The sequence below is a fragment of the Abrus precatorius genome, unplaced genomic scaffold (assembly GCF_003935025.1).
Source record: "Abrus precatorius isolate BTA unplaced genomic scaffold, Abrus_2018 Scaffold10, whole genome shotgun sequence".
In the NCBI taxonomy this organism is placed as follows: Eukaryota; Viridiplantae; Streptophyta; class Magnoliopsida; order Fabales; family Fabaceae; genus Abrus; species Abrus precatorius.
In genome coordinates this window covers 7,433,498-7,505,586 of record NW_020874292.1, presented here as the reverse complement: position 1 = coordinate 7,505,586, position 72,089 = coordinate 7,433,498, and the positions used below count along the sequence as shown (strand labels likewise).

The following is a 72,089-nucleotide window of genomic DNA, read 5'->3' as shown; positions in this document are numbered from 1 at the left end:
TTAACGACCTTCTAGTAAATGAAATTAGTAATAAAAATAAAAACAATTAGGGACTAAAAGCAAAATATTTTATAAGGAACTTAAAAAAAATTATTAAAAATATGAAAACTAAAAATATTTTTCAGTATTAAAATTTTTATTTTAAATATTTAACTTTTCAAGTTTATTTTTATTTTCTTTTAATTTAAAATAATCATACAATAGAGTATTTGTTAACGCATATATATGGATGGCTCGCATATAAAATAATTATTGCATTCTGATTAATTTTCCAAACAAAACGTATCTCAATAATTTTTTAAAAAAACTACTGATCGTTTTGAATTCAGCAAAATTTAATTCAACCATATTCTTCAGACATTTTTTTTCTCACTAAATGATTGAAATCTTCCACTTTCACTTATTTTTTCAGTTTTCATTGAAAAAGAATATAATACAATTTAATTGAAAGATAAAAAGAAAAATAATATACTGAATTGAGGATAAACATGCTTTTATTAATAATATTGTTGTTTTGTCATTGTATTAAAGAGAGAGAGAGAGAAAGTGAAGAATGGGTCCTTAGCTAGAAGAAGATGGAAGGGTCCACCAGCGTCGGTAACAAGGGTGACGTGAGGTGGAGCGTGGCGTAATCCACAATATTTTAGTGCAAAGTCTTCTCTCCTTGTCAAAAACCAAGTCTATTTTATTTTATTTCAATCTTATTCTATTCAATTTATGACTCTTCCATGCGTTTATCCTGCAATTTCATGCTACCCTTCCCATACAAACTATCCAATTTTCCAGCTGTCAATCAAAATTAAAAAAAAATTAATTCGCTTTTACTTTAATTACACAGAATATATCCTCACCCTAACTAGCTAGATAGATAACTCTCCAATAAAATTAAGGCACCACACTGTTCCAATCATCAATAAAGAAAAAGATATATTACTCTCCTAAGCTTTGGGGTCTTTCTCTCTCCTTAACAAATCTTTGTGTACACAGTAAGCAAACCCTAGAAGCATCATGTCATGACCCACCACAACACTCACCTTCCATTCACGTTCACATTAGCATCAATATTGGTAACCTTGACCCTGCTCTCTCTCTCTCTCTCTCTATATATATATATATATAGCTCTACCTCACCCTTTGCAAATCCTCTTCATTCTTCAATTTTGTATACGTTTTTTGTTATGTGGGTATTCTTTGATTTCCATTTATCATGAGCAATATCCCAAGATCTCTCACCGACTCTTCCTTAACCCTCTTCAACCTTGCCATATCAGCCTCTGATCCCTGGCCTTTCTCACTCGTTTTCTTATAACCCTCAACAATTTATCTCCATAACCTATTATTCTCAACAATACTTAAAGTTTGGTACACTGTTTCCTTTTCCCTTTAGCTCTCTTGGGTTCGTTTCTTTTAAATTAAAAATGGGGATTCTTGGTGACCATCATCATAATCATAACCATAATAAGCACCACATGAGCTTTCATCTGCACATACCTCACCTCCACTTTCATCACCACCATGAGAAGAAGGATCCGAAGGACATCCCAAAAGGGTGTTTAGCAATCTTGGTTGGCCAAGGAGAGGAGCAACAAAGGTTTGTGATCCCTGTGATCTACATCAACCACCCACTGTTCTTGCAGTTGTTGAAAGAAGCTGAAGAGGAATACGGGTTTGATCAGAAAGGCCCCATTACCATTCCCTGCCACGTGGAACAGTTCCGTACCGTCCAAGGCATCATTGACAGGGAGAAGTGTTTCCATCATCACCATGCTTGGTGCTTTAAAGTTTGATTCAAATTCAATTCATCAAGCAAATTAAAACTATGTACATGTCATGTGTTTATTTTTTTCTATTTTTGTTTTTTCTTTCAATTTTCCACAACACCTAGAATTTGGTGTTGGTATAATGATATGATAACGACGAAAAGGATTGATCTTAATTTGCATTATTTTTGGGTATGATTGTTTGATCTGTGGAAAATGAAATGAGAATCGAGAATCATACTGTGATTTGTGATGTGATCGATGATTACGCCTGGTTATCTTTTTCTTTTTTTTTTCACTTTCTTTGTTCTTTCAATCTTATGTCTAATGTGAACGAATTAAAGTAGATAGCGGTTGATCTTAATTTAAAAAACGAAAAAATAAAAAGCACATAGCTGTTGGTTGGTTGGACGTTGCAAGCGTAAAAGACACGGTTGGAATTTGGAACAAAGATAAGGGTAGACTTTTTGTTTATGTATTTTTGTATTCCTTCTTTAATTATTTTTCAGACTTTAGTTTGGGCTTGGCGCGGGTGAAATATTAACTTAGAAAATCTGAATTCTAATTATCTCTTTATAATTTTGGTGGCTAAAAGAGGACATGGATGAGAGGACCCATGCACACACAAAGTTATAAGGTCTTGCTTTTTCATGTCTTGTAATTATCTAGTATAGTCTCTTGCCTTTGGTTGGTGGGGTTTTATAAATATGGTTGTCATTAGGAATCCATAACAAGTTTGGTGAATGGTTGTGGTCCAAAGAGAATTGGGCTGCATACTTCCCATTAGTCCATTGGATTTGTTGTCTTCTACTCTCCCAGAAAATTGAAGCAGAGCAAGTGTTTTTTTTTTCCTATTGTAAAAACTGCATTAAGGACCTATATATATATATATATATATATGATTTTCTCAGGGAATTAAGATGTTTATTATGATTTCACAAAATGCAAAGGGTTGCACATTCTACAGTTATTTGTTAAGCTGTCAAATAAATCAAGTAGGAACTAGGGTCAACAAACGCAATGGCGATCATATTTCCTCTGAAAATGTGGGCGATCTTGACTTTGAATCTATTTTCTAAATTTATTTTTATGTTAAAAAAAATGCCGAAATGCAAAAGTCTTCAGGTTTTGTGGTTGTGGGCAGTCACCGATTGCTTTAAAAACCATCACGTGTGGTTGGTTTTATTTTTAAAACAAAAATCTTTATTTGCTAAGAGCAGAAGACAGCAAGACATCATTGTTTGGTGTTTTCTTGGAAAATTTCTCCCCCTTGTCGAGTTCACACTTTCAAATGGAATTCTTACTCCTGTTACATGTTTGAAAACTTATTTATAAATGACAAATTATAGATTAAAATTTCTTATATTTTTTTCATTTAAACGATGACATGTGAATGCTATTCCTAATAATAAATAAATATCATTAAATATGTTCTGCAAAATTTTACAAAAAAAATAATAAAATTTATCATTGTTTAATTTAAAAGAGCATTTTTTTTCTTGCAATGCAAGAAATTTTATCCAAGTTTTTTTTTCCTTTCTAAAATGAAAAGAACATTTTAAAATATAAATTTTACTTCTCTAAAGGGTAGGCGCACTTCACATGTGAAATAATAACTTTTGATAATAAAATTATTAACTAAAACTATAGCAATTTTATAATTAATTTTACACATGTTTCATAATTTAACTATTCATTTTCTAATTGATAGCTATTATTGCATTTTATTCTCAAAAGTTTATTTAATATTTTAAATGAGTCAAATCCTTAAAATTTAAAATGAAAAACTTTATTAAGCCCTTAGTATTAAATTACTAGTAAAGGATTTGAAAAAAGTTCGTAAAATTATAGTTAAAATATCGTTATTACTACTTAGAAAAAAATAAAAATAAAGCATTCAACCCTTATAATACCATAAAATCCTTACAGCACCAATAACTTAGCAAAACCAAATTCTAAAAACTTGTACAGAACTTGGGGGGCACTCCACCATTCATGCTTGGCATTATATAAACAGCTTTTAATGCATTCTGGGTTTGTGTTGTATCTTTGATGCAATTAGCAATTTAACAGCTTTTTACTTCTTCCCTCGTCAACTTGACATGTTCTGCATACAATTTCATTTTAAATTCATCTTATTAATAATGGTGACGTAGCAATGACCAGAATAAATGACACTTCCGTAAGTTTCGCATGTAGCATATAATAAAACAATAACGAATAGTGATGATCGCACCCATTCTACAACTTCAATACCTGACCACACATTCTAAAGCTATACCCTTTTTTATACAATTCTTTTGTTTATGCAAACATAGAGAACAAAAAAAGAAGTATACACCGAATTTTGTAATTGCATTCCATAACGCTTCGTCCACCACGTTGAGAGTACGGCAAAAATGTGCTACTCCTCAATTAGCATATCCTGATACAAAGACTTTGCTTGACAAAACACTAATGATGGATCATTAAAGATGACAGTGGTAATTTCAGTACCTAAATTTTAGAATCATAGAGATGACCATGCCTAATAATCCAGTTTTATGCTCAACATCTGCCTATACACAAAAATAAGTCAAGAAAATAGAGAAAATTTTACGACCCTTTTTTATAAAGAATCAATAACATCATATCTTTCTATTTCTAATTCACTTATTCATTTATGAGATAATATCTATATAAGTAAAAGACTCTAAATTTTAAAAAAATTAAAATTTCAACATTCAATCTAACTAAATAACAAGCCTCAAATGCATTTTTATACAATATCAAAATTTACATAAATTTATACATTTACATTGCTATTCAACAAGGAGTTCAAAATATAAATTCTTCAAATAATAATTACATTCATTGCAAAATATAGCAAAACAGTTTAGATCTATTTCTATATCCTAGACTAACAGAAGGAATTGACACCACGATTTCCTAAAATGTCAGTTTCGTCATCCCTCAACCAGACCTTCCAGTTTGAGAAGTAGACGCATTACCTGTACCTTCTGCTCATATATCATCGTACGATCATTGCAGTACACATACCAATACAACGAAAATGCAAGGGTGAGCTTATAAAATTGACAATCTTAATAGTGGAGTATGAATGAATATAGATACAATTATCTAAACAACTCATATCAACAATCAGTACACAGTTTACACAACTTCAATCAAATAATGCAGCATGTTCAGTCTATTCTTAGCCCATATTCTAAGTTGATTTTGTTTTATGTTAAGATGACAAGATCACCTAGGAGACTTGCTTCAAATCCTCCTCCATATGATGTGAACCAGACGACTCACGCTATGAACAGCAGAGTGTAGATGTGGTTCAACAACAGCAAGCTGCAGCTCAGGCAGCAGCAATAGCTACTATTGCAACAGTACTACCTGAGTATTAGGGGTTGTCGGAGTTTAGGAAAAGTGAACCCCCTCAGTTCACTGGAATTGACAGACCAGATGCAGTTGAGCTCTAGATCCGAGAGATTGAAAAAATATTTGTTACCACAAAGTGTGCTGAGGATACAAAAGTTATTTATGTCGCATATATGCTGGTAGGAGATGCGAAGATGTAGTGGCAGGGAGCACGCACTATATTAGAGGCTTGAGGTGAGGCCATTACGTGGGAGATATTTAAGAATATCTTCCTGGGAAAGTTCTTTCCACCTCACGTCCGAGTTGCGAGGGAAAGGGAGTTCCTAAGTTTGGTGCAAGAGAACTCATCTGTATATGAATATAATATCCAGTTTGAGCAGCTTTACCGATTTTATTCGCATTCAACTTCTGAGGAGTGGAGATGTCAAAGGTTCTCTGATGGGTTGAGAATTGACATAAAAAGGACTTTAATTCTGCTGAGAATCACAAAGTTTGCCGATTTGGTGAATCAAGCCACCATCATTGAGAGTCTCAATTTAGAAGATGCTAGTGGAGTAGAAAAAGCTCAGTCTAGCAGATAAGCCAGTAGTTATGAAGGAAATAAGGGTACTGGGAAAGGCCCTTATAGCAGATCATATTGTCAACTCTTAGACCAGTGGGAACAGTCACCTCCACTCTTCAGCCTAGGGGAGCAAGCACACCATCTTTTAGAGCTCCAACTCTTACGACAGTGAGATGCTTCATATGTGAAGGACCACACTATCTGAATCAATATCAACAGGCTGACACTAGGGTCTGTTCTTCATGCCAACAGTTGGGACATCTTGTAAAGGATTGCCCTACTTCTCAAAGTAGAGCAGCATCATCCACAACTAGTGCTTTACATGCTATGAGACCCAAAGTAGTTAGTGCTCCACAGACGACTAGGCCTAGAGCTGAGGCCCGTGTATTTACTACTTCTAGGACAAAGGTTGCTCAGGCTACAGACCTTGTTCAAGGGACAAGAGTTGTGGCAGGTATATTCCTTTATGTGCTTTTTGATTTTGGAACCACTCACTCTTTTATTGCGGATGCTTGTTTGAAAAATCTAGGATTGCCTGTTAGTGACTTGAGATGTGATTTGGTGGTGGCAACACCCACTTTGAATTCAGTAACAACCTTGACAATTTGTATTGGATGCCCTATAGTAGTTGAAGGACAGGAGTATATGATCAATATTATTAGTATCCCTATGTCGGGCTTGGATGTAATTTTGGACATGGATTGGTTAACTACCAATTAGGTTGTAATTGATTGCACCCAGCGACGTTTAGTTTTTTCTGAACAACAATTCTTACCAGAAATTATTTCTAAACGCCAAGTAGAGGCAACTCTTGATGAGGGAGCATCATGTTTTGTTCTTTTAGCTGTTATGAATATAGAGCGGAAGCAGGAACTTCAGTCTATACAGGTTGTGCGAGATTTTCTCAAAATCTTTCCTGATGATGTTCCTGGCACATCTCCAACCAAGGAGATAGAGTATGGCATAGACTTAGTACCTGGAGCTAAGTCAATATCTATAGTACCTTATCGGATGACACCAAGAGAGCTGATGGAGCTGAAAGGCCAAATTGAGGATTTATTGCAGAAAAAGATGATCAAGTCGACAGTGTCACCTTGGGGAGCACCACTCTTTCTGGTGAAAGAAAAAGACGAAAGTTCTAGACTTTGTGTAGATTACCGTTGGCTAAACAAGCTAACCATTAAGAATAAATATCGATTGTTGCAAATTCATGATCTAATGGATTAGCTGAGAGGTGCTAAGATATTCTCCAAGATTGATCTAAAGTCTGGATATCATCAAATCCGAGTTAAAGACAAGGACATTCTGAAAAAAGCTTTTGGTACTTGGTATGGGCATAATAAGTACGTAGTAATGCTTTTTGGAGTTACCAATGCCCCTATGATATGTATGGACTATAAGAATCAGATCTTTAGGCCTTTTCTAGATCGATTCATGGTGGTATTCATTGATAACATCCTTATCTATTCCAATTTAAAGGATGAACATACTGAACACTTGAGGATTGTCTTAAGAATTTTGAGAGAGAAACAATTATATTTCAAATTGTCCAAGTGTGAATTTTGACTCGAGGAAGTGAAATTCCTTGGTCATGTGATCTCAGCTGAAGGGATTACAGTTGACCCTTCAAAAATGGAGTCGATGTTGAAATGGAAAAGGCTGAAGACAGCCACAGAGATTTGTAGCTTTGTGGGCTTGGCAAGTTATTACTGGAGGTTTATAGAGGGGTTTGCAAAGATTGTATCACCTTTAACGTGATTAACTCGTTGAGATAAACTCTTCATTTGGATGGAAGACTGTGAACGAAGCTTTAATGAGCTGAAGCAGATGTTGACATCCTCTCTAGTGTTGATCCTTCCTAATACCAAGCGACTTTTTGAGGTATATTGTGATGCATCGCATCAAGGATTGTGATGTGTTGATACAAAATAAGAGAGTGGTGACATATGCATCACGCTAGTTAAGAACTCATGAGCGGAATTACCCCACACATGACCTGGAGTTAGCTGCAGTGATTTTTGTTCTAAAGATTTGGCGGCACTACCTTTAAGGAGTGCAATTTAATGTATATAGTGATCACAAAAGCCTTAAATACTTGTTTGATCAACGTGAGTTAAATATGAGGCAGAGGCGCTGGATGAATTTTTTTAAAGATTATGAGTTTCAACTTCAATATCATCTAGGCAAGGCTAATGTAGTAACAGATGCTTAGTAGAGCAATTTCAAAACCTAAACTTACATATGGATATATTACATGGAAAGATCAGTTGTGGCAGAATTGTGGTGACCAGTGAATTCCTACAATAAGTTAAAGATAAATAGTTGTGAGATCCTAGATTATGCTGAAGTGTATTTCTCTTGGGTATAAATCATACAATTGACTTCAATCAAAATGTTGATGGTATTCTTCGATACCAAGACCGAATTTGTATCCCTAGAGGTGCTGAGCTGAGGAGGAGAATTTTAGAGAAAGGACATAAGGGCAGTCTAAATCTCTATCCTAGAGTGACACAGATGTACTAGGATATGAAACAAATTTTTTGGTGGCCGGAAATGAGAGGTGAAATAGCCAAATTTGTCAAGACCTATTTGACTTGTCAAAAGGCCAAAGCAAAGCATCGTTGTCCGCTTGGAGAATTACAAACCATGAAAATCTCTGAATGAAAATGGGACTGTGTGACCATGAACTTTATATCCCATTTGCCGAAAATAGTGAAAAACCATGCTGTTGTATGGGTCATAGTTGATCGATTGACTAAGTGTGCTCATTTCCTGCCAGTTAACATAACTTATACTATAGAAAGTCTTGCTAAGTTGTACATCAGAGAGATTGTTAGGTTGTATGGAATTTCTTCTAGTATCATCTCTGATAGGACCTTTGTTTCACTTCTCAGTTTTGGCAGAGTTTTCAAGAGGTTTTGGATACCTAGCTAAAACTGATTCAGCATATCACCCTCAAACTGATGGTCAGTCGGAGCAAACTATTCAAACCTTAGAAGATTTGCTATGTGTTTGTGTTATTGAGCAGAATGGTGATTGGGAGGACATGCTTCCTCTTGTGAAATTTACCTATAATAATAGTTATCATTCAAGCATCGGCATGGCGCATTTTGAAGCTTTGTATGGCAGGAGATGCCGAATCCAGTTTGTTGATTTCAAGACAGAGTACATTTAATAATTGGGCCAGAAATGCTTCAGAAAACCAGTGAGCAAGTTGAACTTATACAGAAAAGGTTAAAAGCAACTCAGAGCCGTCAGAAATAATATGTTGATCGGCATCGAAGACCTTTGGAGTTTGAGGTGGGTGATCATATATTTTTTAGAGTATCACGAACCACTGGTGTAGGATGAGCCCTAAAGGCAAAGAAGTTAACGCCTAAATTCGTTGGACCTTATCAAATACTGCATCACAAAGGACCAGTGACTTATGAACTAGCATTACCACATCAGTTGGCAGGATTACACAATGTTTTTCATGTATCATAACTGAGAAAGTATGTTCCTGATCAAACCCATTTGATCAAACTAGATGTTGTGTAAATACGAGATGACTTGTTGATTGAGCTTCTAGCTGTACGTATCGAAGATACTAATGTTAAGGAGCTCAAAGGCAAGTCAATACGACTAGTGAAAGTCGTTTGGGATCCAGTTACTGGTGATGCTACATGGAAGTTGGAGGATCGAATGAGAAAATAGTGTCCTCATCTCTTTGATGATGAATGAATTTTCGAGGACGAAAATTTATTTTCAGGAGAAGAATTGTAAGATTAGTGTAATCATATGTATTTATTATTATGCCTATTGATTAGGGTTATATAAACTTGAACTATATGAATTGTTTATATGCTGGAATATGGAATATAAAGGTTGTGTAATTGCCGAATGAGGAGCAAGCCAATTGTTGTACTGTGTAATGATGTTGTTGAACGTAAAGTGCAGTGCGAACTGGAGAATGATTATTAAGTGTGCTGGGTGTCTGGATAATTTAAGAAGTATGGTTAAGAGTCAGTAATGTTTAACTTGGGAGAGAAATTGAGTTTGGGTGCAGGGTGTCTAGCTCAAGCGAAATCAATCTCGCTTAAGCGAGAGCAGATAGGATTGTCTCAGCTATAACCTCGCCTAGGCGATAAGGAATCTCACTCAAGCAAGAGGTGATCTTGCTCAAGCGAGAGGTGCTCGCTCAAGTGAAGAGTCGCAAGAGTAATAGGTAGCTCTCTGGATGCTATCTCGCCCAAGCGAGAATGTTGCTCGCCCAGGCGACGTGTTGCTCACTAAGCGAGAATTGCAAAAATCTGAGAGGTTCCACTATCTGATTTTCTCGCCCAAGCGAGGGTGAGCTTGCCCAGGCGAGGGCAGATCTCGCTCAAGCGAGGATTGACTCGCTTAAGTAAAAACGCATAGGCTAGAGGGGTATTTAAGGAGGCCTCAGCCTCTAGAAACTTCATTTTCTCACCAGCCAACTCATCTCTCTCATTTTCTCTCTATTCTCTCACTTCTTCTCCTTAGAGAAAATCTTCTAGAAGCCGAATTTCTTCTCGATCAAAGCGAGATCTTCTATCTCATCGAGATCTAAGTGAGTTCTCAGAGCTCAGTTTTTGTCCTTACTTTGTTTCTTCTCTCTATTTCTCAAGAGACTTGTAACTTGTTATTCTAAGTAGATCTGAGTCGTTTAAGCTGTATTTCATATCTAGACGATTGATCTATCCCTTCAGGACTTACTAGGAGTTTGATCAGAGGAAACTTACCTTATTTGATCTAGTTTATTTAGTAGAGACAGAGATGTTTATATAAATCATATCATTCTAGCTAAAAATAGTGAGATGTATAAGTTAACCTTGGCCTAGGACCCAGAGCCTATATAGTCAAGTAGATTTCTTTGTTATCTGGTGAGTGTTTAGAAATTCGTGATGGAATATAATGTGTTGTAATGTTGTGATATATGTATACATATATATATATAACATGCTGGAATGCTGTGATATATGAGCTGAGAGTGTTAATATATGCTGGAATATTTAATTAATATTTTGAGTTGCTTAATTTTATTGTATACCATGTATTGAAATTTGTTATGTTGTAATATGTTAATCTCACTGTGCTGCATCATAATCATATTAGAGCTTATTAGGATGTTGAGTTGTACTGTGTCTGGATCCAGATACTGGGATGGGTCGCTCCCAGACCAAAAAACAGTTCATCTGGATTACTTAGGCTGTAAAATCAGATGGAAATTGAATCACTGCATTTGCATTAGATGGGCTGAACATGCTGCATTATTTGATTAAAGTTGTGTAAACTGTATACTGATTGTTATGAATGATATGAGTTGTTTAAATAATTGTATATATATTCATTCATACTTCACTATTAAGATTGTCAATTTTAAATAATGGTATGTGTGTTGCGATGATCGTACAATGGTACGTGAGCAAAAGGTACATGTAATGCGTCTACTTTTCAAGCTGAAAAGTCTGGCTGAGGGACAACGAAGTTGACATTTTAAAAAATTGTAGTGTCAATTCCTTTTGTTAGTCTAGGATATAGAAATAGATCTAGACTGTTTTGCTATGCTTTGCAAGGAATGTAATTATTATTTGAAGAATTTGTATTTTGAACTCCTTGTTGAATAGCGTTGTAAATGTATAAATTTATGTAAATTTTGATATTGTATAAAATGCCTTTGAGGCTTATTATTTCGTTAAATTGAATGTTGAAATTTTAATTTCTTTAAAATTTAGACTCATTTACTTATGTAGATATTATCTTATAAATGAATAAGTGAATTAGAAATGGAAAGATAAGATGTCATTGATTCTTTAAAAAAAAGAGTCGTGACAAAAGATATAGCATGATAGACGTTATAAATGGGTGATGCGAGACAGTGGAAGACATAATACAGAGAAGAATAGTTTATTCATCAAAACTGACGAAAACACATTTAAAACTGGTCACTAATATAACTGTAATCATTAGTTACTTTATCACATCAATAATAAGTAGATCAATAACCCCTTGTCGAATTCAATTAAAATAAAGCATACACACTTCATAGATTGAATAATGAAGTCAATAAGCTAATTGTTTTAACATTAATTTGATGCATGTTTGGGACGACAGCCCAATAATTATTCTAAACTGAGATTATGGCCCAGCCCAAGAGTAAAGTAGCCATTTGGAGTATTAAAGCAAGTCAACTGCAAAATCCAAGTCAACAACAAAGATTCTCTAATAAGCAAGACATATAACAAGCCACAATGCAAGTCTGAAACACTCGAAAAGGTCATGCATTTTCGAAAAGGCTAGTTGCAATGTTAGTCGTCCATTAAAAAAGTGAACTACTTGAAATCATCAGCCTGACATAAGCACCCAATTTCTTGAAGAAACCAATATATCTATTTCAGAGAAATACAATAAGAATGGATAGTTCATCTGAGGAGAAAGGAATGTCTACTCTTCTCTCAAAATAATATGTTATGATTAAGAATTGGAATCGTCGCCCTAAACTGATAATGTTACACCCTTCTTTGTACATGTAATTAATGTACATTTTAGCTGTATCAAAATCAATAACCATAAATACATGGTCGAGTGTATCAAAATCATCGGCCATAGCATTTCAATTGATAATATTTCTTCTTTTTTATATCATATTTTGAGTTTCTCTTTTGATTTTTCATTTCTCTACACTTTATAAGTACATGACACTCAATTTTTTTCATCATTAATCTTCATCAAAAACAGTTAGCGAGTCTATTAGAAAAGTGTAGAGCTTATGAAAAAAAGTATGGCCGAACAAAATGTCACACCTAACAACTATCCTTTAATCAATTTCATAAAATTGAGAATGTTACACTAGCAAAAATGTGGAACTTGAAATATATGTTCTTAAATAAAAAAAAGATGAGACAAATGAAGATGTCTTATTAATAAAATCTGATTATGTATTGCCTAGAGATAGGGTAAGAAGATAGTTTAGACTTACGTTAATGATATGGAAATTTTATTGCTTTTGTACTTAATATAGAAGAAAGCATTGATGAAGAGGACCTAGTTCATTCCATGAGATAGTTAATTGTGATGAATCATCATAATAGATTGGATCAATGAAAGAAGCACTTGAATCCCTCCACAAGAATCAAACTTTAGAGCTTGTTAAGAAATCAGTTGATAAAAAAATTGTGGGTCATAAGTAGATATTCAAGAAAAAAGATGGAATAAGGTTCAAAGCAAGACTTATATTACACAAAGACAAGGCATTAACTTTAATAAAGTTTTTTCCTTTGCTGTGAAACACAATTTCATTTGAGAGCTTCTTACTCGGGTGTGCCTACATGATTTGGAGTTGGAACAATTTGATGTGAAGACTTTCTCTATCCATGGTAAATTAGAGGAAAGGATTTACATGTAAAAACCAAAGAGGTTTGTCGTACTTGAAAACCAAGACTATGTATGTTTGTTGTAAAAGTCTATTTATGGGTTGAAGCAGTCACTTAGACAATGGTATAAACGATTCGACTCGTTTATGATTGATATTTAGTATACAATAAGTGAGTTTGATAGTTGTGTTTATCATAAGAAATTATTTGATGACTTTTATATTCACTTGCTTCTTTATGTTGATGACATGCTAATTACGTATAAGTACCTAATTGAGATCAATAAGGTGAAGACACAATTAAGTGGTGGATTTGAGATGAAGGATTTAGGCCTTGCAAAAAGAATCATTGACATAGAAATCATTTGAGATCACGAGGCCGAAAGATTATGTTTATCTCAAAAGAGCTATATTAAAAAAATTCTAGAAAAATTTGGAATGCATAATGCAAAACTAATTAGTACACATTTTGCAGTTCATTTTAAGTTGTTTGTAAAAATTTCACCACAAATAGAAGAGGAAGAAGAATTTAGGTCTAAAGTGTCTTATTCTAACATACTAATGCAATTAGAACTAATGCAATTAGAACTAACACAATGAGAAGTACCAAATATTGCACATGTAATGAATGTTATTAGTCGTTATATGGCTAATTCAGGGAAGACTCATTGGCAAGCTGTAAAGTATAATGCATGACTTTTAAAAGATTATTTTCCATGGCAACCTATTTTCAGGGAAGGCTCATTGGCAACCTATTTTCCATGGCATAATGCGTGACTTTCAAAAGATTATATTGATGACTTAATTGTCAAATTCAAAAAAAAGGAAGAACATGTATACCTTTTCGCATGTTGGACACTAGATTTTTTGGGACCAATACACCCACTATCTAAGAGGAAAAGATGGAACCTAGTTGCAATGAAGTAGTTCAGTAAATGGGAGAAGCAAACTCTAAAATTGTAGTATCCTTCATTTGAGATAATATTATTTATCGCTTCACACATATTATAATAGCACTCCTTTTGTAAATCAAAAAGTTTGTGTTGTACTAGAATCCTACAAGATCAAACATGAGAAAAATTTATTCTTTATTACCCTTAATTTAATGATTAAGCAGAGTCAACAAACAAGATCTAATGAAGATACTTACAAAAATGGTAAGTGATAAGTTCAGAGACCAAACCCAAAGCAAAATGTTAAGCACCGAAGAGTGAGAATAACATATGATAGATTGGTAAAATCAAGAAGGACATCCAAACGGGTACTGCACATTACTAAATCCAGATAATAAAAATGTTGTGAGAACTTTGAATTTTAAGTACGTTAAAAAATATTATCTATAGAAATAAATGGGGAATAGCCATGTGGCAGGAAGAGTCATTTTGCTTTTTGTATTATATATGTTATCCCATTATAGTTTGAAATAATGAAAATGATATTTCACAAAATATTATTTGAAAATTATGCAAACATGTCACAACAATCCATAAAACAAAAGTAAACTAATTCATTAATATCACAAAATTTATCTTACATCAAACATTACAACTATAATAATATTAAGAAAGATCTACCTATTTTGTGTCACATATAAACAAAAAATTCATTAATATCACAAAATTCCCTCTTACTCAAACGTTACAGATATAATTAATAATATTAAGAAAAATTCATCTATTCTATATCGCATACAAACAAACAAAAATAGGTGTATATATTACAATCGTTGGTGTAATTAAAGAATCTCACCATAAGAATTAAAGTCATTTCCTCTAGTTCAATAATAGTACAATTAATTTTGGCAACTTATTTACAATATTTAAGTTCTTTTATAAAATGGTAGTAATATAAAAGTCTAAAATTTGTAGTCATAATACCAACTTTTCTACTCTTCAAAACGAGTCTTCTTTTTTTTTTTTCGTAGTACAGTATGTTGATAAGTTTACGACAATAAATCCTTAAAAAAAAGTAACAAATCTTAAATATATAATAATATTATATAAATATACGCATTAAGGCACAAATATAGCCTAATCATTAAGGCACAAAGGTCTTAATCTCAAAAGAGTTACAAATGCACCACAATATTCACACAACAAATCAATCAAGAGAATAACAAAAGTACACTAAACAACGTCACAAAGTCAAAAGTTATGACAACATTCCAAAAATATATTATCAAAAAACATATGCAGCAAATGCAACCCTACTTCAAAGTGGTCCTAATACACATATTAAAAAAAGGTTTAAACAAGTAAATAGTCTTTAAAATATACTCTATTTTAGAATTAGTTTTGATACTTTTTTGTTGAATTTAATCTTGAAAGAAAATTAAAAATAATCTTTATCTTAAGTAATAATTAAGTAAGCGATGTTTCACTTAATGAATTTTAGAGACAAAAATGTCAAACATTAAGAATATCAAAGACTAAAATTAAATAAAAAAACATATTACATCACATGCAATAATAATTTTGCCAATAAGTCGATTATATATGTCATTTAATATAACATATCAATGTATTACTTTAAAAATTAACGTAATTGACAAATATAAAAGTCAAAAATTAATATTGAGATTTTAAAATCTCATAGACTTGTCTATCGCTACTCGGTTGGACTTCAGTCAACCTAAGTTCATTCCCACTAGTAATGTGGACAAAGTCTAGTTGGGTAGGATTTTTATTTTTTATTTTTTTCTCAACGTTGGGTGGCTGTTTCAACTTCCTATTCTTCAACTTCAGGGAGTGTCCAAGTTCCTAACTCGCATTTTTCTTTTTTTTATATCATTCCCTTTGCTCGCTAGCTTATTTTCTAATCTCATGATTCTTCTTCACATATTGACTCCGTAGGCAAATGGAAAACACAGTAATATGATTCAAATTACATTTTTTTTAATAAGTTCAATGTAACAAGCGTTAAGCAATAAAAGGCACGAGCACGTCTCGTGTTTTGACTAGCGCTAACAAGAAACGTACATTGTTTTAAACGAGGACTTTAGACCAAATACACAGAATCATTAAGTTGACCCAACTTGTCTTTAATATTCACACGAAATCTTACAAGAAAGCAATTGACAATGTGGCATTTGAGCTCACAAGTAAAATAGGTGATTTTTACTTTGCACCGCAAATCACAAGAGGAACAAAACAATGTGTTAGCTGTTTCTCCACGACCCAATCCCCCAAGCCCCTTAAAAAAATTGCTTAGACCCTCTGTACCATTTTCTTTTCATTCAAACTTAAAAAGAGAAAATAAAATAAAAAAGACACAAACTAATTTCAACAAATATTATGATAATGATAATAATAGTAATGTCTCCTTTTTTGTTATTCGTTATACTAGCTGTCGGTGTCTTGTATTTGAACTACGCATCGTGACACCATGCAAAAACTTTGTAAAGCCGACCAAGCTGAGTTTTCCATCAGATTTCTTGATCCAGTCACCCATTAGAGAGTAAGCTGATGGACCCAAATTCATCTCCTGAAAACATTATCAAAAGGTTAGTGGGTACTTAAGAAATTAACTCTAGAAGGTGTGCTCTTGTATAAGAATGTGCAAACCTGAGCTAACTCCTCAACTGAAATGACTCGGTTTCCTGCATCTTCAAAATACTTGAAAGCTGTCGTAGCAATTCCATCCCATTCTTGATGAACTTCCAGCTGGTATACACTGATTGCAGCTGCGCAAAACTCTTCGAAGTCCATCTTTTTATAAGAGAGTGGGTCCATCTTTTGTCAAGAAACATGCATTTCAGATTTTTCGTCGTTATAAATGCATGCGAATTGTTATGAAAAGAATGCAGTTTCATAAGGAAAATAACAGATATCATATAACAGTTCAGTTAATGACACGATCCAAATATGAGTGTGGTGGCACTGATCAACAGTGTAAGTAAGCTATTGCACTTGTCAAAAGTATAATCAATTACACCATTCTGCATTCCTTACTGCCACCTATATTCATTAAATGTTGCTGTCAAGGAAATGTGCCAGACATTTCTGGTTACAGCATTTAATTCACCTCTCACTTGTGCAACTTATTTCAGCTTATTATATGATTACCAATCCAGACATGATATATGGGATCAAAACAGCTACTAAAATATTACAATGGAGAGATGGAAGAAAAACAAGTACATTCAAACTGCAAAGATGACTCACCAAATTTAAAATGTCAGAAACCCTTGATTCCTTCATTGCGTCAGTTGCATTTTTCACCAGTGCCTGTATTTCATTTAATTTCGGTTGAGATATTTTGGAAACAAAAAATAAAATCAACTATAAAAGACTAAGCTAAGGTCGATTAATTGGATGGAGATAGCAGATGAGTATAAAATATTTAAATTATATAGGGTTAACAGATAATAATATTGTATATCATTGTTTAAGACCATGTCTTAATGTCAGAGGAATACAAATGTAAAAACCACGAACTTACAACTCTAAAATTCTCAAGTGAAATGCAGCCATCTTTAGGTTCCAAGAGGCTAAACTGTGCTCTAAGGTAGATAAGCTCGTCTTCGGGCAATGCTTTTGAGAGAGCCTGCATAAGAAAAGCAAAATAGACAACATTACTCTTGTTCTATTGTCCCATACCTCACCAAAGGAGGAAAATAGGGGAAGATATGATAAGCATTTCTTTTAATGGCAGCATAACAGTGAATACCTTCAATGCTGCACGTCTCAGAGGTGAGGCACGCACATATGACTTTACTAACTTGTAAATCAAAATATCTAAAGGAATAGCATTTCTTTCATTTCTCAACCATGGGTGAGCTGCAAATATGGAGGAAACTCTTCATTAGCAAGAATCATAGAATAAGATTTAGGAGTGCACATGTGAGAGAGAATTTCAATGACACGCAATAGTATAACATTCAAATGAAACATACTTAAAGCTTGAGCAGCAGTCATCCTTTTCCTGTGGTCCTTGTTCAGAAGTCTCTTTACAAAGTCTTTAGCTTCTGGTGATATTGATGGCCAAGGTGAATCATCAAAGTTAGGATTCGCTCTTAACACAGACCGGAAGATTCCTGATTCAGTGCGTGCCCAAAATGGTCTACTACCGCATAACAATATGTATGATATAACTCCAATACTCCATAAGTCTGCTTCAACACTGTATGATCTATGAAGCACTTCAGGTGCAACGTAGTAAGCACTGCCAACAATATCATTGAGGCGTTGATCTGCATGTTTATTGTCAGTGTTAGTAATGCAAAAATCAATAAGACGATGGCAAAATGCCAATGACTATGAGAAAAAATAAATGATAAATATATATTTTGATGCTGGAGGCAATCCTAAACCAAGAAATGCATGTCTTGAGATTCATCTAAACCAGTCCATTAGAGAAAAACATTAGGCAACAAACTTCATCAATTATAGCAGAGCTTGGAACGAGGAAATTTCTAGGTTTGGGTAGAAATGAATCAATCTATCCATAATGTGTCTCCAAGAAGTTGACCAAAGAAGAGATTAGATTAGTAATATAGATATAGCAATTTTTTCCAGCGAGTATTTCCCTAGCCTCTTTGACAGACTACTAGAATCAATATAATCTGCAAGTATGTAAAATGGAAGTGAGAAAACAATAGATTGAAAGAGTTAAGGACGTGCTTGGTAAGAGTGAAAATGGGAAAGTATAAAAAATGTGAAGTGAAAATGGAACCGCTAGAAAATAAATAGATTTTAAATAGAATTAAGGATGTGCTTGGTAAGAGTGAAAATGCGAAAGTATAAAATATAAAGTGAAAATGGAACAACTAGAAATGTTGGGAGTGAAAATTGACGAGGCATTTAGGAGATAATATAATTTAGATACATCCCTCATTTTTATTCCTCTGTTTTTAAACACCTCTTTTCATTCCTGCCAAGCATGTGCTCTATATCACTTATAACTGGAGTTCACATTTGTAATGTACCAGATGAAAACAGCACATCATATATAATATCTTATTGCAGGCAAGCACCAAGTAAAGAACTTCCAAAATAATATCAGAATAATATGAAAATCTGAAAAACAATATCCAATTAAGTATTCAAACAAGAGGATTGTTAACTAGCTGCCTTTCAGCTTTCTTCAACCATAATCAACAAATTGATCGTCCCAACATGTGTAACACAAAATTTCTTTCTTACAAATTCAGTGATCATAAATCATAATATTAAAGTTTCATTCTTTCCATTTAGTTAAAAAGTTAGAGAGAGGAGTTCAGCCAAAGCATTTGAATAAAATTATAAAAAACTCAAGAAATAAAGTCATATACACAAGCGCATGGTTCCAACATGAACATGTTTGTTTTAGATTTTGAGGTGTCTTGCATAAACATTTAAGGAGGTTTGCACAGTGCAACAAAATTGAAAAGCATTTGGGTTCTCTTATAACTGTTCTCAACTTACCCAGTGATACGAAGAATGATTATTTTGGAAGGACTAACAGTTAGTTTTTTAATGGGCAAAGTTATTGAAATAACAGCAGATCTAAGTGTCATTCAAATCAAATAATATTGAGCCTTTGTTGGTAATTTGATTTGATATGTAAAAGCAATTTTACTTTAACACCATCCAACATCAGTTCTAAACGAAATTTTAAAATAACATTACTAAAACTCAAAGTAATTATTTAACAACAATTCCACTACAGAGTTTATATCAATTAAACTGGTAACATTTAAGGTACTGAGAAAAAAAAAGGAGTCATTTGTCAAAATTACTGAAAAGAAAAGAAAGCTTTGTGTTTGGGAATATGGTAAAAATTATGGTCCCTGATTTGGATAATGTACAGAATATGTAAAAAATTAAATAAAAATTGGAGATTGAATCCAATTAAAGGACTGATAAGAATACAAATGACATAATAAATAAAATATTCCTGTTCAACACAAGTACTACTAGTATCTCTGATTTTACGAACTTGATTTTGTCTTCACAAAAAAATTTACATAGAGAGAACTTTAAATATAGTAGAAAATGTCTACACAGCAAAATCCATTTTAAAAATATTACTCTCTAGGAATTAGAAACTGTATCTAGATATCTTATCAATGTTAAAATTAAGATATTTACAAGATATTTCAAGCAGGTAAAAAATATTGATAAAAAATCTCAGGCATGTTAGGTTCTTAATTACAAGTGCTAGTAGATTTCTATTTCAAATTAATATCTGGTGAATTGTGATATGGTAAAATATCACTATTCCTCCCTATCCCACAAATTCTAAAAGTGCTAACTGGATAGCACTAAACCATGTGATAATTGGTTCCTTGGTTATTCTCCCGCAGATTAAATGTTTGAATTCGACCATGCTAGTGTACTACATAACAAAACTAAGACTAGGGAGAAACTGAATAGGAGAATTTTATCAACTTAAATACTACTTGAGACTGAATATAGTAGGTTGATTCAATCATATTACCTGGCCTAACAAAATCAGATAGCCCAAAATCAATAACTTTCATCGCGGCATTCTCATCTTTTGAGACAAAAAGAAAATTCTGCAAAGCAAAATATTCAGGGTGACAAGTTAAATGTGAGAAAGATAAATTTACAAACAAAAAATGGCTTATACTTCCTCTGGTTCATTTTAAAAGGCATATTTAACTTAATTACACAAAAAAATAAAAGTAGTTAAAGTTAATTAATTTTCATGATTTAAGAAAACATACCAAATCCCTAATTTTATCTTCATTTAATATCATTGAGTTTAATTTAAGTATCAACATTTATCTTTGATGGTTTTAATTGAGGTTTTCACTAACTCCATATATTAAAGGCAAATAGGAAAAGAAATAAACGCTGCATAGCAATTATAAATGATATATAGTAAGGAGTTAAGGATTACCAAAACCTTCTAAGAAATGCCTTACAAAAATGACTAGAGGAAGTACATTTAAGAGAAAAACCAATATATTCTGAGTAGTTCAAACTTCACAATGCCATACCTCTGGTTTTAAATCACGGTGAACAACACCTTGAAGATGACAAAAAGCAACTACGTCTAGAATTTGTACAAGAATAGCTTTAGCATCATCCTCTGTGTATCTCCCACCTCTTTAACAAACAATTAATATCAAAACAATAAAATTATAATCGTGTTATTCAAAGGTGAACTCCTGTAACAGAAGTACAAAGGGAAAAAACACAAATAGTATAAATGAAAAATAGCATTTCAATTATACCTATCTAGAATTCTGTCAAGTAATTCTCCACCCTCACACAACCTGACAAGAACAAAAATACCCCATTAATTCAGAATAAATGTCTAATTCAACATTTGCATGTACCTATACTACTGGGCTATAAAATCTGCCCATATTAAGGACATTCTCAGGAACACAAACTTGTGATGGATTTATTTATGCCCAATAACTTAAGAGAGATATGCATAAAAATCAAGCATTAAACAAAACTATGAATAAACTCTTAGCAACTGAAAGCAATTTTCAGAAATAATTGTTTCTACACATACTCCATAACTATGTAGACATTGTTGACATCCTCAAATGCATCATAAAATTTGACCAAATTTGTATGTCCAGATAAGGCCTTCAACATTTTCACCTCCCTCCGTACATCTTCAATTGCTATTGCTGAAGTCATCTGCCATATAACAATCAGTCAATTACAATAGCCATTATCAAAGCAAAACTTAAAAGGTGAAAATGACAAAAAAACTTGAAAATCAACGTTTGATTCATGCTGATGGATATCATAAACAAATTATGGAAGCTACGGCATCATCATCACAATACATAATTAATCCACCCAAAATTAGCATGAGAAGGACAGAAATATGGGGACAGCTTTTGCATACTCTTCCCATAAACACAAGCCATCACGGGCCAAGTAACTGAAATGAAAGTTTCCCGCTATCTGATGGCTGCAGGACTTGCACTAAAGGAACAATTCTTCAATAAGCTTCTGTTTGTACCATTCCTCCAAGATATTAATTTTCTTCTTCACCTTCTTTTCTTTTAAAGCATGTCTTCTGTCCTCCAATTTAGCTCATAATGAGGGATAAAAAACCAGGTTTGCTATATGCATTCTTTGATTTGAAATGAAGGTTTCACGCTATCTGATGGCTGCAGGACTTGCACTAAAGGAACAATTCGTCAATAAGCTTCTGTTTGTACCATTCCTCCAAGATATTAATTTTCTTCTTCACCTTCTTTTCTTTTAAAGCATGTCTTCTGTCCTCCAATTTAGCTCATAATGAGGGATAAAAAACCAGGTTTGCTATATGCATTCTTTGATTTGAAATGAAAGTTTCACGCTATCTGATGGCTGCAGGACTTGCACTAAAGGAACAATTCGTCAATAAGCTTCTGTTTGTACCATTCCTCCAAGATATTAATTGTCTTCTTCACCTTCTTTTCTTTTAAAGCATGTCTTCTGTCCTCCAATTTAGCTCATAATGAGGGATAAAAAACCAGGTTTGCTATATGCATTCTTTGAATTACAACTAGGCACCAAGTAACATAATGGGTCCTGTTCAAGTCTCCCACTTTCAAGGGTATATGACCATTGAACTTCATAACTCAAACAAAGGAGCTATAACCATTTAAACCATAACCAATTGGCCATAGATAGAACAACATTGAAATATCTATCGATGAGTCATAGTCCACACATATTGAATAACTTCAGCGAAAGCCACATCTCCAACAACATGCCCACACTACAGATGTTGAAACTTCACCTTTTGCTTACTTGTCCCACAACTAATAACAATTTCCACCGCCTATTGTTAAGAAATTTTTGCAATGCTCCCAAGAATTCAACTAAAGATAAAGCTCCAGTCGCAGCCAAATTGTTTGTCATTGTCGCTTATCCCAGAATTTTCCCTAAAAATAGGGCTAACGGACATAATAAATCCTGCAATGATTTGCATTGCATACTTTCCAGTTTCATAAATTCCTCCGAAAAATAGGTTCCATGGCACTTTCCTTTCCGGGACTACCATTAGCTTAGAAAATGACAACGATAACAGCAACAGTTAGTTTAACACTCTAAACCGGAAATCAACCTCAATCCTCACCAACAAAACCAGTTGCAAATATTGCACAACCACGACCTCAGGAGGTTCCAATTCCACAATAGAATTAGTATATCCATGCAGAACATATAGACAAAAGTAGAAACAAAGGCAAAATCAGCATCATACCATAACTATCCCAAAGAGCAGAATTGATATCCAAACCGAGTTCCCAAATCCAAAAATAAGCAATCAGTCAATCACTAATCACACGTTACATGTAGTATAGCACAACACACGACCAACTTAACATGAAATTCCAGTCCAAAAACAATGATGGAACATAAGAATTCACCCTGAATTGACCAAGAGTCAACGTATACCACCTCCAACTCCAAGTAAATTTTTTTTAAAAAATAAAAATCAAATTATCTCCACAATTAACCCTTAATATTCCAAAAAACTTACATATAAACATAACAAACCCTTAAACTCCCTCACCTTAGCTTTGGATATGATTTTCACAGCCACTGATTGTCCTTTGAGTTCACCCTTCTTCCCTTTGGCCCAACAAGTGTGACCAAAATGCCCACGACCCACTTCCTTCCCTAACTCAAACTTTGCCCCAAAATTCTTCCCATAACCAAAACTCTTATCAAGCGACCTCTCTCCGTCACCGACTTCTCCTTGCTCCTCCGGTATGGGCCCGTCCTTTGGCTTCGTCTTCCCCTGCCGCCGGAGCAGCGCCGCCATGATCGGCTTCGCCGGCGACGGAGGCGGAAGCGGCCACCGGAACTTTCTGCCGGGAGTCTTCGCCGGCGAGGGCGCCACGCCTGGCGGGAGAGGGCTCGGGAAGGGGCTGGTCGAGAACGAGTTGGCCGGAGTGTATCTCCCCGGAGTCGCATCGCTTGCGCCAGAGACAGAGTTGCCGGAAGGCTGCGCCGGCGACGATGTCGCCGCGTGAAGCGGCGGCTTGAAGCCTTGATCGGCGGCGACCGTTTCGTTGTTGACGGCAATGTTTTTGCTGCAGCAATGCCCCATGGCTGCCTAGGGACGGTGATCGGCGAAGTCAAAGGCTCCGACAAGAGAGAGAAAACGCCGCCGGAGAAATTGAGAAAACACTGTTTAGAGAGAGAGATATATAGAGAGAGAAAGAGTAAAAGTAGAAGAAGAAAAAAAGTGTTAAAATTGTAAGGTCAAAAAGAGGATTAATTTAAGCTTAATACGACACAGTCCAACTGTATTCATTTATGTGTGAAAGTAAATTGCTTCCTTCGTTGGTTGGATCCTTCATGCACCTTCATCTCATGCCTATGGGTTTTCCCATTTAAATATGAACATGCCTTATTTTTATACAAGAGTTTTTTCTTTATAATATTGTTTTATTTTTAAAAAATGGGAATAAAAGGGATTATTTGTTTATTTGTTTATTTATGCTTATATATGATTGGTATGTCAATATTATTATTATTATTATTATACCGTGTGTGAGAATGAGAAACATACACATATATGAAGTACTTGTTTTGAATGTTTCTCTTTGTGTAATTTCCATAAAGACTTGTTTGGCTGGCAAACAATGAGCGGTTAACTTTGTTTTTGGTGTCAAATAGAGGTAACCAAACCAGACAGTAACTATAACCTCGTAGGACAGGCGAATATACGAGGATTTTGCCAGGAAATGAAATCCCGTTGCTTGACATCAACTTACTATTCTTCGGTGTTGAAAACTTTTTCTTTGATTAAGGAATGGCATCGCAACAACATTGACGCTGTGCGTTTTGGGTCGTGAACTTTTTGTGTAGTTAATGGGGTTACACTTTTTTCTCCGCTCTTGTTGAGGTTGCCAGTTTGAACAAATAAATGATGTTATTCACTCACTGGTCAGGGTTTCAAATTGGGTTTTGTTGTTGTTGAACCACATTTATTGTAATATTCAACCGGGGGAAGACACTTGGATTTTGGAATCATCACAATCGAATTTTGCTATGTATCTATATTTTAGGGAACAGGGTTTTACGGGATGAGGAAATTATAAACTGAAAATTTTAATAAATGTTGGAAGTTTGTGTGTAACGTACCATTTAATACCCAAAATTCAAAATTTTTAAATTAGCATTTTTTAATGCCATCAAATTTCACTGACTTTAACCTTTCTTCTAGTTATAGTGAACACATAATGGCTAATTTTCTGCACTATGCTTATTCAATTTATTTCCAGATATGAGCATATATACATAATTCAATTTTGCAAATGGTTTCCGTGTGCTTACTTTTCCTATTTCTATTTATAGTCTTCTCAGCAAGGTTGACGAGAGCAAGTCTTTTTTTTTCTGGAACACACAAAAATATTGTCACGAGCATCAGAGTTGACTAAAATATATTTCGAAATTACGCTATCTTGTCATTGGACTTTTTCTATGGAATTTTACAAGTGTGATTTCTTTATATATTGTTTATTTTTATTATATGAAAAAGTATTTCACATGAGAGTGATATTTTGTTATATGTAATGTAATGTAAGAACGTATATTCCAAGATTTACTATATGCCTGTGGATAAGGTATATAAACTACTAAAAAAGTATTATAAAACTGCAATTCAATCGCACGCTATCAACGTTATGTTCCCTGCCATAAGTGAAATTAGGGCACTCTTAATAAGTGGCTTGGGATATTTTTTTAATTAATGAAATATAATGGAATAGATGAAATTTAACAATGGCATGAAAAATATCTTATTTTATTATTTAAATTGATAAATTCACAGTGAAATATTATAAAATTTAATAGAATTTATTTGATTCTATTTTATTACGGAATTAACTTGTTCTTGATTTGAAATAAAATAAATGAAACTAAAAATACAATTTCCAGTAAAATTAAAAAAATCTATAATATCTTTGTTGTTTTTTATTATTTCGTACGCGAGTCATGGTTGAATTATACACGTGGTTGTTTTAGTCTTATCATAAGTATCAAGTATTTTACTTATCTATGGTTTTTTTTTTTTATTAAGTGGTATTTTACTTTTAATTTAAGCGTGTGCTGAATTTTTTTAATATCTAAATATAAAATATTAAAATTAAAATAAATAAAAAAGTAGCAACAATTGTAAAGAAAAATATAAAATAATATTCTTACAGTAGTTTATGAAAAAATATTTGCTGGAATTGTTGTAATTTACATTGATTGACACGTAAATGACGTTTTTTTTAAAATGCATCACTTATATTTTAATAACAAGTAAAAATTTTAATAATATCCATATTTTAATTTAAAATGTAAAAATACTAGGTCAATTTAGATAATATATATAACTTAAATTAAAATACTTTATAAAAAATAAATATTATCATTTATTAATATATATATATATATATATATTAATCATTGTCAATTTGTCATCTGTTAAAGTTATATTACAGCACGTAAAGTATAAATGATTAAATTGGAAATCAATGTTTTAAAGTAAGAATACAAAAAATATAATTTATTATATTTTACTGATTATTTGAATAATAAATAAAATTTTTACTCCATTCAATTATAATATATCCAAACAAATAGAATTAAAAATATATTTCACTTAACTCTTTCATTTTAAGTCATTAATTTCTTTATATTTTATTTCACTAATCTAAACATAACTCTAATAATAAATTTAATAAATAAAAAGTATTAAAATTTATGATAAAAATGTGTTGATAATATTTTTAATAAAATTACATATTTTAATCAGAGTCCAGCATTTTGCCTTTAAATTGAGAATAAATATTCAGATTCGGCAGTAAAATAATGAGTTGAAGATTTTAATCTCTAATATCTTTAAAATGTACATGACTCCACGATCTCAATTATTAATTTAATATGTTTCTCAGCTTATTAACTCTGTAAACTCACCAATGCCTTTTATAAGTTTCCGTCTTTCTCACTGAACTTTTCATAAAATTTACTTTATATTGTATATTGCTTAAAATTAGTCTATTGAATTTAAATAATTTGGCACAATATATCAAATTAATTAATAGTCACAAAAATGTATAGCTTATCATTTATTTGCATAATTCTTCAGAGGAAAAACTAATATGACGTTTCTTTATTTCAATTTTAATAGTCAAATTTTAAATATTATTTAAAATAAAATGTTTCCACTTTAACTAGATAGTTGTAAAAAGATAGTATAAGGATAAAATATGTTTTTAGTTATTATAAATATTATTAATTGATTTTAAAATTTAAATTTTTTTATGTACTACACAAATTTTTTAAAACATGGATATGTTATTATTTATTTATGATATGTAATATATTTATATATGTTCTGACACTTGTTAATCTAAAATAATGATTAATGTGTCATTATCATGACATTATTAAGTGAAAAAAAAATCAAAATTTTAAAAATAAAAGTTATAAGCGATTGAAGATAGAGTGATTTTAGATAAAATTCAACAAAATGATATTTGTAATAAATTTTGTTGTTAAATTTTTTTTTTTTAATTTTACAGTTCAATTTAAAGTTTTATAATGTATAACAAATTTATAAAAATGTACATAATTTAACTATTAATTAAAATTTTATCGTCCCATTGCATTTTAATGAATAATATATTATTTAAAATAAAAATAAATTACTATTCATGTTTAAATTTAATGCACGTAATTTTTATAATAATATTACAAGAATAAATAACTAGATTGATAGAATAAATTTATGATAAAAAGTTATAAGATGTATATTTTATTAACCTTTATAAATATTAGAAGCATATCTAAACTAAAATATAAATTTATTTACGAACGAGGATAAGGAAAATATTTACCTTTTCGTATACTATAGATTTTGCTTAGACAATAACGAAATTAAAAATCAATAAACACCATTTTTAAAAGAGTGGATGGAGTAGTTGGCTAGGAAATGAGGTACGTGATTCTGATACTGTACTTCGAAATAACTCGGAAAACATACAACGTATACGCACCGCATCACCTGTGTTTATTTTAAGATAATTCATAAAATTAAAAAAAACTTATTTTAAGATTATATTAAAAGAAAAAAAAATGATGAATGCATGAGAAGTCGTATACTATAATAAAATTATTCTTATTTAAAATGACTAAAAAATGTTGTTATTTAAAAACAATTTTTAACATTTAATACATAAAAAATAGTTTAACTATAGGTAAATATTAACAAATGTTAATTAGTTAAAAAATTATAAGAAAATATTATTTAAAATATATTGTTAATGTAAGTTGTCTCAAAACTTATATTTTTTGCTAACGATACCTAGACTATCATTGCAGAGAGGCAATATCTAATGAAAGGAAATTCGCTCAAATACTGCACTCAAAGGGAAAACGCGTTTGAAAAACCCACGCGGTTTCGGTAGAATAAAGCAAGGTGGAAGCGTAAGCATGACGCAGTATAAATGAATAATACACTAAAGTAATATTTGAATAATACTACATTGTTTGCTCCAGTGTTTGAAAATGGAAGAAAAAAAAAACTGCATATAGTCAATAATAATATTGCTTTATAATGAAATAATATAATTAAATTGATTACAGTAAAACAATTTTAATCATTGAAACCTAACATGCCTTTCGTTATATCTAAAGACCGGTAATAATACAATATTAGTTAAATTTTAAAGTCAATTGAGTGTTTATTAACATATAAGTATGCTTATTATATTTTCTTTATAAAAAATTATGTCTGTATAAAACAATTAATAACTGTTAAGTTCAAATTTTACAATTCCAATTGATAAAAAGTAAAAAGGTGAGCCTAGTATGCAAAGTGCACCACGTCATCACTCGAGTGGGCCTAGTTGCTTTGTTATTTGCATCACTTCGATCTTATTTAAATCGTGCAGCTAAATCTTTGATAAAAATAAAAAGGTGAGCTAGTTTTTTCTGAGGAAGGTTTGGGAGAGATTTTTTATTTAAAATTAAAATATTAATTTTAAATATATTTATTTAAAATATAAATTCCTTCGTTTCCATCACTTACTTCAAATTTCAACTATGCTTTGTAGTTATGCATATAAAGTCTTTAACTATTTAAATTTTATCACTCGAGACTTGGACACCTTATTTATTTTAAAAGTAAAAGAATAATAATATTTGTGACATAAGGTTTTTTTATTATTTTAAATATAATTTTAAAGAATAAAAAATTAAAACAGGATCAAACAAGTTCTTAATTTTGTCAAAAAAAAAATTTTTTTCTCGCCTTTGTATAAATTATATTGAGAGTAGTTTTTTATCATATTAATATAGTTAATATTTGTTTAATAAATAATATTTTTTATCGTTTTAATAGCTGAAATAATATTTTTTAAATAAGTTAAATTTACAAAAATTCATAAAATTAAGAATATCTGACATTTAATTAAATAAATAATTTTAACATATAATATTCTTAAAATACAAATAAATTGTAAATTTAAATTTACACAATCACAATTATTTAATTTATCTAAAATATGATATAAATAGTTATTATATTATTCAACGGTTAAATTAATTAAATTTAATGCTTATAAAAATTATTAAAGAAGATAGCGTTGATAAGAGTTACTTGTAGAATAACTATATTTTGACTTTGTATATAAATTTATATTAAATATCTATAATATTAAATCATTTCAAATTTACAAGACATACAAAATTTTTTATTTTAATTTATAAATAATTTTACAATGAGTTATTTAATGACATTTGATGAATCATATTTAATATACAAATTATTGATATTCAAACTGGTATAAAAACCATTAAATACCGATTAATATTTTTACACCTTTAAATAAATTTATAATAATATTTATTAAAATATAATTTAAGACAATCATAAACATTTTAATGTTTAAATTTAATGAGAATCTAAATATTTTTTAAAATAATTGTATAAAAAATTATATCATCATTTAGTGATGAACTGATGTAAGTATAAATTGTTAACTTTTCTAATATTTAGTTTAAAAATTGTATCTATGTTGTATTTTAATTATTTTATAGTATAAAAATAATCATACCGACAATATATTAAATTAAAACTTTTATCTTATTATTGACACATTTTAAAATAATTAACAATGTTAAAAATATCACTTGTTTTATAAATCTGTACACATATGGATGCAAAATATAGATTGGAAAAATAACTTGATTTATTATTTTCTTCAATTATTGGTCAATATGTATATAAAATACTTTTAGTTCTGATTTAAAAATTATAAAAGTATAAACAGAACTTATATTATAAAACAAAATTCATATACTACTTTTGTCTAATCATTAAAAATATATTTAAAAAAGTACTACTTGAAAAGTGATGATTCCCTTTATTTGTTGAATCGTCTAGCATGATAAAAATCATTGGTAGTAATCATTACTAAGTATAACCCACATCATCAAAGGGAATTCAGGGTAATATTTATGCTGATAATTTCTGTCTCCTTCTTTACTCTCTGTTTAATTATTTGAATTAACAAGCTTAAGATACAGTTTTACTACTAATTTATTATTTTTATAAAACAACTTTCTAGATGTAAAATCTAAATTTTCTAATTTAATCAAATAATTGAACAAGACATATATTGCTGCACAATCTTACTGGTTTTAAAACATTGCCTTTATCTAAGCACTTGGAACTTGCAATTTTCAAAGTTAGGAAAACACAATTCGAGGTGAAATGAAATACAAGGTTTGGAGTTATTTAGTGACATCATATATATATATATATATAAGTGCGTTTATTATTATTTTCAAATATTTATTATTATTAAGTATTTTTTTTATCTAAAATGTTGTTTCTTTTAAAACTATATCAATCATACGAGTATTTTTAAAGAAAAAACTATCTTGACAATAAATGTATGAAAGTAATAAGAAATATTAAAAAATTATATAAATACGGACGTTAAAATACTATTTAAAATTATAAATTCTTACTATCAATATGAATCTTCACTTAAAAATTAATAATCTTATTATTCATAATCCCAAAATCAACGTCAAGGTTTCAAAAACTAGGGATTGATGCTAACAGGTTCGTCCGTATTAAAATAGTACAAAATATAACATATATTACTGTATTATTATTTTTGGAAACGAAAGTGTAATTTTTAAAAATGTGCAAAATGTAATTTAAGAATGTGTTTAATAAAGGAATATAATTTATGAACTCGTATATACAAACTAAATAATAACCAACACAGTATTATTTTATATTAAATAAGTATATAAAATATTGATACCACGTAATAATGAATTGATTATTATATTTGCTCAACTTGTATAAATACGTCTCTGACAATTATATGTCTAGCTTTTTTTAAATCTAAATTAAAGCATTATAGTATAATGAAGTTAAGTTTTTTTACTAGATTTTTTATATATACAAGAATTAAAATCAATTATTTTTAAGAAAAACAAAAATTTCACTTGAACCAATGACACATTTTTAGAGACCATCACACAATTTATTAAAAATTTATTCATTGGTTTTTTTTTTTGGGTCTGATTGCATTCATTAAATTAAATGGGTCATGGGAGCTTAAAAAACTGGGCATGACTAAAACGAGAGCGTATGATGTGGCCCAAAAAAACGGAGAAGAAAGTATGATCCACGCGTTTGCGGGAAGCGTGAGGCAAAGAGATGATATCTAAGTAAAAGTATGGAGTGAGAATGCCCTATAAATGGCGTTCACGCCGTGCCGGTCGAAAATTGTCGCAACCAATCATCCGTTTATTCACTCTCTTCCTCACTCTCTTTTGATCCCTCCAAAAACCCTTTCCCACCCCAATCCCCTTCTCTTCTTCTTCTCCTCTCCCTCCCAATTCCCCTCCATACAATTTCTTCAATTCTAGGGTTAGGGATTTCCTCTTCTTATTCCCTCTTTTCACTTTTTCTCTATTTTTCTTCATCACCCTGAGACTCCCTCGCCCCACTCGCTGCTGACGTGGTCGCACCCTCGCCGCTTCTCATTCTATGGAGGCCACGGCCGCCGTTTCCGCCGCCGCCACGGCCGCCGTTGTTCGGGGCGCTTCTCTCCAGATGCCACCACCGTCCCGCAAAGAGTGGCGCGCTGTTGCCGAGCATCATCATTCCGCACGAAACCCCGACGACGAGGTACTGATTTGGCGTCCAAACACTTAGCATTGTCTCATTGTGTGGTTCGGGGAATGATGGAGAAGACGAGTGTTTTCAAACTTAGTTCTTACACAATGAATTGGGATTAGGGTTTAATAATGTCGTTTGACGCGAGTCAGTGCTTTTCCTTCTTATGTTCTTTTAAGGATTAGGCGTTTGTGAGTTTTCTCGGTATTAAGTTTCGGAAAAAAAAAATGTCAAATGGTGTGGGCTGAAGTGGATAATGTGGCTACTAGTTTGATTATACTTGCTTCCCCAGAGTTTGTTTAGTGCCTATGCTTTTTCTTACTGAGATTCAATTACCATACGAAGTGATTGAGATTCGGTGTCGAGTCTTTTGTTTATTTTATGATCTTTCTTTTGCAGAGGCCTCTATGGTTTTAATATTTGATTCAGGGGAAACTCCTACTCTGTTTATCGGGCCCAAGTCTTATTTAATGCTTTGTTGTTGATGTAAACTGCAAAGCATATAGAATGTGCATATATATTTTTTTTTAGTCAAGAGACTTAGTTCTTTCAATTATATTTGAATAGAGTGGCTTTTATAGGCAGGGTAATTTAACCCAAGCATTAAAACTCTGAGCCTTAGTCAAGTGAACAACATGATATGCTTGTCCCCAAAAGTTAGTCTGATAAGTCAATGTTAGGTGGAATGTACCTCATTTGATGTTGTTAAAGATTAAGGTTGTGGCCTTGCTGGGTTTGAACTTTTGATTTTGTCAACGGACTTGAGGTTGTTGATGTCTAAGTATTCAAGTTTTGATTGGTCATATGTCTTTGAATGTAGTAAAGGGGGCCTTAAAACATTCATCTGTTTTGTTATTTATTTGGTTGGTAATAGACTTCTGCTGATGTGCAGGAATTAGAAAACACCAAACTAGGGCAGTCAGACGAGAGAACCATATATGAGGTAAGGTGATGGCATGAGAAGCTACTCTTTAGTACCAAGGAATTAAGAATCTGAAGATGATTTCCTCCTGTTTTTCAAGGTGCAGCAAGGAAGAGAGCCTCTTGATGTTGATTTTTGTTCAATAACAGTGGATGGAACATTGGACAATGATATTTTGCAACAACAGATTCATAATATTGTTAGACAAAGACAGGAACTAATGCAAATGGAGATTGAACTAAAAGCTCAAATGATTGCTAGAACTGAGATAGTGGAAATGCGAAACACCTTTGATGCTCAACTCAAGGAACATGCTAATAATGCCAGCAAACTTCAGGTGTAAATTCAAACATTTTATTTGTGTATTTGGACTTTCAATCTCATCTGATCTATCCCCAGCTTTTGAAAGAACATGGATTTTCTCTGATTTTACATGAACAACATGGTTTTAGAAATTAATTGTGCCCTTTTACGATAACAGCTAGTTGACTATGTAAATTTCTATTGATATGATAGTTTGGTACATCGGATACACTGTTTTACTTCTTATGGCTGAAGGGACAGTTTTTTTTATCTAAATATCTGGTTTAACTTACATTGTAGTCTACTCTAAAATTATTTAACTGGCCTTGCAGGAGCAACTTTGTGAAAGGGAACACACAATTCATGAGCTGGAAAGGAAAATGGAAGAGAAAGACAGAGAGCTGCATGCTATTAAATTAGACAATGAAGCAGTCTGTTGAATTTCTACTTATTATTTTAATTTTAATTTTACTGGACCTTTATTTTGTTGGTATTTGCTATTTAATTATATTCTAATCTCTTCAATTATTATTTTAGGCATGGGCTAAGCAAGACCTTCTCCGTGAGCAGAACAAAGAACTAGCAACATTCAGGTTTTTCTTTTGTCCAAATGTATCTATTGGATGTTAAGGTTTTGGATCTGTCCCTCTTTACATGCTTACAGTGGTAAAACCTTTTGCAGAATGGAGCGTGATCATTCAGAAGCAGAAAGAGCTCAGCATATAAAGCAAATACATGATCTGCAAGAACATATTCAAGAAAAAGATAGGCAGCTTATTGAGTTGCAGGAACAAGTAGGCAGCCTATATCAATATAATTTGTTTTTATAAGAACTTACTTAAAAACTTGTTGGTTTATTTGGTCTAATGATGATTCTTTATTGCAGCAAAGAGTTGCACAGGAGACTATCATGTTTAAAGATGAGCAGTTCAGAGAGGCCCAAGCATGGATAGCTCGAGTTCGCGAGATGGATGTTTTCCAATCAACTACAAATCAGACTTTACAAGCTGAGTTGAGGGAGCGCACAGAGCAATATAACCAGCTCTGGATGGGTTTTCAGAGACAGGTTGATCTGCAATTCTTTTTTGCTTAAAGGATTAAGCTGATTTGCTTTTATACCCTTATAAATGCATTTTGTTTTAATGTGTCTCTGTCAGTTGTACCCTAATATAATGCATAAGCTTTTTTTTAATCCCTCTCAGTATGGTGTTTTAGTTTAATTACTTGATACAATAATGGATGCTACTTCACCCTGTTTAATTTTTGCTTTTATGGATGGCTTTAGTTTACAGAGATGGAGAGAGTTCATTTGCATGCTATTCAGCAACTACAGCTTGAGCTGGCTGATGCAAGAGAGAGGAGTGGAACGTACAATGATGATTCAAGAATATCCCAAATGAATTCAAAAAATAATGTTACTCAGTTTGGACAGGAAAATGGAAATCAATTTGACTTACATGGAGGCAATGCTTCAGGTGGAAATACTGGTCTCCTTCCAAATGAAAGCTCTGATAATGTTTCACCATTTGCATCTACAGGCAATGCATCAATCCAGGTTGGGTGCTTTAATTAATAGCTTGATAAATAAACAGCTAGTTGTTTAGTTGGTTTTATTCCCAGAATTTTAATTTGTGGCATGCTGTGATGTATGCCTTATATTTATATTTCAATTTTTTTTAATGAATGTCAATTAAAATCTTAATGCTGTTACTTATGAATGACTGTAATGCAGTGCTGCATGATTTTCATCAGGCATTTAAATGCTAGACAAACATGTTCTATGCTTTCATTGTATTTTCTTTTTATTGTTATAGATTTAGTAAATTATTTTCTTGCATTTGATACATGCAAATCTTTCCCAATACTTAACTTGGAGCTTTTACAATGTTTCTATTTTCATTAAAATTGTATACTGTTGGTGCGCCATTAAAATACAAAGATCACTTGGGTAGAATTTTAGATACCAACATTAGATTGAAAAGGTGTTGACAAATGCAGTTTGTTCTATAGTTCTGTTGGATTTACATCATAGAAAAAACTCCAGGTACAACATTTGATGTTCATGGCAATGAAAAACCATATTGATTTTAGCATGACGTGTTCAATTATCACAGTTCATTTGAAACATTCTTTAATCATACTGGGAAAGTTATAAGATCTTATTGGTTCTTCAAGTATGAATCTACGTGGATACATATACTAGGATAAACTCATTGCTAATGACAAAGTTGATTCTATGAAACCAGTATCTACTCTACTTTTTATGAAATCAAATATTTTTCCAGATTGTCAAGTGGTAATACTTGTGCGTTTAGCTATATATACCTTTTAACTGGTTGTACGATGTGACAGTCAACTTGTTTTCTTTGTGCTCTTGATTAGACAACAATATATCTTATCCCTCTTGTAATTTTTTGTCATTGTTCTAGACTGATCATGTTCCTGGTGTCCCTATTGCTCCATCGTCTCTGCTTGTCCCACCATCATATCTCCCACATGGTCAAGTAACTGCATTGCATCCATTTGTTATGCATCAACAAGGAGTGCCCAATTCAGTTGCACCACATGTTCCTCAGTCACATGCTGGACATTTTCACCCTGTGCCCTCAATGTCTCCTCTGCAGCAGTGGCAGAATCAACAGGTATCTAAAGATTATTTAATCTGTTTGCATTGCTGTCTGCGTTTTAGCTGTCTGTTTATTTATAGTTGTTTCTTCAGTCTGTGTCAGACAGTTCAAAGGTACCCATACAGGATGACCCATCATCATCCCAAAATGATCAAAATTTGATGAGATCCGATGCCAAGTTTAATTATGAAATGTCTGTTAATGGACAAACTCTTCATAGAGACTATCTGGATGCTCACATCTGCCAAGGGGAGGAACCACAATCTGTGATTTCATCAGCTACCAGTGAAACACAGGTTTTATAATTAATGATTGTTATTCACTTTGTATATTTCACTTCCCTTGCTATTTGTGTAAAACATTCATGATAATTTGAATTTTTCAAAGGTTCTTCAGTCAGTAGATAAAGGTCAACTTGTTACTTCCCAACAAGATCAAAGCTTACAACTTTCATCTCAGTTCTCTGATGCCTTACGATTGAACTCGTTTGAACCAAATGGTGAAATTAAGGTTTGTTCGAAGTTCCAACTTTTCCCTCCTGTTTGAAATTTTTGTTGTTTTGCAATTCTACAAGGTTAGTTAAGTTTTTACATTTGTAATTGTTTGAAGATGGCTAATTATTTTAGGGCACATTCATTAACTAAAAATACATTGTGGCTTATAAAAACATGTTTGAAAAAGCACCATTTGATAAACTTTATTTAATTTGAAGTGCATGGTGATCTTAAGCTGCTAAAAATTCAAATGTGGATGCATTCTGATTCATTCTAAAAATCAAATTACTTTAAAGACACCTTAGTCTTTTTAAATAAGTTGCTTTTGTGAAATTTACCAAGTATTTTCAATTTTTTGTGTCAAGGAGAGTGTTGAATGAAAGCACTTAACAAAGGCAATTCAAAAATTGTCTTTGATCTGGTGGCTATTACAGCTGAGGATATGAAAGCTAATATTTTGCCTTCTTCAGGAGCAGAATTCTGTGACGTTATCCAATGATGGACCTGAGGATCATGTTTTATTGGCTGAGCAAACAAGTTCTGCCGCAAATGCATCACCTGTCACAAGCAACCATTCAGTTAATCATAATGAAGTGATTCAGAACAATTCTACTGATTCTGTCTTACCTGAAACATTCACCACTACTGGGCAGACAGCTACCATGACAATTGCAAAGACTTCAGAGACTGTTCTCCTTGATGAGAAGTCATTGTTAGCTTGTATTGTTCGCACCATTCCAGCTGGTGGCCGAATTCGAATCAGTTCAACGGTTAGTGAGCTTTAGATGTCAACTTTTGGGTTTTCACAAAAAATGGCTTTTTTTTTCCTCTCATGTAACTTGTGTTATGTTTCAAACAGCTCCCTAACAGGTTGGGCAAGATGCTTGCACCTCTACATTGGCATGATTACAAACGAAAGTATGGGAAGCTGGATGATTTTCTGGCTAGCCATCCTGAAGTAAGTTTTTAACAGTTTGAATGTGTAGATTACAAAGTATTGCTTACATCCAGATATGATTAGCTGTAATTTTGATGGAATTCAGCTGGATTATTGAAAGGATGGTTGTTGGAACTTTGGTGGAATAAAGTGGTAGGAACCACTCTTCCAATGAAAACTCAAAAATCATCCCAACTCATTTGGTCAAAGCTTCTTGCTGTTTAGCCATTTTGATTTAATCATCTATTTGTGCAAGTTCCTATTATTTACTGGCAATGGATTTCCATTACTGCCTGACAGTTTCTTCTTTTTATTAATTTCAGTTATTTTTGATTGAGGGTGACTATATTCAACTTAGGGAAGGTGCTCAGAAAATGGTTGCTGCAACTGCAGCAGTTGCCAAAGTTGCTGCAGCAGCTGCAGCATCATCTCCTTACTCTACATATATGTCCACTGTGGCAGTTACTCCTATGGCTCAATCTCATCGCTTGAAAAAGGCTCCTTCAATTGATTCCAAAAGTATAAAAAATGACAAGGCACTTCAGGAATATGCAGTCATCTCTTCAAATATGGGTGATGATCCTCTAAAATTGTCAGTTATGCAGCATCAGCAATCAAATGGTGCATGCTTTGGTGCTGCTGGTCTTTCAAATGTCAAAATTTTAAGTAAACCTAAGGATTCTCGGGAAATGGATGGCCCTGAAAATAGGGTTGTCCAGTCTTCTGTACAACTAGCTGTTGGCAATGGGGGAAGCCTTGACAGATCAAGTATTAACAGTGTTCAAATTTCAGGCTCAGCAAATGGGAGGCTAGTCTCAAACTTCGCTTCTAAACAGCAGACCAGGTATGACTAAAGCTTTGCTGAATGAAAAGATCTTTTATGATGTGATTGTGTCTCCATGATGAGATATAGAGAAAGGGAAGTGTGCTAACTGTTAGTTTATGACAGGGCAACTGGTGCTGTGTACCCTTCTCGAAGATAGTGAGTGAGTCTTCTTACTGGCACTTCAATTGTTATTTATCTTTCCTTTGAATTTCCATGGACCTGTTGAAATGTTTATGTTATTGCATGCTTCCATTTAGCATGGGCTGAGAGCTAATGTTTTTTTTCTCTCTTATTTATGCTATTGCTGATTAGTTTTTGGTTTATTGGAATAAACTCCCATCTCGATTATCCCTAACCCGTTGCTATTGTGTTATTTAGTGTTTGAACATGTCCACCAATGTACCACGTATTTAATTTTTTTTAGTCCTTGTAATAAATTTTAATTTAGGATTGTCATTTGTATTGTATATATTCATGTTAATGCATGTTTTTGTTTTTGTTTTATTTGTAGATTTCTACTTTAGTTTATCAATACACGGAAGTATTATGAAATCTTGAAAATAGTGTGATTTTAAAGATTTATATTGCCATAATACAAAAGTTTATTACAGAATGCAAGTTTGTGGTATTTCTAAACAGTATTTGCCGCGAGTCTCTTGGAATCTGATTTAAATAGCAAGTGTCAGTCGTGACTCATGTTCCATTTCGATTCACTTGCAAATATTGTCTTGTATTTGTAATTATTATTACTGTTTATATTAAACAGGAACATGGAGGGGCGTGTAGATTATCCTATCTCACCAGGGTGCCGATGGAAAGATACATGGTGATGTTTATAGGGTTTGTGGGAGAAAGTTTTTTGAAGCATTGACGGGAGTAATTTTGTGCTCCAATCATAAAATGATTTTAGTTATCGGTGCTATCTCCAGTTTCTATAGTAATTTATTTCTCCCTGCTGTTAACATTTCGGTGTGCTTTCATTAATGTGGGCCTCATGCTGTTATATTCTTGCATACATTGCACTGGTAACTGCGATTTTTTTGTGAATGCTTGAAAGATTAATCAACATAGTTAACCTTTTCCGTTTGCAATCTCTTTATTTCCCCATTCGATTTTAGTGATTCAATTTTTGTCTTGTCAAGATCCAAGGATGGATTCATAGCTCGACACTACCGGTTGCATTTTACGAGTAGTGTGCGCATTCAATTAAAGGTACCTGGCTTCTCCGGGATTATTGCACAACGTCTACAAAATCCATGTTTAAAAACCTAATCTTGAAGACCACTTTACTGCGTGTTCTCACAAATTTTACTTGTTTTGAGTTTCCGTTTCTCTCCAATTTAATGAATTGATACGTAACTCTTCGTTATCGATTTATTTAGAGCTTGTTTGTATTTGGATGATATGGAGCACACACTTGACGAGACGGTCTCGGGGTAAAATATTTTGAATTTTCCAGAAGGTTGAGACGCAAAGTAAATATGCTCTTAATTGTAGACTTGGTTTATAATTTCTTGTATCATTTTTATCAAGTTTTCAAATTTAAGTAATGAGATTTTCTTAAAGAAAATTGCAACATGTTTTCAGTGGGAATGGTTTTGAAAAAATAAGTCAATTTTTGCCCCTTAATTGATGGGCATTTTGAGCAATGTTCAGCATTAACCCCCGGGATGACTCTTGGATTCATTGAACTGGTTTAAGATTGAATGAAATCTGCACGACTATATATGCGTTTTGGGAGAGAAGAGTTCTCCGTCGAGCGTCGCCATGTATTAAAATGTTAGCATAGTAAAGGAAAACTTAAATTTGAGTTCTAAATTTGATTTTAATTCTCTAAACACGCAAGTAATTGATTGTTTGTTTTTTTGTTTTTTAAGAGTTTTTTCTCTTTAAAACTTTGAAAAAAAATGTTCGTTAATACATAAATTTTATTTTCATTTTCTTCTTAATCTTGGTTTTATTGTTCCAGGCTTAATGGTTGGTTTCAGTTAGTACATTAGAACCGATATTTACAAAACAAAATCCATGGATAAAAACAAAGTTGCTTGACTTTCATGACACGTTGCAGCCATTGTTTATTTTTCGCTGCAGGGGAGACCGATTTTAACTTCTAGCAGTAAAGTAAACAGAGCCTAATACATGTTTAAGATGACTTAATTGAAGTTAACTCTATTAAAAAATCTTACTTTTAATTAATTTGAGTTAGAAGTCAAATATATGTCTTCAGATGCAAATTTTTTTAATTTTAATTCCTCTGAAGTCTAACATATAAAGTAAAAGGTAAAAATATAATAAATTTAAAGTGTGTTTAGTCCATGGTATAACTTAATTCAAATTAACAGAAAATAAACCTAGTTTCTCATTTTGTACATCTTACTTTAGAAGACCAGCATGACTTTATTTGCCTCTGATTCACGTACCTTTCAACATTTTACTGATTCTTCTCCTTCAGGGAATAATCTTATATCCTTTTATGATATTTTCTTATTAATCTTCTAAATTTGTTCTAAATAAAAAATAAACATAAAATATTTCATATTTTCTTTATTTATAAGGATATTAGTAGGAAGGTATTACAAGAAAATTTAAAATTATTTTTCTGACAACGTACAACAGTTTGAGTTGGATTGAACATTGTTAACCGAGTTGCAAAAACCAAAAACAAAGGCGGACAAGGTATATCCAGTGCCTAAAATAAATTCTAAAATGAGGCTCATTTTAAATTAAATAAAAAAATTAAATTCTTTAAATTTTATTTATTTATTTTTTGGATATTTAAAATTAATTATTAAATTATTGTAATTATTTTAGAAAAAAGAAGAATTATTGCTGACCTATATGCCTTGTAGATTTAAAGATGAGCCTCAATTGCATATTGCCAGATAAGAGCAAACCTACATTTAATTCGCTTCAACAACAAATTTAAAATTGTTTTTTTTTATAAAATCATTTATTGTAAGATTGATTATAACATCTTGTTGTTGTGTGTACTAAAACTATTTTTCAGCCGATAGTCGAAGATTAATTCATTTGAAACGTAAACATCATTAAAACAAATTTAAGTTTTTCAATAAAGTCTTTTACATATAATTTCTGTTAACATGTTTAAAAAATACAACTATCTACTGTCTGCATTGAGCTCGACTTCAAAGTGGACTCAAACAATAAAGCACTCTAAAAACGCACTTTTACTCTTAAAAACCGCGATTGTTTGTTTCTTAGGGCTATCCAAACTTTAAAATTCAAGCCTCGAAATAGGCAAAAAAAAACCTTATTATTAGCATGTTCAAATAGATTATTATTATCAGTTGACCCCCCCCAAAAAAAGATTATCATCACATTTGTACCTATTTTATTTAATATTATATAAAAATATGTTTAAACCGTTAGATACGATTAAAATAAATAAACATATTAATTTAAGTCACTTTTTTTATTAAAATGTTTTCCATTATGATGTACAAAAATTAATTTTCCTAACTGTAAAGCATGAAAGCCCACCGTAAACATTTTTATCATTCAAACAGGTATACCGTGCACCTACTTCATGTCCTTTAGCACTCCAAATCATTAATACTTAATAGTAATTTTTCCTGAAAAAGAATTCCCTAGAATTGAAACTGCAACTTTCAACAATAAAATTATTAATTATATGCCCAAATATTTGAATTTTACTGAACCGAATTTTCGACTGGCGGGAAAGGAATAAAAAACTGCACCAACATTATGAAAAGAAATTAAAATAACAGTTACTCCGACGAAAGCAAAATGCAATTTTCGTTTTTATACCAATCATTCAGTTATAAAACGTAATAGCAACTGATGCAAGTAAAATGCATTTGTTTGTATTCCCACTATTTCACTCTGGGTTCAGACAGTGATTTCCTTAAGACCAAGGACCAAAATCTGAGCCAATCTGGTTGTTTGATGGCGTATCTGAGCTATTGCCAAGTCTTGTTTGAGATCCCTGAATCTGATATATGCCACTATTGTTTGCAGGAAAGCTACCCATTTGTCCAGGGATAAGTTGGTGTTGTTGGAAGAAAGATGGCACCTTATGGTTCTGTTCATTCATCTGAAAAGGCAACTTTGAAGTAGAAATATCAGGTTGATGTAGAGATGTTCCAAGATGCTGTTGCTGATCATTTATATCCAAGGTCAAGTTCATGATAGAGTGATCTGGTTGTGGCTGAGACACTGGAATATGAGGTTGCTGCATGCCTTGCCCCTGTTGCATACTAGCCTGGCATGAGACCTGCACATTTTTCACGAGTGAGGAAAAGTTAAAATTACAATAACCTTGGCTGTTAATGAGCTAAACAACCTGAGAAGGGATTTGCGCTTGAGGCCCTGCATCCGCAAGTTTGGCTAGAAAAGTCAAGTTGTGCTGAAGCTTTGCTTGATATCTGTGCCAGTTTCAGCTATTAGTCATAAGCCACTGCACTAGTTTAATTATTATTAATGAATAGAGAGAAGGCAACAGCAATGTTAAGTTGACACATGATACTTCCAAGATAAACAATTCAAATATAACATCTTAGAATCACTCTAACAAAAAGATAATTTGGAACAACATTATATAGTTTTCAATTTGTGATGCAACTTTAATAATATACTTTAATGTACAAACCAGTAAAAATATAAGAATCTCGAGCACTTTTCCAATTTATTTAAAAACTGATATACAAGATAGAACAATCAAGTTCCACAGGTGGAAATCAGCTTATGGTACATGATTCTCAAGATATGCATTAATAATTAAAGAATAAAAATGCAGCCCTAATTACTTGTTATGATCATTTATATATTTCTGTCTTCCCATTATTTATGATCGTGTCAGATACAGACATGTCCTCCATTGGCTCAAAATTTCTCAGCTTCTTCTACACAAAGCACCTCAGTTTAAGTATGTTTATTCTTTTCATGAATAAATTCAAGTTTAGCATCTGTTTCGGCTATTATATTTCTCAAAGATGAGTTCTGTATAGCGCTGTCCTTCTAAACTGACACATATTTAACCAGATGAAGCCAAATATCTACACCACTGCATGGATATCCATAAACAAGGTACAAAAGAAAGAAACATTATTTCTATTATGTACAAAGGTTCATTCCCTGTAGTTATTATACAATTAAATGTTGGCTTCATACAGAAAATAGATTTTTTTTACATGCTGTTTCCCTGTTTACACCATATCCGAGTTTCTCTTTACCAGATTGAGATTATATGTGCTTTAATCTAAGGCATGTAACTTGGTAGTCCTGGCTTTTCAAGTGTAGGCATGTCTTGCAATTTGTCAACTAAAACAGAGCTCACAAATGCATGTGCTAATAGCCTTACAAAGTGAAATATAATTTCAGGTAGAGAAAAACCAAGCAGGGATGATGTGTTTATGTAAACTGTAAAGTAGAGGGTTTCTGAGCTAACTGCCATAGACAGCTTAACGGTATGCAAGAGAATGAAGAAGTAAAGAAAAAAGGCTTTAGAGGCCCATGGCAGAAACTTAAAGAAAGTGCACCTGAAACCACTCAGCACTACCTAGAAACAACAATAAGCAATCAAATATAAATGAAGGAAAGTAACTTTGGCTACTCACTGTGCAATCTCAGCGAACTTTCCGAGTCTTTGACATTCCATAATTGCCAGGATCAGCTCCTTATTCTCCTCCAAGTACTGCACCAAGTATAACAACTGGCTTATAAGAGCTATACTGAGATACATAATCTAGTAAACTTTGCTTCAATTAAAGGTCCTAACATTTTACCATAATGGAATATTGCATTATGAATTCATCTAACTTTCAATCAACATACATACACACAACAAAATGAACTAGCATTCATCTGATTTTTGAACAAGCCATACACACACGCGCCACACTCATTTGGCAAAAGTTGATACCCCTTATTACCAACGACGAATATGCATATTATGAAATGAATTCGATATAAAAAGTTCACATAGAGAGAGTGATACATCATTCTTTATCCAATAAATTATACAACTAACGTTATCACGTACATTCCATTCAAGCAATGTGGAAAATTTAACAGAATCTGAAATCAAGATTAATAACTTAGGGTACAAGGAAAGACAAGGAGGAGAGTCCCATGCACATTTGGTGCCATTTACTAAGAAAGAAAAAAGGAACAACGTGAGAAGGTATCATTTTTATGAGACCCCATAACGAACATAGGTGCATAGATAAATCTAGAAGGTTAAACAAGGTAATAAGAGAGGGGCAATGAAACAGAGAAATGGATCAAGAAAAAAATAAAGTATGCACCTTTTGAATCTGCTCGGTGGTAAGGGTAGGGACAGGGGGGAATGAAGGATCACCGTTGAACATTTTGCTTCTTCTTCTTCTTCACAATGGGACACCAAATAACAAAAATCCAATTAAAAAACCCTAGCTCTTCTTCCTTACAAGCACCTTTTTCAAGTTCAAATGTGCAGTGTCTACTACTTTTTGTGATGTGTTTTTGGGTTATATAAACGACTCTTCTCTTTTCATGCGTTTTGGTTTTAAATAAACATATAAATTAATCATTTAGTTATTTTTTATCAAGTTTATATTTATTTATTAATTTTAGTTTTCTTTAATTATATTGTTAATATATTATCACATTTGTGCAATTTTGATCTTTTAAATTTTTTAACTGATTAATTTTTTTTATTTTGAAGTTGTACAAATTTAGTAATTTTATCAAATTTTTCTAACTAAATCTCTCAAAATATTATTTAATTAAAATCTTAAGATATTAATTTAGTTAAAATGTTTTAAACATTTTTATTCACAAGACACATCAATAACTAACTATATCCTGTAAGAACGTAAGTTCAAATTACACTATCTTGAGAAAACATGCGAAGTATTTTTGTAAGTGTTCTGTGATCATACCCTCACCATGTTGAGCTTTTTTTTTAATTCAACTCATATAAACTTTACAAAACTTAAAAATAAACACGTCAATCCAAATATTTAATTTCATATAACATGTTAAAAATAATTTAAAATTATTTTCTAAACAATTTTTAAAATTTTTCTATTTTTTTACCTTTAAATATTTAAAATTATTTTATATAATAAATTTGTTATAAATCCCTCGACTATTTAGACAAAAATAATAATTTAAAGATTTAAATTAGTATAAAATCATTAAAATATCAAAATTGCCTAATTTAAATAATAAAAAGGACTTAATTAATTATTATTTTTTAAATACAAATAAGTCACACTAAACAGACAATTAGTCCTTTTATCTAAATTATTATTATCGTATAAGTTTTTATGTTTTAAATTTTTTTAGCAATTTATTCTTATAACCAATTTTCTAAATTTTTTTTAAATATTAATGTCTAATAAAAAATTTGGAAAATGAAAAAATAGAACTTAAATAAATGAAAAATAATGGAAATAAAATTTATTCAGTGCATGAATAGTTAAAAAATTCCCGTTTACCGTGTGTACTATAAACAGGAGAAACACATAAACTGCAGTAAATTTATTTAAATAATATTATTTATAAAATAAATTCTCGAAATAGATTTATTTTAAAACATATTTCCTGTCTGGGCTAATTTTTTGCCAGGTCAGCAGCTGTCTCATACCTGCATGGCCGATAGCAATTTTTTAATATTTTTTAAATACTCTATCATTCCAGAATGTCTGATACAGCTTTATAAGCTGACACGTGGTGGCGTATCTGTCAAAGAAGAGTTATGTGAAGGAACAACTTGGATGATGACACGTGGCGCCTATTAGATGTGTATCGCCTGGTCAAGGACGATAGCATTATCGATGGTCAATGGGCGGCTAACTTATCGAGGGTCAGAGTGCGAGACATGTGGGGACTTGACACGTGGCAAGAACTGATGGTCATTTACTCCCTTGTCTAATTTTAAAGCGCATATATATACACATTTGTATTTCTGCAATTGCCGTTCCTTGAAATCTTTAAGCTGGTGGTAGGAAAAACTGCACAAAGAGTTTCAATTCAGGTTAGTAGATTTGTGCTTTTAATTTTTTTTTTGAAGAATTTTATTTATATGTAGTTTATTTATTACCTGTATAGTAATTTTTATGTTAGTTATTTAAATGAGATTGAGTTTTGTTAATTAGTTGTTAAATAATTGCATTAATGTGATAGAAATGAGTTTAAATAAAAAAAATTATGGGTGAATAATAATAATATGTAAAAATAATTAAATTTTAATGCATACAACATTAAAACAATTTAATAATGCATATACAAATATGTTTTATTCAATTTATGTTGATAATTAACTTTTAACATAAACTTTATTGTGTTATTTTAGCCAAAAAAAAAAATAATGATTGATATTTGTATTGTAAATAAATAGATATTGTAAATAAAAATGGTTTATTATAAATTTAATATGAAGTTAAAAATTGTAGTTGTTAAAAGCATTGTTAAATACGTATAAGAAATTATTTAATATTTTTTTAAAAATAAAATAATTTTATATAAAATAGGAAAATGTTGTATATATGAAAAAAAGTGTCAAATTTGTTGTATGCGTATTTAATTTGTTAAATTTTACTGATATAATTTGTTGTATGTGTATTGAATTTGTTGATGCAGGATGACTGATTTTGTAATAATAGTATATTGGAATGGTCGAATATTCTCGAGTAATGAGGGTGTTACCTTTGAAGGAAATAATAAAATGATTAAAATTGAACGTAAAATAAGTTTTGAGACATTAAAAGAAAATATTCATAAAAAAATTACAATTGTCTAGTTATATCTAGATTAATTTCACAATTTTTAGTAGATTCAATTGGTAGACAATATACAAATATGGACATATGTGATAAAGAAGATATCGATTGTATGTTAAGTGCTTTTTTACAACAAAATCAGAGGAGTGCAATTAAAGTATATGCAGATATTGCATCTGGTCAAAGTTCTTGTATTCGGGCAGAAGGTGTGAACTTAAATGGCACATTTTTACGTGACAATATCTGTGATGATGATGAATATGAATTAGGATCAGGTATGAGAAAGTTTTTCGTTTGATAAAAATTGATTTTGACTGTGTTATAAGTATGTTTATGTGATAGCAAATTTTATGATTATGTAGAAAGTGAATACCAGGATGAAGATATTGATGACGACGAAAATGAATGGAATTTTTCAACAGATAGTTCATCAGATACTAATGTGGATGGTGATCTTAATTCAATATTAAATGCTCATGAAAATGCACCACATGAAGGTATTATATATTATATAATTTAATTTATATATTTCATGAATAAATGATTTAAACTAGAGGATTCGGTTGTAATGCAGGCATGATTGAAACTCTGTTTTGGAATTCAAGTCCGCATTATACTTATATTACATGCTAATCAAGAAATAGAAAATTTAGATGTTCATGCATATGAATGAATCATGGAGGGAGGGTGATGTTGTATATGTTGGGCAAGTGTTTGAGTCTAAAGAGGAGGTAAAAATGGCTATTAAGCATTTTGCAATGAAAACACATCAAAGTTATTTTGTGGTGGAATCAAAACCAACTAAGTTGCATGTAAAATGTTCAAACCATACAAGTGGTTGCCCCTGGAGAGTAAGAGCAAATTTAGGCAAACTTTATAACAAGTGAAAAATCACAAGATATGGTGGAACACATACATGTGTTAATCCAATGATGTCTTTAGACCACAAAAAACTTGATTCAAACTTTATTTGCTCTTGTGTTCTTGGTAAGTTTTTCTAAACTATTTGTTGGTTATTATTTCTATTTTGTAAAATATATATATATATATATATATATATATATATATATATAAATGTTACTGAAATTGATTTTCGTTATTGTAGGTATGGTAAAAAAACAACCGTCAGTGCCAATCACATTAATTCAAGAAAGAATTAATGGTTAATTTGGTTATCAAGTTTCTTATAAGAAAGCATGGAAGGCAAAACAAAAAGCTATCATAAGAGTTTTTGGTGATTGGGATGAAACGTATGCTACATTACCTACATAGTATATGCAATTACATGCTCCTAGATCTGTTTATAAGATTGAAACGAATGAGTATGTGAGGGGTCACTAAGTTGATAACAGATTTCAAGTATTTCATTGGTTATTTTGGTCATTCGGATAGTGCATAAGTGCTTTCAAATTTTGCAAACCTTTAATACAGTTTGATGGTACGTTCTTGTATGGTAAGTACCGACAAACTCTATTGATTGCTACCAGCCAAGATGGAAACAATTGTGTCCTTCTAATTGCATTTGCAATTGTGGAAGGAGAGACTTTGTCAGCATGGGAATGGTTCTAGGCTCTCATTCGCATTCATGTCACAAAAAAGATAGGTATCTCTTTAATATTTGATAGACATCAAAGCATCAAAGGTGCAGTTTCTAATCCACATATAGGATGGCAACCTCCCAATGCATATCATGTGTATTGCATTCGTCATATAACAAGCAATTTTAATCAACGATTCAAGAATCCAACTTTGAAGAAAGAGTTGATAAAATTAGGTATGAATATGGTTGTTTTTATATACGTGCAATTCGTATTTCATGTTTACAAAGAAGACTATGTTTTGAATATGCTTGATGCTTAACATCCTTTTCATTGTATATGTATAGGATACACAACATGCAAACAAAGTTTTGAAGAAAAACTTCAATGGTTTCGTAATCACTCTGAGGATCTAAAAGGTTGGATTGACTGTATCTCCAAAGAAAAGTGGACGCTTGCATAGGACGACGAAGGAAGACGTTATGGACATATGACAACAAATTTATCAGAAGCAGTTAATAAAATTTTTAAAGGAGTCAGAAATTTGCCTATAACTGCACTGGTAAAATGTACGTAGTCACGCTTAGTTCAGTATTTTGTGAAGCGTGGCGAAGACGCATCGTCAAATTTCAATGCAGGTATGAGATTTTGTCGTAAATTAATGCACCAAATGGAAAAAAAAAATCAAGAGGAAGCGTCTTCACATCAAGTTCGACGATATGACATTCAAAGGACAAGATTTGAAGTAGAAGAGGCATTTAATCCTGTCACTCAACGAGGTGGTAATAAGTGAAGTGTGATATTATCCAATCTATTTTGCCAATGCGGAAAGTTCCAAGCATATTGATTTCCATGCTCTCATGTTATAGCTGCTTGTGCATCTGTTAGTATTGATTATTGGCAATATGTTGATCCTGTTTATTCAGTGGATTATGTTGTTAATGCATACTCAGTGCAGTGGTGGCCTCTTGGAAGTGAAAGCAACATTTTCAGGGCCAACGAATATAAATTAGTACCTAACAAAGAAAGAATAAGGAGAAAAGGTCGACCAAAATCCACACGTATAAGGAATGAAATAGATTGGGTGGATTCTCAACCACAACAACGATGTTCTTTGTGTAGAGAAGTTGGCCACAACCAACGTCATTGTTCAAGATGTAGTCGCAACAGTTGATGATTCATCAATGGAATATGGTTGTTTACTGCCTAGACTGTTTGTGCGATGAATAAGTTGTATTGGTCTTAGAATTACATGTTGATGATGTTGTATTAGTCTTAGAATTACATGTTGATGATGTTGTGTTCGTCTTAGAATTATATTTATCCTAAACCAGAAATAACCGTAATGAATATGAACGGAAGGAGACATATTACATGCAAAAAATTCAATATTAAGCTAACATACACGTTACGATACACATAAAAAAGATTAGTAAGATCCGTCATCAGGCACACAAACATAAAGAAAATGGATTTTGCAGCTATGATTGTTGACCTCCCTGGTGCGATTGGTCCTCCTGTGGGGTCAAGATGCAATGTCTGTGTCGATCTCTGGCCTCTCGATGAGGATTACGACACACCAGTTACTCGCCATCATCTGCAACTGCTCCAAACTGGGAATTTAGATCAATGCCACCCTCGTCCAAAGGCTCTACAGTAGATCGTCCCCCTATCTCAAACAATGGACCTGGTGCGGATGGTGTGAACAATGACGGATCGTATGGAGGAGGGGTCATAAAATGATGAAAGTCGAGAACATACTCATGTTGTCCAGTACTGAACGGAGATGAAACATGTGTGATAGATTGTGACGAGTGAAAATAAGAACTTTGACTAGACTGAGAAGGGATAAAGGGAACTTGTGAAGGGACATAATATAGTCTGTCTTGTCTATCATGTAGAGGGGGGCATAGACCATGTCGCAGCTTGAACCTCTGTCCTACGTCATTGCAATCCTCTCCCTTCTTTGCGTCCCTCATGTTGTCCAAGATCAATATGCGGGTCCTCTGTGCGTCCAGTTTGAACAGGTTGGTCAAATGACGAGACTGGTTCTAAGATACGCTCTTGTTCACTCTGTAGAGCCAACATGGTCTCGCTTAATGTGCGAAACTCATCAAATGTGAATGAATTTTGGCCATCAGTAGCCAAGTAGTATGTCCTCTCATGTGCAGAAAAATATACCAAAAGTGAGAAAACAGCTGCATCTCTCGTCATCCAACGTCTACTATGGCTCATATACTACCTCATGTACTCCGAATTGGAACTCAATAATCCAATTTGAGGGACATTGCTGAAAACCCAATCCATGCGTCTCTCCCATAATGCTAAGACGTGTCTAAACTTGTCATTCCAATTCTCTCCCGTCTTCCCTCTAAGTGTAATGTCATGTAAGGCATCAAGTTGGTATGGAGCACGAGGAATGTGCTGCACCATTCCAAATTGGCGCATTACACGGTCTGGTTGATGCCACTCCCAAATCTAAATGCAAATAAGAGGCACCACTGACCTCCAAATGTTCATCCCTTGCAAGCATATGGGCGGCAATGATTCAAGTAACTCCTGCCTATAAGGCTGCCACACAATCTAATAATTGAAATAGAAAATTCATTAAATTCAATCAAAGTGAATTTTTTTTAAAGCTATTATTAAAGTGTATGAAACTAATAAATACCTCATACCGTTTAAGACGATCAAGTTTATATCTATAGTATGCAACATCTTTCTTCGCCTTTCTAGGCACCCAATTTACTAACCAGCTATAATATAACAAAGTAAACAACATTAATTTAAAATCATTAAATTATATATCATCATTTATCTAAGTATAAATTAGGTCAAAATGTTTACCTAGCACCATATGGAATATCATGCCGCAAATGTGGAGGTCTAGGAGGAGACAAACATGGGAACCTATCCCAGGCCCACATAACTAGCAATGGAGTCAAACCATCGATGGCAACTCTGTCAATATTTGTTGCCATGCACAATTCTCTATATAAGAAACTAAGAGCTGCTCTTCCCCAACTATATTGCTCTATGATGGTGAAGTCCTCAAGTAAAGGGAGGTATCAAATTGTAACTCTGCTGCTAGAATGATCTGCTAACATGAACCCTTCAATCAGTCTCATAATATACGCTATAGCAAATCTTGTCAGTTGAAGCTCGTTGTGATTATGCATAGCAACGTCAGTGAAATGTTGGTCTAACCAACGAAGCTTCAAGCTGCTCCCCACAAAAGCCTCTGGTGGTGGCCTAATACCTAAATTGTCCTCAACTACGGCCAATTACCGCCAGTCGCTGCAAATACTAGAAGTCCATCAACCCGAAGACCTATCTGTATGGCTACATCTTCAAGCGTTATGGTGCACTCTCCTGGTGGCATATGAAACGTGTGTGTCTCAGGCCTCCATCTCTCAACCAATGCGGTGATCAAATGTCTATCCAATGAAAAGTTGGCAAGCTGCGCCACTCCAACAAAGCCAGCCATCTCTAAATGTGGTAAAATCTCTACAGGAATATTGTCTAGGCCAGCTGGTATAAACTGACACTTCCTGACCTTCATCATGGGATGCTTTCAACCATCCCAAATGTGTTCAAATACATGCATACTTTGAAAATGCAATAATGATGACTCCTCTGGACCTGGATTAATCACTAGACCTTGCGAGGAAGATGAAGTCATCTGATAATTTAAAATCAAATATTAGTATTATTAACAATAACAATAAATTAGTTTGACTCATATTTCAATTATTTAAATACACAACACTAAATTTAAAAATAATAAGGCTAAATATGGATAATGGTATGGAACAAACAAAAATTAATATTACAATTACATATTAATATCTAATATTATTTTATTTACATTATTTTGTTATATATATATATAGATGACTGATATTTTATTTTACAATATAATTACACTTTTGTTTTAAAATTTATAATGATATAACTGTATTATTCCTACGACAATTTATATATTAGAGTTATAGTTTATCAAAGTTACAGTAGTTTAATATTTATGTATAGCAACATATTTATTAACTTACGTAAATTTATTTTAACAACTTTTTTATTAATTGTTCCCATTTAATATATCTAACTTAATTATATTATTACTTCAATATAATTTATTTTTATTGTGATAACATAAATTTATTTCCTAACCACAGTTAATATTAATCTACAAAGCTATAACATTTTATAAATTAGTTAAGCTATATTTTTTATTATTACATAGGTCAACTTGTTAATTTTTTCAATAATATATATAATTATAGGATTACGTAATTAAATTTTTTTAACAAAAGTTACTAATATAAATGTTATTTTACTCAACAACAACCAAATAATTTTTATATATTTAAAATATAATATGTTTTTATTTTTAAATATTTCAATTAATAATTTTTATGAATCTTGAAATAAATTATTTAAATAAATATTTTTTATACGATAGTATATATTGATTATTTCAATTGAACTATATATATTTCATTTTAATTATCATTTAAATTGCCTCTTCATATCAAATTAAAAATAATTTTATTATAAGACAGATCTAGTTTATCACTAAAAATTTAATAATTTCTAATTTACTTATAACATCTTTTATTGTACTAGTTACTATTTTTAAAAGTAAGTTTATCTAAAAATTTATTTATTTCTAATAAAAATTATTCTACATTTTAAAGTTTTTTACATTACATTTTTTTTCTTTTAATCACCCTCTTAATTAATTTAAACAATAATAAAATTTATTACAAATTTTAATAAATAATTCATGTTTTACTATGCATTTTTTAAAATAATTATGCATTTTACTATTTTATAAAAATCCTATACCATTAATATATTTTATTTATTAATTACAATAAATATTTCATCTATTTTTACTTAGATTAAGTACAAAGTTAAACATAATTTAGTCACTTAAATGTACATATATACATAAAATTCTAAATTTAATGCTAAACTACCCCTAATACAACATTATTTAATCTATATCTAAATCTAATTTTCAATCAAAAAATAATTCAGATATTAAAATTTTTTTTCCTACATAATATTATACAATAAAAATTTAAGGATTCAAATAAAATATAATAAAAATATATAAAACTTCCATTCATCACTAACCTGTCACTGAACAAAATGGACTGGCTGAGGACCGACGAAAGACAACCAACGAAAATAGACTGCAATGTATAAGAGATAAAACTGCAATGTATAAAATTTTAAAACATGTAGAAATAATTTATTTTTTTTACAAATAAAATTAAACTTATTTTTTTCATAATGTTATGTTTACCTTTGGATTTATCTGAATACACTGTAAAATTAGAAACTTGATCAAAAAAATTTCATAGCCACAATGAAAATTTTTCTTGATGCTGGCGTTAATGGAGGGAGGGAAGGAGGAAGGGGAAGATGAAGTCGTCCGTAGCACCCATTTCGACGAAGCCACGTGTCCAACTTCTACTAGTATCACACCAACTTAGTCGATAGCCCTGTCGATTTTTCAGACTCGATACAGCTACGATTTCAACACATGTCCATCTTTCTCCCTAATCGTTGATTTTAAACGTTTACGTCGCTAATGAGACGATACAAATTCTATTATGACATGTGGTTACTATCGCATCTATAGGACCGATACTCATTTTATTATTATTATTATTATTTTATTCGTCCAATTTCACGTGTCAGCTTATAAAGCTGTATCGACATTCTAGAATGATAGAGTATTTAAAAAATATTAAAAATTTGTTATCGGCTATGCAGGTGCGAGACAACTGCTAACTTGGCAAAAAATATATTTTAAAATAAATCTATTTCGAGAATTTGTTTTATAAATAATATTATTTAAATAAATTTACCCGTAAACTGCAATATATTTTTGTTTTGCGTTTTTTTTAAGTTGTTTTGTGTGTTTGATTGGAAAACAAGGGTAAGTAAAAATAATTTTATAATGAGCATAATTAAATGATAAAAAAATTATTTATTTTATTTTTGTATTTAGTAAAATTCATTTTAAATGCACAAATACTAAATTTATTTTACTACACATTTAAAAAATAATGATGTTTCATATTTAAATAAATTTAGTTATTAATAAATTTTTTTGAAATTACTCTTTTATTTAATTTTTCAAGATCAAAATAAAATTTTGTAAAATTAAACATTAGGGGAGATTTTCTAATTCAATCGAGTAAAGGAATATTATGATTATTTATTAAGTTTGATTGCTATTTAAATGATATATATATATATATATATATATATATATATATATAATCATTCTTTGTGTTTTTTTCCACGTGTCTTACTAGTTTCTCCACATTTTTTTTATTAGCATTATTATACAATAACGAGAGATTTTAAGAATAAAATATTCATTATTTGGATAATTAATAATCTGAATTTAATATTTTTTATTTTTAAAAAATTAAAAACCACATATATTAGACATCCTAATTTAATTGAAGGGGATTATATACAATAAATTAATATAATAATTTTTTTAATTTATTTTATTTGAATTTTATATCTTATTGAATTTTATTTTAGTCTTATTTGTCAATTATGATTCTTTTTATCACCACAAATATTTTTAATTAATTATGATAGTTTTTTACTACCATAATTAATAAATAGGATTGATTTAAAACAATAAAATAAAAAAATAAAAATATTAAAGTACTAATTCTAAAGATTTGAAAACTTTTTCAAAATAAAGACCATAAAACTTGGCTATTACCAACTTAATGAGATTAAACTGAGAAGTATACAAGGATCTTTAGACACGGCGTCGTTTTAGCAGAACATCGAGAGAGAGAGAGGGGGGGGGGTTATTCGTTAACTTGGTGATTCTGCAACTGAGAGAGAGAGAGAGAGAGAGAGAGAGAGAAAGGAAGTTGAGGGAAAAAATGGGGTATGTGCTGAGAGTGAGATTGGCGTCGTTCTTCAGTGGGGCTGCAACGGCGTCGTTTGCGGGTCTCTATATCCTCCATAGGGATTACAAGCTCGCGCACCAATCCTTTACTCAACAGGTACATCCCAATAACCACGTCAATTTCCCCTCTTTTTTTATATACATTTCCGAATATTATTCCGTAAGATTTATGTCATTTGCGAGAGCCATTAATTAATAGAAGTTATAGGCGTCAATTAAATTATCTTTTTGGATGTTTTGGTTATGAAGAAGAGTAAAACTGACATGATGATGATGATGATTGTTGAGTTGAATAAAAATGTCAACAATAAATGTAAGAATGTTGCAATTGGACGGGCCTTCTATTTGCCTCTTAAATCTGTTCCTTTGTTGCCGTTGCTTTGTTAAGGCTATTCTACCGATCTGGAGTACAAAATGGAGGGAGGGTTATGTTTTTGTTTCTTAAAATTTAGATGGTATGTATGGGGTATTTTGGTTGATGGAGCGAGGCCTGTATGTTTTAAAGTTAGAAAATTAATCATCACAAATTTTAATGAAAAGCATACATTTTAGTAAAAATATGTGGATTAGATTAATTTAAACGCACATCTCAATCACATCAATTCCATAAAAAATTATTCCACCAAACTTCTTTTGACCCTGCTTTGGATTATACATCTTTTGTTAACGGACTGTTTCGTTGAATTGAAAGGAGGGGAGGGAAAATCATGTATTGGGGAGGAGGCAAAACGTGGAATGGAGGGATTTTGGCCTCTTCATTTTCCTTTTCTTTCCTTCCATTCCAAATTTCTGAACCATATCAGTTGTTTTTATCAAAATCCTGCCCCGACAACCAAACAATATGTTAATGATGTGAGTGAGTTGGAGGAGACGTTCTCTAACTCTATAGGGTTTAATTTGGATTTGAGAGTCCATCCAGGATCATCTTCTGTTCAATTTTAGTAGTATTTTTGTTAGTGGGGACAGGAGGGATGTAATGTTCTTCATGGACATATTAAGTTTGGATTGCTGAGAGGCAATCATGGTATGCTGTTACTCTCCCGCAGAATGAACAATAAATATACAAAATATTTAGAGGTATGGCGTGGTGCAATAACTCATGTCTTACCCGTTGACAGCAGCTATGTTGAACTAATATTTGATTGAAATAGAATTATTATATCTTTCCTACTTATTTAATTAACAAATATTTGTGATATCTACATAGATTTATTTATTTTAAGCATGCTTTTGGTTATGTATTCAATATGTTTAAGACTGCTCTTTATGTTGCCAGCTTTGTTATGTATGTTTTCCTCTCAACCTTTGCCTCTTTCTCCATTGCCTTTTTAAAATATTATTTTGGTCTCATAAATTCCTTCACTTGTTTCCTTCCCAAATCATTAAACAAGTACTTCTTGTTTTGTTCTCTGCAAGACCTCCTTGTGTTCTCTAGAACATTTCCCTTCTTTTGGATCCAGTGATTTCTTGCCTTCTTGGATATATGGTAATTGATCTCATTTATAGTTACTTAGGCTTGTTTGTTGGATAAACAAAACATGCAAAATTTACTTCTGCAGTGTTCCAAGGAACTTTAAAATTAAGTATAGGATGAATCTAATTAAATAATCTATATAGTTTACTTGTTTGTTGAACTTTTGTTGCATTCTTGGGTTGTGGGTGTCAAATGCAAAGCTTCAGTTGTTACATTCAATATAGTTTTAAAGGCATGTAGAAATTTTACTTGAATGGGGGATGTAATGGGACCTGCAGACTGGCTTCATAATTTATCATTGTTTCCTAATGAATGTCTCTTCTCTTTCATGGTTTAAAAAACTAAGATGTGATGTTCTTTTGCGAAATTAAAATGCAATTGGTTTTCATTTCCAATTGTTCCTACTGTGGCAAAATATGCATTACTGCCACATTTTTGGGATTTCTCTATTTGAGTATATAATCCTAATTACTTAGAAGTCAACAACTGACCTTACTTAGTGGAATAAGGTTTTGTTATCGTTATTGTACTTAGAAGACAACACACCGGATTTGGCCATATTGTTCAATGTTATTTGGAGATATTACATCGTCACACTGTTATAGTAATCTTTTTTTCCCTTGTATCTGATGAGGCTTTCATGGTTCTCAACTAGTTGCTGATATAAAAATTCAAATTTTACTTTAATCAGATTAGAGAATGAATGAATGATGGCAAGAAAACGTGCATAAATAATTTTCATAACACTCCATACTGCTGAGGCAGACGTGTATAGGGAATCAATTTGTAGCCATGAAACAATGTCCAGTGGCACTTGAGTTGCATTACTGTATCTCACCCTGAAGTGTGTCTAGTCCTTACTAATTTTTGGCTATAACTTCCTTGCATATTAACAATAATTGCCTCCCTCCCTCCTTTTCCTGCATGGGAATGGAATGAGTGCGTTTTGTTTGAAAATTGGAATTATAAACTTTACAACCGATGAGCTTCTCCACATGATGATTGAACTTTCATTACTTTTCCAGATGAATGACCTCCACCAGTCACTAGAAAGTCGAATTTCTACCTTGGAAAAACTGAAACAAACGGAAGCTTCTGAACAGGTGGGATCAACAGAATAAGTGTCCGGACTGAGGCATCCATTGTGGTTAATTGTTGGAAAAAAATTTATTTTGTTGTACTCATGAAAAGTGACTTTTCACTGTTTGCTTTCGTCAGGAATAAGTTCCATTTGACTCATTTTATGGTACCCCATATGGCCGAACATTTTCACCTGAAGAGTACGGATCAGTTCTGTATCCAGATGTAGTTTGGATCATTTGTTCAGCCTAGAGCATTTTCCTTTTTTCGCGGTTATATGTGGTAATTAGCGAATATCTGGGTTACATTTCCCCCCCTTTTTGAATATGGAAATTGTGTTCTTGTTGCTTCTATTTACGACATTTGGCTAGGAAAAAGATGATTTTTCTATAACAGAGTATTTAGTTTAATATTTTACACTGAAGGTTAAGTGAGAAAACGCAGGCATGAAGGGAAAAAAAACTTTCTGTTTCTGTAAGCATTAATGCTTTCTGTGGATTTGAAAAGAAGTAGAAAAAGCAAGAAAAAAAAAAATTTAGTATTTGTGCTTACAGAATATATTTAGAAAAAAAAATTTAAACTAATTTGGCTTACAGAATATATTTAGAAAAACAAAACAGAAAACTCTTTTTAAAAGAGAAATCAAACATATTTGGATTAAGTGAAAAGGAAAATAAATTTGAAAAAAAAAATAGTTAGGTTTTTTTCCTTCTGTTTATTTGGTCGGGTAAACAAGTGAAAAATATAGTATTTTTATTTAAAATGTGTTTTTTCTAGTATAAAATAATTCATAATATAACAAATTTAATGAATAAAAAATATTCTTTAATAATATTAACAATTTGACTTATAGAATATATTTTAGAAAAAAAGACTTATAATTTAATGTTGTTATTATAAATATTTTTAAAAAAAATTAAACAAAAATTTTTTAAATGGTATAGGTATTTGTTTTAATGCAGAAGACTTTTGGCTTTTTAAATTCTTACCACATAAATTATATATAAAAAAAGGTTAGCACAAAGAAAAAAAAAGGGTAATAATTTGTGCGATTGAGGTTATCTTTACCACATGTATCTTTGTGATAAGGAATGTTTCATTACATATTGCACTGGTAAAGTACTTATACAAGAACTACTTTCGTATATAAGCAAACGATTGCTGAAAGTGATAGAATGAGTCGCACTTACACAGGGTTAACTAAAACAATGCTCCCCCATTATTGATGCTTAGTGTTGGACAGACAAATTTCATTGAGACAAAAGTGGAAACAAGCTGTTCTACTTTGTAATATGGTAAGTTTTCTTCAGTTCAAAGGTGATAAAACTAAAAGAGGAGTCCTGCCAAGATTTTCCACATTCTCTCTCCACTTATTTGCATTTCTCCCCCATTACAGTTTTTCCCACTTTCTTTAAGAGGATGTTTAGATAACCAGCTTAATTAAATGTTTATTCGATAACATTTTTTAAAATTTTGGTTTATGCCAAAAATTTAATCTTAAAATTTATTGAAATAAGCTAAAATAAAGATCATAGGAGTTATAAGTTATCCATAAAATATTTCTTAAATATATTAAAACAAAAGCTGACTATAACCAAAATACTAAATATCCTTTTTTTTATCCTATATTGATGGCATTCCTGTTAAGTGCTTCAAAAACACACAATTGTGTGTACACACATTATGATTATTGTTTTAGAAAATATTAAAAAATGGAAATTGTTTACAAAAAATTGGTTTAATTCATAGAAAATGATTTTATTAATAATAATAAAGTAAATATTTGCTTTTAAGAAGTTATAAATATCTGGTTTATCAAATAGAAAATTGAACATTGAATAAAAATTAATGGTACTAAAAATCTCTTTTAGTTACTTAGTTTATCAAATAGAAAAAAAGAATATTTTGAGGTACAATTTCAAAAGCCGCATATTATAGAGTAAGAACAAGTGATCGCAAGATTAGACATGCACATGTTGAGGTTAATTGAAGTATCTCATTTTTAAGACATAAAAAGTAAGGTTATTATATTTAAGTGAACTGATAACAACATCGCTAATTTATATTGATAATTGGAAAACAAATTGATACAAATGTTTAATTTTTAATTAAGAATGAAAACAAGCTAATTATTGCATACACGATTGAATAATTAAAATTAAACATTATTTACATATAAAAAAAAGTAAAAATACAATTTCGTTTCTTTTCCCTGGTTCAAAAAATACAATTTCTGCTTAAAGACACATATGACACCAGCACCCAAATCTGACTTGGGAATAATTTAATGAGAAAATCCAATCTAATAAGTCAAGGGAAATGGGCCTCTTTTGAACTCTTTTGTAGACAAAAGTAACATCAGTGGGGCCCAGGCAATGCTACGTCACAATTGATGGTCTTGTCCAACCCATTTCAAATGGATCATAGAGTGAAAATGCTTATTCAGGGGCCTCTCATCGGACACCTGACACATTTTGGGCCTTTGTTCTTGGGTTTTGTTAAATACACAATTTTAATTAAAATAAACTCCCATATCTTAGATGGGGTTCCAGTTTTAGTAACTTTAGATAGAAGATAGATTTGGTGTCCAGCTACGCTCTAGTTTTTGTTTTGGACAGCTATAAACTTGTTTGTATCGCTATTTTGTTGGGTAGTGAGGCAGCTGGTTTTTCTTGGGCCATTGGGCCCTATTCTTTTCCTTTTTATATCTTAACGAAAAAAATATTAAATACATTATTTTATTTTATTTTTAAAATATAATTAAATATTAAATTTTTAGCTGTAGGAGATGTCTAACCAAGGACTTTTCTCGCGTAACTAAAGATAGTTTTCGCAGAGTTTTTGCAAATTAATTTTAACAATTGTAAAGACATCATTTATTTTTGTCAAATAAAGCTTTTATATACTTAAATGCATAAAGTGTGTACAGATTAAGAATTAAGAATATTGTACGTGCTTACATAAAAATCTCGTGGGGATGAATTTGGGACACGCGTTCAACTCTCCCATCTCTAAATTGTAAATACTATCTCCCTAAAGATAAAGAGGAAAAGGGTCTAAGCATGAGATGCTTGATTTGACATTTAAGATCTTCATGTTTGGGGGTGACATTTGATGTACCCTCTATTTTTCATACTTAGAACACCTAACTAACAATGAAATGCATTGCGTCAACAAAAGTTGGCTTTTTTATTTAAATATGGTAAATTTAAAAATAATTTTTTAAATTATAAGTTTTTTAAAATTATTTTTTTGTCAGGTATAATTTGGTTGATGTGGCATATTATTTTCTCAAAATAATTGGTAAAAATATTATTTTTTTTAAAAAAATAATCAATTTCGCCACTAAAAGTACAAAATAACCAGATCATGACACATGTAAGTATTTGGAAAGTTTCATAATATTAATGGAGAAATTAATGAGCAGTTTCGCCATAAAAAGTGAGAAATTCGGAGATGGTGACATGTGTCACAATCTTAATCAGTTTCGCCATAGAAAGTGAAAAACTCTTAGATGGTGACACGTGCCACGATCTTAGTTAATTTTGTTATAAAAATTACACAACTTACAAAAAATTGACAAGTGTCACGATTTTGACTCATGAATTAAATATAAAATTTTTAAATTTACTTAGTAGATATTAATTAAAATTATATTGAAATTAAAAAAATAAATTATAAACATAATAACAGCAAATATTTTTTATATTTACATACAAATTACTAATGTAATGACAATACATAATTTACTTTCATTAATTTTAATAATATAATAAAAAAATATTTAATTTATTAATCAAACAAATTAAATTTAAAAATAAAATTACTAACATAATACTATAAAATAATTTTTATTTATATACAAATTTAAATTATATTTTAATTAAAAAAATAAAATTACTAATATAATTCAGCATAATAGTTTTTATTAGTAGATATTAATTATAATTACATTAAAATTAAAAATAAATTACTAACATAATACCAAAAAATATTTCTTACATTTATATACAAATTACTAACATAATCACAATACATAATTTATTTTCATTAATTTTAATAATATAATCAAACAAAATCTAATTTAAATTTACATGCAAATTAGATCATATTTAAAATAAAAATAAAATAACTAACATAATATTATAAAAAAAATTATTTATATACAAATTTAAATTACATCTTAATTAAAAAAATAAAATTACTAACATAATTAAGCATAACAAATTTTATCTGTAGATGCTAATTATAATTACAGTAAAATTTAAAAAATTACTAACATATTACCAAAAAATATTTTTTACATTTATTAACGTAATCACAATACATAATTTACTTTCATTAATTTTAAAAACATAATCAAATAAAATCTAATTTTTTTTACATATAAATAATGACCACATTTAAAATAAAAATTAAATTACTAAAATAATAATAATTTGTATGTAAATATTAAAAATATTTTCTTGTATGTTAGTATTTTTTTTAATTTCATTGTAATCATAATTGATATCTAATGATAAAAATTATTATGCTTGATTATGTTAGTGATTTTAATTTTTTTAATTAAGATGTAATTTAAAGTTGTATGTAAATAAAAAAATATTTTTAGGTATAATATTAGTTAATTTTATTAGAATTATATTTAATTATAATGTGATTATAATTTTATAGTAAATTTAAAAATTTTATATTTAATTCACGTAATGGGTCAAAATCGTGACACTTGTCAACTTTCTGTAAGTTGTGCAATTTTTATGGCAAAATTCACTAAGATCGTGACACATGTCACCATCTAAGAGTTTCTCACTTTTCATAGCTAAACTGCTTATTAATTTTGCCATTAATACTGCGAAACTTTCCAAATACTTACACGATCTGGTTATTTCACACTTTTAGTGACGAAATTGGTTATTTTTTTAAAAATAAATTAATATTTTTACCAATCATTTTGGCAAAATAGTATGTTACGTCAACCAAATTACTCCAAACAGGGAAATAGTTTTAAAAAACCTATAATTTAAGAAATTATTTTTAAATTTATAATATTTAAATAAAAAAGTCAAAAAAGTTATATATGTTTTTCATTTGTAAATATTTTCATGTCGGTAATCTATAAATATTATTTTTTTTATATTCATTTGTGCTAATCTTTGTGGACAGTGGTACTAATTGACACATTGTGCATTTTACAAAACATATTATTTTATTTGAAGATATTTATTTACAAATTAGACTTAAATTTAAAATTATTTAGATGGAGTCTTTAACATAAAATAAAGAAGTCAAAAGAGAAAGGTAAAGAAATGATTTGAATACTTTTTTACGCAATATACATTGGGAAGGGAAAGAATATAATCCATTTTCCTAGGAAAAGTATGTGGATGGGAGGAACCTTGTGAGAGAAAGATAGAAAGAAGTGGCCATCCATATCGGTTGCATTTTCAGAAGATAGAAATAGACATGGTCCCTACCCTACAAGGAACCCAAATTCTTCATTATCAAATAAGAAAACCATAAAAATTATCAAATAATTCAAATGGAAAAATCATTGCAAAGTCGGTGTTTCCTTGGCGGTGGTAGCTTTGGAATACCCGAAGGACAAAAGAACGGAGAAGATTAAAGATGAGATGACTCACCGCACACACACCCCATGCCGTTGTTATTGTTTTCGTTCATTTCTTCCTCACTCTTCGACATCTGTCCTCTCTCTCTCTCTCTTCAATCTTCAAAAATTACACAATCATATAATACTATTATTCTTTTCTGACACCTCATTAGAATAGAATCACACCATCCTTCTTGTTGCTGTTTCATCAAACATCCCTAATCCCCTCCTCAACCAACCCTTTTGCAACAAAGCTTTCGAATTAGCGTATGTTCGTTTTTTTCTTAATTAACATTTTAGCTTACGCAATTTCCATTTTCTAAAGCAAAATATTTTACGATTGATATAAAGTGTGTTGACGTGAGCCGAATCTCCGTATGTACAGACGCAATTATGATTGATGTAATTCGAATTGGATTTCTAAATTGCATTAATTAATAGACACTGTTTGACTTTTAGTCGCTTGTTGTTTCCATAGCGTAGAGGATTAGGAAGGGTGAGAATTCCATTGAAGGTGGGTAGCGTTTGGAGCAATACAAGATTTGTGTGTTAACGTTGATGGTGGTGATTCATAGCGTTGGGTTTGTGTGCACGTGAATGATAATTGAGTGCATTTCACGGTTAGCAAATAGGGAATGGTAACATAGAAAAGTAAACGTCAATTAGTTAGTAAATGAGAGAGAGAGAGAGAGATAGAAGTTGTTGCTGCGATACTTTGCAAATTGCAGGTACTGATGGAGACAGCGCGCTTGCATTCTACAGCTGTCTACCCTCTCTCCTTTTTCCCTTCCGCACTTTCTCATTAATTCTTTTACTTTTTTAATATTCAATTTGTCATATAGTGGATTATTTTCGGTAATTTAAATTTTCTTTATTCTTCAACAATAATTGTTAATTATAATTAAAGAAAAACATTATTCATCTTAATTATGAAAATTTTCAATCATGTCCTTTTTTCTTTGATATAATAATAATACAGTATAGTTTCTGACTCACTGCGTTGGCATTTTGCTCGTCACTTGTTTTTTACATTATCGTTCTTTATTATGGTACTTGTTAGCTATTTTTTGAAACTAATAAATAAAAGTTTGTGTTGAATACAGTAATAGAAAATGCTATGGGTTATTCACATGCATATATGTACGCGCTTGTATCTCTCCTAGTGTCAGTCCAAAAGGCCCCAGTCATGTCCTTTGCGATTATTCCCCATAGCGAGACAGTTGAGAGTTTTTGTAATGTCTGTGCTTACGCTACCAAATTAAGATATTTTCATATTTGGAAATTGGAATTCATTAGGGATTTACTTTGATATGCGTTGTGGGCATCCAACTAATTCTCTTAAGTGAGGGGTGAAACCAATAGAGGTTATATTAATGGTTGTTTACATGCCAGTTTTTGATACTCTACTATCTGGTTGAGTAGAAGCACGATTTAATTCACAAACCAAATACGGTACAAGTGAGGATCATATCCTAAAGGTGAATTCACGCGCATAGCGTGAGTTTGAGCAATAAACTTTCGCTCTGAAAACAATAATGGGTGGCAGTCATTAATTCAAATGTGCTAGTTTTTTCCTTTACTTTTTAGTAGTTTTTAATTAAAAATGTATCATCAAAAGATATATCGTTAAATAACAAATTTTGTTATATTAATTATTTATTTTTAATTAAAGAATTCATTAAAAAACAAGAAAAATTATTTATATATATAAAAAGCAAAATAAAGAGAACAACAAATTTGGTTCATGCCTACGCGCTCTAGTTTCCTAATTGCGATGTTAGTCCAACGCGCCTTCTCACCCCAATGCCACATCGTGCAATCCTCGTTTCAACGTACTTTTTATAGTGCTAACGACAAAAGCAAAACACCGTTTTGGTTTCTTCTTTTGGTAAAAAAAAAAGTTTTGGTAATTTTCTTTAATGAAAATCCTAAATAATATTAATTTTTGCAAACAATTAATGAAAAACTAACTAATAGATGGTTCCGTTTTGTCACTTTCTCTTTTACCGACATGCATCCATTCTCTTACCAAACTTACGTTTTGTATTTCAAGTTTTTTAATCATAGTTTGTAATTAAATTAAATTTTATTTTAATAACAAGTATTGACATTTACATCTTTATTACGATGCTACAGTAAGTAAGACTAAAAATATATATTAAATTTAAGTTTTACCTTTACTTTAACTATTTTTGTGTAAGAACTTTCATATTAAGTAACTCTGTTGGTTGATTTTTATTTTTATTTTTATAAGGATCTCGCAATTTTACATGACTGGCCAGGAGGAAGACAAGCTATGCGAAGGTGGGTTAGTGTCCGTTTGACAAATGATTGGAAATATAATAAATGATTTATAAAAAATAATTCTATGTGATTTTAAAAACAAAGGAGCCCTTAAAATGTGAAGAACAAGGTGGGGGAAGGGTTGAAGAATGGTTAGAGAGGAGAGAGTGTGTGGGGGCAACTTGTTTGATGAAATCATTGAAATGTCACTGACAAGATTGAAGATTTAGTTTAAAAATGTGATGCTCTTGAATCATCATTATAAGGGTTTGGCTGGGGAAGGGAGGACATTCCACTACACCCTCATATATTGTCCTTTGCTTTTGACCCAGTATGGCTAAACAACCCCCTCAATAACCCATTGTGTTTTAACAAAATTTGGTGCCCGAAATTAGGACAAGTACTTTTATTATTAAAGAAGATAAAAACATAGCCACTTGCCTTACCTTTCAGTTTATATCATACCTACCTGAATGGGGTCACGCCAGTATTCATTATTCATCTTAAAGAGATGTGTTCCAAGTTTATGTTTTGAACTAACATTATTTTCACTTCATTTTAATAACATTTTAATCAAATTATGTAAGTCTAACTCCAATCTTACGTAAATGAATGACAAATTAAATTAATAAATTATTAGTAAAGAGATTTAATAAAAATAAAAATAAAAATAATTTTTCAAAAACTATGTTCCAAAAGATATTCTACTTCAAACTAGATTTTAATTAAAATTAATTTTGTAAAATTAAATAGCTCAACGTATCGCGATCCAAACGCATGCTAAAAGCAAAGTACCATGGTACAAGGTCACTGGAACGGCATTAAATACAAGTTTGGCGGTGCATGATTGTATTTAATTTCTTTCCTCCGTTATTGCTCAAAATGATTCAAGATAAAAGGGACTTCTCGGAGAGGACTAACATTTTGGCAATATAGGTTCTTTAATTTGTTTTACATTAATTGTAAATATGCTTAAAGCCCTGTAGTGTTTCAAATTCGAAACACTAACTACTCCTGTCTTAGTATTAATATATTAATGGCTTTGATCTTGTCATGATCAGCAACAACAACATGGCCATGACAAATGTTAATTCTTTATGCTGTGCCCATAAGTCTCCATCACATATAATCTACCATGCTCAAAATCAAAACACTTTCACACACTGAGCTAACATTATCTAGTTCTAGTTCATAAGAACCTTCAACCCCAAGAAAAAAGTTCCCATGTGACTATCACATGTCTCCATGCTAGTATGTCAAGAACGAAATAATTAATTGAGAAGTCAAACAACCTCACCTAGCTCTACCAAAATGTTTATTTTGATAAGGGGAGGGGGAGAATGGCATTGACAGCAAGAATCTCGGAGATTGCTCCCCTACCCCATTGAATCCTTCTTATATATATTTGGAAATTGGAATGTAAAACTGTAACTTTGGAATTTACTCGTGTCCTACTACTATACACTCAATTCTTACACATATCACATGATATTCTTCACAAATATATAACATAACAATTTTATACGTTAATATAACAATTTCACAAATATACAAAAAATATATAGTTTTTTTTCTCACTAACAACCCTCTCCTTCCATTAATATCTCTCAACATTATATAGGTGAAATTGATTATGTAAGCATCCATAGAAAATCGAATAAACAGAGTTTTGAGTGACAACGAAAACGGTGGGCGTTACAAGGGAAATGGTGTGTTATGTTCCGTGCTAGTAAACTAGATGTAAGATAAGAGTATCTGGAGCCGGGTTAGCATTACATGCAGAAAGTGATAGATACCACAATAATGATGAAAGATAAAAATGGACAAGAGAGAGAAAGGGTGAAAGAAAAGAAACAAAAACGGGTCACCTTTTCGCTAATTTGTCTGCTAGCGTGTGGTGCGAATGTTGGAAGCATGGAAGCAAAGCAAAGGCCGAGAATGGCGGCAACCCATAACTCAATCATAAATCCCACATCAACCTCACTATTCCTCCATAACAACACCTGGCACTAGAGGGATACCATGTTGTTACATTACTGTTAGACAGAGATAATAGATAAACACAAACACCACTTTCTCCTTCTCCCTTAGTTCAAAAGTTTGGTGGGTGATTCCTTTTTTTTTTTAATTATTAATATTGATGGGAAAGTGGTTTCCTTTAATTAGCGTATGAGTTATGGGTGAATTTGGCGTTTCACACAAGGAAGATGTTAAAAAAAGTAGCAGCAACAACAACGCTAGTGGGAGTAGTGTTCTTGGGTTGGACGTGAAGGTGCAGGATTCTGAAGCATTGCCTAATAAGATGATGATGATGATGGTGCATCATAATCATCACCACCGTCCATTGTCACCCTTTGATAATGATTCCTGTGCTGGTGATGGCGATGGTCCCACGACTTACATGTCTTTTACTAATCATATAAACCTTGTTAGTGATGCTTCTGTTCTTGGTCCTGCTATTGATGGTGGCTGTGGTGCTGCTGCAGCACCTGTAAGACCTTTGCAGCCTTTTCACACTTCTGCTAACACTTCTGCTACCTCCACCTTCAAATCCTCAGGTTCTTCTTTTAATTACTGTGTTTCACTTATAATTAATTATTATTATTTCTAGTTTCCCACTAATAGTATGACCCAAAGATTGCATCTTTTCAATTGAAAAAAATTAAAAGCAGAAGAAGGTTAAGATGGGTCAGAAGAGAGAGAGAGAGAGAGAGAGAGAGAGAGAGAGAATAAGAGGAGAACAGTTGTGTGTAAGAGTCTGAACAAACATGCTTGTATCTTGGTTGTGTTTAACAGCAGGTGGGATGGCGGCTTCGTTGGGGTTTCCTTTCACAAGTGCACAATGGAAGGAGCTTGAAAGACAAGCTATGATATTCAAGTACATGATGGCTTCTGTTCCTGTTCCACCTGATCTACTCTTACCTTCTTCAGTCACAACCACTCCTCGCTATCCTTGCAGTAATGACACTTTGCTTTCTTGTGGATGTTAATTAATAAGTGATTACTAGTTATCATACTTCTTGCACACACAAACAGAGAAGACAACATGTTCCTTTGCCTTTTCTAACTTTTTAGTCCATTCCACTTCAAAAGTTTGTGTCTTTACCTCTTTGCCTGCCCTCTCTCTCGACCAATTTTTGTATTTGTCTCAAAGATTTCACCTTTTGTTGTTCAAATCACCGTGGCCTTATCGATGTGTTGCTTTCCTTTCACCGTGTCTTGAATTTTGCATCCCCCATTTGTTTTATATTTTTCTCTCTTATGAGCAGTGGATGGTGGTTTCAATCTGAGATTAGCAAGCAGCACTGACCCAGAGCCAGGTAGGTGCAGGAGAACAGATGGTAAAAAATGGAGATGTTCAAGGGATGTTGCCCCTAACCACAAGTATTGTGAGCGCCATATGCATAGAGGCCGTCCCCGTTCAAGAAAGCCTGTGGAAGTTCACACCAACACCATCACCAACACCCTCAGCAGCAACAACAATAACAACCTCCAAATCAAGAGGCCTCGCCATGATTGTAATCCTTTTCCTACAGCTGGTGTTACTGTGGCTATTTCGAACCCTTCAACAAGAAAAGATGCATCTTCATCCCATTATCTTGCGCCTCCTACCACTCAGCCGTACCTTGAATCTTCCCTCTCTCTTCATAACTTTGGTGTCAAAGCTGCAAACTTTGGCTCCGTGGCTTCTGTTTCTTCAAATGAGGAACCAAGGTGAGTTCAGAGTTTTGAGTTTACTATGTTTCTGTTTCGGTTAGTGTTCTGATTCCTCCTTCTTCCCTGCCATGTTTTGCCATCATGGACCTCTTTTTGGTTAGTCTAAAACAAAAAGAAAAGCAAGCTAATAAAGCTAAAAAAATGTCCTCTATTGAAGTTCACTGCCTGTAGATAAACTGCTATTTTCTTTTAATTCGTATCTGTTAAAAAAAAAAAAACATTTTTAGGTTCTATAAGGTTAGTCTAGCTGATGGTTTATTGGTTTCTGTGACATGACATTGTTTGCATTTATAGTTCTTTATTCTTGATTTGAGTGGCAGAGGAAATGCTTTTTGCTGTTGTTTTGTGCAAAACTTCACTACGGTAATTGTTACTGATTTGGTGAATTGAATGTGAAGGGGTTTGGACTGGATGTTGAATGGAGATCCCATTTCTCTAGGAGCCTCTGATTCAGAATGGCAGTCTTTGATGCATAACAAAGTTGGAATGAGCAGTGAGAGTTCCTGTCATAACACCCACCCTCAGTATTTGAATTCATTTGCGCTGTATAGTTCTGGACTGGATCAACAGAACAGAAGCCTCCCTTTGTTCCTTAACCCTCTAGTTGTTCCCATGGAAAGTTTCCAATCAGAGAAACCAAGGGGTTTCATTGATGCTTGGTCAAACACAGAAACAGGTGAAAGCAATGCCAACAGCAACAACAAGAACTGTGCTGCATCAATTGGTAAACTATCCCTCTCTTCTCTTGATCTATCAATGGGTGGTGGTACTGCTGTGCATGAAGACATGGGTACAATTGAAATGGGTTTAGGCCTAATGGAGCCTGATGCAAACGCACACAATGACACCAAAATCTCTCTCTCAAACTGGCTCAACCCAACAGCACCTTGGGTGGCTTCAACTTCAACACCTGGGGGTCCTCTAGCTGAAGTTCTAAGGCCAAGCACTGTCACTGCTACCAATGAGACCACCTCCAATCCGTCTTCACCAGTCATAACACATGTTGAATCTAACAGCCCTTTGGGAACAATGGTGTCATCTCCATCTGGGGTCTTGCAAAAGACACTTGCTTCATTGTCTGATAGTAGTAGCAATAGCAGCCCAACAATTGCATCATCAAGGGCCAATTCTGAAATGCCCTTGCTAAGGTTTCAATCAAATGTAAATTAATTAACACCTTTCTACTACTACTTCAGTTCATTTAAATTGGGGTAGTAGAATTCTGTAATCTTGTTTTGCTTGCATATCTAGCCAACTGTGCTGGGATTCGGATAGCTATAGGCCGTATAGCCTATATTGTTGAGGGCTTTTGTTATATACTAAAAAACTCTGATGGACAATCAGTGTTTCTGTTTATGTGAGAAAAGACTTTGCAGCTTTAAATTCTACCTTCATGGAAACGTCACGATGTTACTTATCTCTACCCCCAAATGAATGCCATGGGGTTGTTTCTTGTGTGGTCCTGACCCAAGTTGTCGGAAAAGACATACATCTAACTTTGACTATGTCAACCGCTAACCTCTTTCACTGTTCTCTCTCTACAAAAATATCAAGTATTAACATATCTACACATTTTATTTTGAGCTTCCACTGAATTATTTGGATGGAATTCTGGTACATAAAAAATATATTTTGGGTGAAATCAAAATGCACCATAGATTTTAAAAAAAAGTTTTGTTAAAGCATCACTTTTGAGTCACGGAAATTTTGCTTGTAAAATTGATGACATATCCGAATACATTAGAACTTGGTTGCTTTTCTTTAAACTTTTCACGTACCTTTTTAGATAATAAATGAATAATCATTATCATATATTAAATATAATATTTTTTTGCCAGAGATTAAAGATCACTAACAATAATGTGGCGATAAAAATAATAATTTAAATATAAGCTATAAATGAAAAAAGGAAATAAATTTAAAGAGTATAAGTGACACAAAAATAAAACTACATCTTTTCAACATAAGTATCCGGTAAATAACTTTCTTTAGCGTCAATTAATACAATCATACTAATTAGTACTCGAACTATAAATTAAGATCCAACAATTCTTATAGGTTGATATGTTCGGTAGTGTGTATATATATATACTGCGTAGAATTGAAGAAGCATTTGAGTCAAATTAGAGTGCAATTAAAGTGGCACCTCATCCTTTTTCGCTTTTTTGGGAAAGGCTCCAGCTAACGAATTGCATACACGGATACCCGGGTGCCAAATAAATTGCATCGGTTATCCTTTGCGAGACTAGTTTCTGCACAATTTATTGCCTTTAACATGAATCGTACTTCGGTGGAGCCAAACGGGTTTATAACATGTTCGGAAAGTTTCAACACGTAAATTTACGTTTTGGGGCAGGAAACTCTCTTTATAGTTTGTGTTAATATGTTTAGTAATT

General features: G+C 31.8%; 6 protein-coding genes across 17 annotated transcripts; 4 read left to right on the top strand and 2 right to left on the bottom strand.

Moving 5' to 3' along the window:
• Nucleotides 1-1,285: 1,285 nt before the first annotated feature.
• LOC113852637 (auxin-responsive protein SAUR32) lies at nt 1,286-1,898 on the top strand. The gene has a single exon (XM_027482956.1). The coding sequence runs from the start codon at nt 1,419-1,421 to the stop codon at nt 1,785-1,787; it is 369 nt and encodes a 122-aa protein (XP_027338757.1). The 5' UTR covers nt 1,286-1,418; the 3' UTR covers nt 1,788-1,898.
• Nucleotides 1,899-16,070: 14,172 nt separating this feature from the next.
• On the bottom strand, nt 16,071-24,388 carry LOC113869395 (CDPK-related kinase 4-like). Of its 2 annotated transcripts, XM_027505704.1 has the most exons (11): nt 23,549-24,388; nt 21,542-21,672; nt 21,252-21,293; nt 21,015-21,123; nt 20,489-20,567; nt 17,964-18,260; nt 17,738-17,847; nt 17,510-17,614; nt 17,233-17,295; nt 16,633-16,800; nt 16,108-16,552 (listed from the first exon to the last, which is right to left on the bottom strand). In XM_027505704.1, exons 1-11 carry the CDS (start codon nt 24,086-24,088, stop codon nt 16,406-16,408), a joined length of 1,791 nt encoding a protein of 596 aa, XP_027361505.1. In that variant the 5' UTR covers nt 24,089-24,388; the 3' UTR covers nt 16,108-16,405. The 2 variants fall into 2 exon arrangements, with proteins under 2 accessions (XP_027361512.1, XP_027361505.1); XM_027505711.1 differs by lacking the exon at nt 21,252-21,293 and having other exon boundaries at nt 16,071-16,552; nt 23,549-24,283.
• A 7,323-nt stretch (nt 24,389-31,711) lies between these two features.
• On the top strand, nt 31,712-39,376 carry LOC113866658. Of its 10 annotated transcripts, none has more exons than XM_027501481.1 (16): nt 31,712-32,191; nt 33,072-33,122; nt 33,202-33,438; nt 33,737-33,835; nt 33,942-33,997; nt 34,087-34,198; nt 34,291-34,470; nt 34,690-34,959; nt 35,834-36,046; nt 36,124-36,327; nt 36,419-36,541; nt 36,996-37,295; nt 37,385-37,483; nt 37,786-38,306; nt 38,412-38,448; nt 39,055-39,376. In XM_027501481.1, exons 1-15 carry the CDS (start codon nt 32,051-32,053, stop codon nt 38,443-38,445), a joined length of 2,640 nt encoding a protein of 879 aa, XP_027357282.1. In that variant the 5' UTR covers nt 31,712-32,050; the 3' UTR covers nt 38,446-38,448; nt 39,055-39,376. The 10 variants fall into 10 exon arrangements, with proteins under 10 accessions (XP_027357282.1, XP_027357316.1, XP_027357295.1 ...); XM_027501515.1 differs by having other exon boundaries at nt 31,729-32,191; nt 33,289-33,438; nt 39,055-39,375; XM_027501494.1 differs by having other exon boundaries at nt 31,729-32,191; nt 33,208-33,438; nt 39,055-39,375.
• Nucleotides 39,377-42,174: 2,798 nt separating this feature from the next.
• On the bottom strand, nt 42,175-44,638 carry LOC113850770 (GRF1-interacting factor 3-like). Its single transcript, XM_027481315.1, has 4 exons — nt 44,576-44,638; nt 43,886-43,962; nt 42,629-42,694; nt 42,175-42,526 (listed from the first exon to the last, which is right to left on the bottom strand). Exons 1-4 carry the CDS (start codon nt 44,636-44,638, stop codon nt 42,175-42,177), a joined length of 558 nt encoding a protein of 185 aa, XP_027337116.1.
• Nucleotides 44,639-55,462: 10,824 nt separating this feature from the next.
• LOC113852982 lies at nt 55,463-58,404 on the top strand. Its single transcript, XM_027483412.1, has 2 exons — nt 55,463-55,628; nt 58,031-58,404. The coding sequence occupies exons 1-2, from the start codon at nt 55,506-55,508 to the stop codon at nt 58,124-58,126; spliced, it is 219 nt and encodes a 72-aa protein (XP_027339213.1). The 5' UTR covers nt 55,463-55,505; the 3' UTR covers nt 58,127-58,404.
• Nucleotides 58,405-67,752: 9,348 nt separating this feature from the next.
• Nucleotides 67,753-71,071, top strand: LOC113849038 (growth-regulating factor 7). 2 transcript variants are annotated; one of them, XM_027478596.1, is made up of 4 exons: nt 67,753-68,534; nt 68,773-68,934; nt 69,246-69,690; nt 70,092-71,071. In XM_027478596.1, exons 1-4 carry the CDS (start codon nt 68,153-68,155, stop codon nt 70,861-70,863), a joined length of 1,761 nt encoding a protein of 586 aa, XP_027334397.1. In that variant the 5' UTR covers nt 67,753-68,152; the 3' UTR covers nt 70,864-71,071. The 2 variants fall into 2 exon arrangements, with proteins under 2 accessions (XP_027334397.1, XP_027334405.1); XM_027478604.1 differs by having other exon boundaries at nt 67,776-68,534; nt 68,776-68,934; nt 70,092-71,050.
• Nucleotides 71,072-72,089: the final 1,018 nt, after the last annotated feature.

What these genes read in the sequence shown, in the direction of transcription:
- LOC113849038 (XM_027478596.1), top strand. Translation starts at nt 68,153, where the DNA reads ATGGGTGAATTTGGCGTTTCACACAAGGAAGATGTTAAAAAAAGTAGC. An exon ending in CACTCCTCGCTATCCTTGCA is followed by an intron (nt 68,935 to 69,245) that starts GTAATGACACTT and finishes TCTTATGAGCAG; the next exon opens with TGGATGGTGGTTTCAATCTG. An exon ending in TCTTCAAATGAGGAACCAAG is followed by an intron (nt 69,691 to 70,091) that starts GTGAGTTCAGAG and finishes TTGAATGTGAAG; the next exon opens with GGGTTTGGACTGGATGTTGA.
- LOC113852637 (XM_027482956.1), top strand. Translation starts at nt 1,419, where the DNA reads ATGGGGATTCTTGGTGACCATCATCATAATCATAACCATAATAAGCAC.
- LOC113866658 (XM_027501469.1), top strand. Translation starts at nt 32,051, where the DNA reads ATGGAGGCCACGGCCGCCGTTTCCGCCGCCGCCACGGCCGCCGTTGTT. An exon ending in CACGAAACCCCGACGACGAG is followed by an intron (nt 32,192 to 33,071) that starts GTACTGATTTGG and finishes GCTGATGTGCAG; the next exon opens with GAATTAGAAAACACCAAACT. An exon ending in AACCAAATGGTGAAATTAAG is followed by an intron (nt 36,542 to 36,995) that starts GTTTGTTCGAAG and finishes TGCCTTCTTCAG; the next exon opens with GAGCAGAATTCTGTGACGTT.
- LOC113850770 (XM_027481315.1), bottom strand. Translation starts at nt 44,638, where the DNA reads ATGTTCAACGGTGATCCTTCATTCCCCCCTGTCCCTACCCTTACCACC. An exon ending in AAGTTCGCTGAGATTGCACA is followed by an intron (nt 42,695 to 43,885) that starts GTGAGTAGCCAA and finishes AAACTGGCACAG; the next exon opens with ATATCAAGCAAAGCTTCAGC. An exon ending in GCGGATGCAGGGCCTCAAGC is followed by an intron (nt 42,527 to 42,628) that starts GCAAATCCCTTC and finishes ATGCCAGGCTAG; the next exon opens with TATGCAACAGGGGCAAGGCA.
- LOC113852982 (XM_027483412.1), top strand. Translation starts at nt 55,506, where the DNA reads ATGGGGTATGTGCTGAGAGTGAGATTGGCGTCGTTCTTCAGTGGGGCT. An exon ending in ACCAATCCTTTACTCAACAG is followed by an intron (nt 55,629 to 58,030) that starts GTACATCCCAAT and finishes TTACTTTTCCAG; the next exon opens with ATGAATGACCTCCACCAGTC.
- LOC113869395 (XM_027505704.1), bottom strand. Translation starts at nt 24,088, where the DNA reads ATGGGGCATTGCTGCAGCAAAAACATTGCCGTCAACAACGAAACGGTC. An exon ending in AATGTCTACATAGTTATGGA is followed by an intron (nt 21,294 to 21,541) that starts GTATGTGTAGAA and finishes TGTTCTTGTCAG; the next exon opens with GTTGTGTGAGGGTGGAGAAT. An exon ending in ACCGTGATTTAAAACCAGAG is followed by an intron (nt 20,568 to 21,014) that starts GTATGGCATTGT and finishes TTTGCTTTGCAG; the next exon opens with AATTTTCTTTTTGTCTCAAA.